Source organism: Podarcis muralis, chromosome 6 (assembly GCF_964188315.1).
Source record: "Podarcis muralis chromosome 6, rPodMur119.hap1.1, whole genome shotgun sequence".
In the NCBI taxonomy this organism is placed as follows: Eukaryota; Metazoa; Chordata; class Lepidosauria; order Squamata; family Lacertidae; genus Podarcis; species Podarcis muralis.
The window spans coordinates 7,028,291-7,098,686 of record NC_135660.1 but is presented as its reverse complement, the minus strand read 5'-3'; the positions used below and the strand labels follow the sequence as shown (position 1 = coordinate 7,098,686).

The window sequence follows — 70,396 nt, the reverse complement described above, 5'->3', positions numbered from 1 at the left end:
TTGGGTTGGCCCAATGCAAAAAGTGTGAGGATCCATGAGGATCCGTGCTTCAAAACCACGTTTTTGGGCCTTGGAGTGGCCAGGAAGCCGTGGATCCGAGATTTTTGTGGTGTAAGCTGTGCCCCTGGACATGATGTGTGATTTGACAGTGAGTTTGGGTTGGCCCAATGCAGAAAGCGTGAGGATCCATGAGGATCCGTGCTTCAAAACCACGTTTTTGGGCCACGGTATGGTCAGGAAGCCGTGGATCCATGATTTTTGTGGTGCAGGCTGTGCCTCTGGACATGATGTGTGATTTGACCGTGAGTTTGGGGTGGCCCGATGCAAAAAGCGTGAGGATCCATGAGGATCCGTGCTTCAAAACCACGTTTTTGGGCCATGAAGTGGCCAGGAAGCCGTGGATCCGAGTTTTCTGTGGTGCAGGCTCTGCCCCTGGGAATGATGTGTGATTTGATGGTGAGTTTGGGGTGGCCCGATGCAGAAAGCGTGAGGATCCATGAGGATCCGTGCTTCGGAACCACGTTTTTGGGCCTTGGAGTGGCCAGGAAGCCGTGGATCCGAGATTTTTGTGGTGTAAGCTGTGCCCCTGGACATGATGTGTGATTTGACAGTGAGTTTGGGTTGGCCCAATGCAGAAAGCGTGAGGATCCATGAGGATCCGTGCTTCAAAACCACGTTTTTGGGCCACGGTATGGTCAGGAAGCCGTGGATCTGTGATTTTTGTGGTGTAAGCTGTGCCCCTGGACATGATGTGTGATTTGACGGTGAGTTTGGGGTGGCCCAATGCAGAAAGCGTGAGGATCCATGAGGATCCGTGCTTCAAAACCACGTTTTTGGGCCACGGTATGGTCAGGAAGCCGTGGATCCGTGATTTTTGTGGTGCAGGCTGTGCCCCTGGACATGATGTGTGATTTGACAGTGAGTTTGGGTTGGCCCAATGCAGAAAGCGTGAGGATCCATGAGGATCCGTGCTTCAAAACCACGTTTTTGGGCCACGGTATGGTCAGGAAGCCGTGAATCCATGATTTTTGTGGTGCAGGCTGTGCCCCTGGATATGATGTGTGATTTGACAGTGAGTTTGGGGTGGCCCGATGCAAAAAGCGTGAGGATCCATGAGGATCCGTGCTTCAAAACCACGTTTTTGGGCCATGAAGTGGCCAGGAAGCCGTGGATCCAAGTTTTCTGTGGTGCAGGCTCTGCCCCTGGGAATGATGTGTGATTTGATGGTGAGTTTGGGGTGGCCCGATGCAGAAAGCGTGAGGATCCATGAGGATCCGTGCTTCGGAACCACGTTTTTGGGCCTTGGAGTGGCCAGGAAGCCGTGGATCCGAGATTTTTGTGGTGTAAGCTGTGCCCCTGGACATGATGTGTGATTTGACAGTGAGTTTGGGTTGGCCCAATGCAGAAAGCGTGAGGATCCATGAGGATCCGTGCTTCAAAACCACGTTTTTGGGCCACGGTATGGTCAGGAAGCCGTGGATCCGTGATTTTTGTGGTGCAGGCTGTGCCTCTGGACATGATGTGTGATTTGACGGTGAGTTTGGGGTGGCCCAATGCAGAAAGCGTGAGGATCCATGAGGATCCGTGCTTCAAAACCACGTTTTTGGGCCACGGTATGGTCAGGAAGCCGTGGATCCGTGATTTTTGTGGTGCAGGCTGTGCCCCTGGACATGATGTGTGATTTGACAGTGAGTTTGGGTTGGCCCAATGCAGAAAGCGTGAGGATCCATGAGGATCCGTGCTTCAAAACCACGTTTTTGGGCCACGGTATGGTCAGGAAGCCGTGAATCCGTGATTTTTGTGGTGCAGGCTGTGCCCCTGGATATGATGTGTGATTTGACAGTGAGTTTTGGGTGGCCCGATGCAAAAAGCGTGAGGATCCATGAGGATCCATGCTTCAAAACCACGTTTTTGGGCCATGAAGTGGCCAGGAAGCCGTGGATCCGAGTTTTCTGTGGTGCAGGCTCTGCCCCTGGGAATGATGTGTGATTTGATGGTGAGTTTGGGGTGGCCCGATGCAGAAAGCGTGAGGATCCATGAGGATCCGTGCTTCGGAACCACGTTTTTGGGCCTTGGAGTGGCCAGGAAGCCGTGGATCCGAGATTTTTGTGGTGTAAGCTGTGCCCCTGGACATGATGTGTGATTTGACAGTGAGTTTGGGTTGGCCCAATGCAGAAAGCGTGAGGATCCATGAGGATCCGTGCTTCAAAACCACGTTTTTGGGCCACGGTATGGTCAGGAAGCCGTGGATCCGAGTTTTTTGTGGTGCAGGCTGTGCCCCTGGACATGATGTGTGATTTGATGGTGCGTTTGGGTTGGCCCAATGCAAAAAGCGTGAGGATCCATGAGGATCCGTGCTTCGGAACCACGTTTTTGGGCCTTGGAGTGGCCAGGAAGCCGTGGATCTGAGTTTTTTGTGGTGTAAGCTGTACCCCTGGGCATGATGTGTGATTTGACAGTGAGTTTGGGTTGGCCCAATGCAGAAAGCGTGAGGATCCATGAGGATCCGTGCTTCAAAACCACGTTTTTGGGCCACGGTATGGTCAGGAAGCCGTGGATCCGTGATTTTTGTGGTGCAGGCTGTGCCTCTGGACATGATGTGTGATTTGACGGTGAGTTTGGGGTGGCCCAATGCAGAAAGCGTGAGGATCCATGAGGATCCGTGCTTCAAAACCACGTTTTTGGGCCACGGTATGGTCAGGAAGCCGTGGATCCGTGATTTTTGTGGTGCAGGCTGTGCCCCTGGACATGATGTGTGATTTGATGGTGAGTTTGGGTTGGCCCAATGCAGAAAGCGTGAGGATCCATGAGGATCCGTGCTTCAAAACCACGTTTTTGGGCCACGGTATGGTCAGGAAGCCGTGGATCCGTGATTTTTGTGGTGCAGGCTGTGCCTCTGGACATGATGTGTGATTTGTCGGTGAGTTTGGGGTGGCCCGATGCAAAAAACATGAGGATCCATGAGGATCTGTGGTTCGGAACCAAGTTTTTGGGCCACGGTTTCGCCAGGAAGCCGTGGATACGTGATTTTTGTGTTGCATGCTGTGCTGCTGGCCATGATGTTTGATCTGATGGTGACTTTGGGCTGATCTAGTGCAAAAATCATGAGGATTCATGAGGATCCGTGCTTCGGAACCACGTTTTTGGGCCAGGGCGTGGCCAGGCAGGCGTGGATCCGAGTTTTTTGTGGTGTAAGCTGTGCCCCTGGACATGATGTGTGATTTGACAGTGAGTTTGGGTTGGCCCAATGCAGAAAGCGTGAGGATCCATGAGGATCCGTGCTTCAAAACCACGTTTTTGGGCCACGGTATGGTCAGGAAGCCGTGGATCCGAGTTTTTTGTGGTGCAGGCTGTGCCCCTGGACATGATGTGTGATTTGATGGTGCGTTTGGGTTGGCCCAATGCAAAAAGCGTGAGGATCCATGAGGATCCGTGCTTCGGAACCACGTTTTTGGGCCTTGGAGTGGCCAGGAAGCCGTGGATCTGAGTTTTTTGTGGTGTAAGCTGTACCCCTGGGCATGATGTGTGATTTGACAGTGAGTTTGGGTTGGCCCAATGCAGAAAGCGTGAGGATCCATGAGGATCCGTGCTTCAAAACCACGTTTTTGGGCCACGGTATGGTCAGGAAGCCGTGGATCCGTGATTTTTGTGGTGCAGGCTGTGCCTCTGGACATGATGTGTGATTTGACGGTGAGTTTGGGGTGGCCCAATGCAGAAAGCGTGAGGATCCATGAGGATCCGTGCTTCAAAACCACGTTTTTGGGCCACGGTATGGTCAGGAAGCCGTGGATCCGTGATTTTTGTGGTGCAGGCTGTGCCCCTGGACATGATGTGTGATTTGATGGTGAGTTTGGGTTGGCCCAATGCAGAAAGCGTGAGGATCCATGAGGATCCGTGCTTCAAAACCACGTTTTTGGGCCACGGTATGGTCAGGAAGCCGTGGATCCGTGATTTTTGTGGTGCAGGCTGTGCCTCTGGACATGATGTGTGATTTGTCGGTGAGTTTGGGGTGGCCCGATGCAAAAAACATGAGGATCCATGAGGATCTGTGGTTCGGAACCAAGTTTTTGGGCCACGGTTTCGCCAGGAAGCCGTGGATACGTGATTTTTGTGTTGCATGCTGTGCTGCTGGCCATGATGTTTGATCTGATGGTGACTTTGGGCTGATCTAGTGCAAAAATCATGAGGATTCATGAGGATCCGTGCTTCGGAACCACGTTTTTGGGCCAGGGCGTGGCCAGGCAGGCGTGGATCTGAGTTTTTTGTGGTGTAGGCTGTGCCCCTTATTATGATATGTGATTTGACGGTGAGTTTGGGTTGGCCCAATGCAAAAAGTGTGAGGATCCATGAGGATCCGTTCTTGAAAACCACGTTTTTGGGCCATGGTATGGCCAGGAAGCCATGGATCCGTGATTTCTGTGGTGGATGTTGTGCCCCTGGACATGATGTGTAATTTGAAAGTGAGTTTGGGCTGATCTAGTGCAAAAATCATGAGGATTCATGAGGATCCGTGTTTTTTAACCATGTTTTTGCGCCATTGCGGCACCACGAAACAGTGGATGCGTGATTTTTTTGGTTCCTCCTACCGACTAAGATGTGGTCTACAGTAGCATGGTGTTTTTATTTTGTTTCAATATAAAAATCATATGAATTCATGAGGATCCGTGCCTCGGATCCATGTTTTTATGGTGCTGCAGCGCGGCAAATTGTTGGATCCACGTTTTTTATAGTCCAGTTTGTAGGCGTGCCTTCTAGGTGTGATTTGACACTGCATTTGTTGGAATTATTTTTAAAAAACTGGAGGATCCATGAGGATCCGTGTAGATCCGCCTTTTATGCAGACCCAAATTCTTACAACATTAGCATCTGATTCAGAAAAACCAACCAAGGTTTGTCATACAGCCTAATGCTCCAGTGGAACTCACTTCCTCAGGATGCGATGATGGCCAGCTTAGAAAGGTGGGTGGGAAGATTAGACAAACTGATGGAGGATAAGTTTCTTTACTGCTATTGTGATCGCAGAAGAAGATGATGACGACTAAATGGAGCCTCCATGTTCAGGGGTAGTATGCCCCCTAATGCTTTTGCCTTTCTGTCTTCTCAGAAGGCATCTGATTGGCCAGTGTGGTAAACAGATTACTGGACTTGATAGAGAAGACTGTCTGCTCCAGCAAAGCTGCTCTTGCCTCAAACTTCTAGATCTTTTCCCTTCCTTCCATTTACTAATAATTGACCTCAAAGCTGTTCTTTGATGGAATTTTGACTTTCATCAGATGTTGCCTTTCAGCCGTGCCTCCTCTGCTAGATGTGCTATCTGTGTAAACTTTAAGAAAGGTGTAAATGACGGTTTGCTTCTCTTTGCTTGCATGCTGCCAGAACAAAGAGCAAAAGTGTTGTGCCCTGACATGCCTCATCGGCTTGCTTAGTCACTGTGATAATTTGGGAACTGAGAGCAGTTTCGAATTCAGTTTCCTTCTCCCAGATCCCACCCTTTGGGTTTTTACTTACTGCTCGGTGAATGCATGCTGTTTTCCTTTCAGGATCTGTTTGCTGCTTGTGTACTCCTGTGGTACAGTAAGTGATGATATCTGACGTTCTCTGTGTTTTGGTTGTGTGTGTGTGGGGGGGTTGTCTACTTGCAATTAAGTAGGTTTAAGATTGCAGCTAACATAGGCAAGTCTACAGCATAAAAAGGCTGCTATGTCAAACCTTCCCAACAGTGGTACCTCTGGTTACATACTTAATTCGTTCCGGAGGTCTGTTCTTAACCTGAAACTGTTCTTAACCTGAAGCCCCACTTTAGCTAATGGGGCCTCCCGCTGCTGCTGCGCCGCTGCCGCACGATTTCTGTTCTCATCCTGAAGCAAAGTTCTTAACCCGAGGTACTATTTCTGGGTTAGTGGAGTCTGTAACCTGAAGCATATGTAACCCGAGTTACCACTGTATATTTAAAGTAACGTGTGTGCATCAAGTTTTTGGGGGGTTATGGCTAAATTTGGATGCAACTCTTAATTATTTTACGTGGTTGCTCAGAGTCTAGGCAATGTGAGTGGAATATGAATGAACAAAGTGGATTGTTAGAGAAGCGGTAAAGCAGCGTGCACCAAATCTTCGATCTGGCTTCCAAGGGAGCTCTGGTTTCAAAATCAATCTCCAGTTTTGCTAACAAAAAGAAAAAAAATCCTTTGTCTCTCATAATCTCTGCTCCCCTCCTCCCACCGTATGAGAAATGTTTGTGTTTTGTTGAGCACAGAATATAAGGGTGCATTTTATAGTGAATGCTCTCTCCCCCCCCCCTTTAGTTTTGTTGGGAGAGGAGACACTGTGTAACTTGAAACCTCACATTGCCTGTACTTAGCACCGTGGAATGGGCACTGGGGAGTAAGCCCCATTGAATTTGCCTCTGAGTAAACACACAAAAGGATTGCTCTGCAAATGTCCCCAAGCTACCTGCCTTCATTTTGTTTCATTGATTTATTGCCTTGTTCACTGGATAATGTACAAAGATTCATTTGTAGAAAGTGCACAACTTTTGTTTGGGCAAGAAATACCATTAGCCAGAGGCAAAGAAAGGACAGGGCCTCCTTCACCTTTAACAATATTGTAGAATAACTCCTATTCAGCAGCTGTTGTATGACAGCCTACAGCCCCCCCCCAATCTATCCACCATAAACTTATTTCTTCACCACCAACCCTTCTAGTTTTCTTGAGCATGCACCCAGAGAAAAGGTTCTGTTTAACTCAGAAGCTCACAGACTGCAATTGGAACACTATTTGTTCAAACCAGTATGTGAACAATTGAAAGTGCTGAATTTCATTTTTGGCCCCTCCCGTAAGTGCCCCCACATAATAAAGGCACCTGAAGGCACCCTGCCCTGAGAACCATCTGTGGAAGCTGAATTTATGAAGAGCATGGCCTTCTTTGTAATGGCACCATTGTTATGGAATGGGATTAAAGATGCCTCCCAGGCTAGTTTGTCTTTCAGAAGGCTAAAGACCATTTTGTTTTAAAAATGGGGCTTTATTGACTAGCAATCAGGCAAATACCTTGTTTTTAATGGAAATCCTTCAAGACCGGACTGCTAATATTTTTGCTCTGCTTCATTTGGCTTGCATTTATGATAAATTGTGTTACTCAGTCTAAAGTGTATGTGTAACCCCCAGTTTGCTGAAAGTTGATTGATGAAAGTTGTGTTGCCACCTTCTTCCCCAGGCTAATTTTTTCTCCACCTGAAATTAATACACACTAACTTTTATTTTGTTACCTTTGTACAGCTATATTCATAACTTCTGGTTTATCTTCCTTCCCCGGGGGAAAGAGAGAGAAAAGGCTTTGGAGCAAACGCATGTGTGTATTAATGAGGCCTGTGCCAGACTAAAGAGCTCCCTGCTGTATTCTTAAAAAAGCTACTCTGTTCCAATTATTATTCCGGATCAGTCCTCCTTAGCCCTCATAGGGTCCTTGGGGTCTCAGACCACAAGAGGCATTCACAAGCTAGAACAGGACAAATTATGAGAGCTAAGATCTGTGGAAGAGCAGATAACCAACTGTGTAAGTAGCGGTTGTCAAGGACCAGCACCCAAAAACTTGGGGACTAACTTGTGTTTAGCAGTAGCCAAATAACCAGAATCTAAGGTATAATTCTGCCCCACTCCTTAAGCTTAACCAGTCTGGGTCAGGAGACTCCCAGAACTTTACTGGATATCACTTAGGATTCAAAGGACAAGAGCTCAAAGATCAGACTCTCTGTCCCTCGAGCCCACACAATTGTTCAGTAGGTAATGATTTAAGAAGTTTGGAACTCAATTCAGTACTCAAGGCTTTAGCCAAAGAAATAACAGAAATAGATGGTGTATATTTTTTAAAAAAATAGTAGCATTAAAAAGAGAACATGTATACTAGTGAGGAATACAAGTAAACCGCAGTTAAGAAATATCTTTGGGATTTATAAGACAATACAAAAACTTGCCTACAAACCATCACCGCCGTTGAGCCCAGAGGAAAACAGGGAACCAGGCAGATGTCCAGAACAAAAGTTGTGAGGCAAAAGATAAGGAAATGAATATGTCTTTAATCCTAAACAGCACAGCAACAACAAGGGCGACCCCAGCTATCTAATCAGGAAGCTTCTAGATACTAAGATCCTGCCGTTTCACACAAAGCAATTTTTCCCCTAGTTGGCACACTGACCTTGAACACATCAGACATTTAGATAATGCAGGTGCTGGTTCTTGTGAGCTCATTTCCAATTAGTGGGATGAGAATATCTTCTCAGAGGCCAGATATTTACCCAGAGGCCTGAGAACAGGTCAGTTTTTCAAAATAAAACTTTTAAGGCTTCATTATGGTTGAGAAACTTGGCTCACAACTCGAGTGAATTCTGCATTCCATTCTCAAATTAGGGGTTTTCTCTTTAGGCTTAAAGATTAAAGTTGGCATAGGCTTGTGCTGGCATTTCTTACCTGACAGATGATAGAATTCAGACTATGGAAGGAGGAAACAATTTAATTGTTGCTGTTCTGAAGGCTATAAATGAAGGATCTTGTGTGCCAAAATTTGGTTTCATCATGAATTCTGACTAAGCCACAGAGTAGTCTTCCAACCTGCCAGGCAGAATCTTAGTGCTTAAGTCTGAAAAAGTTAATGTAAGAAATCCTGTGAATCTCATGGTACAAAAAATGTGTTAGCCTTTCAGAAAGCTTTTTCCTGCTTGGAAACATTTGTCCTCGCACTTTTGTAATAAAGTTTATTGAACAGGAAGTTAAAGAGAAGCATCTTAGTGCTCCAAATCCATACATTTTGCATTGATTGACTGGTTTAATTGAAGCTGACTTAAAAGATTGATCATAAACTATTCCCCCAGGTATCATTTAAAGTTTTCAACATTCAGATTCACATGTTTGCTGACATGTTTACCATTGGCCCTGTTGATAGAAGCTGATTGGGGTTATATTCCAAAACACCTGAAGCAGAGTTTGAAATTAGCAGGACACCAGGTGCATTTTGCACCTAAAGTTTCTCCATTTTCAAGCATCTCAAAAATGGGTGCCATTTTTTGCACCTGGCTGACACACAAGGATTACAGAAATGTATTGTTGGCTATGGTGGGACGCGGGTGGCGCTGTGGGTAAAACCTCAGCGCCTAGGACTTGCCGATCGCATGGTCGGCGGTTCGAATCCCCGCGGCGGGGTGAGCTCCCATCGTTCGTAGTAGCACAGCAGAGAGCTTGCTGGGGAGACCATGCATAACAAGAAACTCAAAATAACTTTAAAAAGGTTTTAATAGCAAAAACAAAAACTCCTTTTACACTAAAGATAACAACAACCAACATGACCCAACCACCAACCCATCCCCCAGGGTAATGAGAGAGCTCGGTGCTGCTCCTTATATACTATACCCAATTGCTGGTACAGCTTAATTAACTTAACTTAGCAGCACCTGCTATGTTTCACAGCTGTAAGACTGGGTCTCGTTATTTGACCTGGCCCTTAAAGACATACACAACTTGTGAAACAATAATGAACCTTCACTTTTTAAAGTGACCATTCAACATGTATGTGATTTTCAACCTCAAAGTATATGTTATATGCTGTCTGGCAGGTGTCTTTTCGCAAGCTTTTTAATCTTCCTCTCCGCTTCTCTCTTTTCCCAGCCTCCCAGATCCGCAGAACGTGACTCCCTCGAGCAATGGGCAAGCCCAGGAATACCTCTGGCAATGTACCCTCTCCTCCACCTGCTGCCACGGCGCCAAAAGCAGCCCCGGCAGCCCCACGATCTTCTGCCTCATCCAGAACGGTACCTGCCAGCAGCAGAACTCAGAGTGCTCCTGCTGCGAAGGGTCATGGTGGCCGACAGGGGGTGGCTGAAAAGCCAGCCAGTGCCACAAGTCCGAGAGGAACAGGGCAAAGTTACCAGGCAAGGTCCACATCGGCATCCGGCAGCGAGCAAGGAGGCACAAAGAGCGGCCGTGGAGCAAGAGCAAAGACCCCCACAGTAGGAGCAAGAGGAGGAGGAAAGTCCCCTGCTGCAGCTACTGAAGCCTCTGTAGGTCCTGCTGCTTGCAGCCCAGTGCCGACACAGGCGGCTAGCAAAACTCAGGGCAAAGCCCAAGGTAAAGCGAGCCACTTCCCTTCCCCTCTCTCTGCCGAAAAGGTTGCTGAAATAGAGAAAGGAACCCGGGGCCAGCGCACTAACCCTGAATGGTACAAGCAGCGTGCAAACCGCATCACAGCATCCATAGCTCCCCAGATAGCCAACAGCAAGTTTGTGAATGGCAAGAGCTCCGAGATTCCTCAGTCGTACCTGAAGCGTGTGGTGGAATCTTCTTCCGGCGTGCAGACCCCGGCCATGTCTTGGGGCGTCCGCAACGAGAAGAAAGCGGTGCAGGCGTACGAGGCCCTCAAGTCCAGCAAGGTTAACAAAGCGGTGAAGGTGGACGATTGCGGCCTCTTCATTGACCAAAGGAAACCCTGGCTGGCTGCCAGCCCCGACGGGATTATCAAAGACGCAGATACCGGGAAAGAGCTGGGGGTTCTGGAGGTCAAGTGTCCCTACAAACACAGAGATAGGACGGTGACGGAAGCTTGCAAGGACAAAAGCTTCTGTCTGGAGAAGGTGGGCGACTCCTACTCTCTGAAGAAGAACCACCAATATTACACGCAGTTGCAAGTCCAGATGGGCGTCACTGGCCTTCCAAAGGCAGAATTGGTGGTCCACACCAACAAAGAAACGGCGATTGCCCCTGTAGATTTCGACCCTGTTTTCTGGGAGACAACTACATCAAAATTGGAGAAGTTCTATGTGGAGGCCGTAGTCCCTTGCCAGGAGGAGAAGAAAAGTGCTGCTGCCTGGGCTAAGGAAGAATGAAGGTGCTGAGAAGTCTGGCACCCTACCCTCCATGAAATATGTGCCTTGTAACTGATGCTCCTTTCAGGATTCATGCCCAGTGCAAAGTGGTTAAGTTCCCTTCTGTGCCTTTAATGCATCCTTTATAGTTCTAGTTATACAGCACATCCTGCCACTCACCACTCACCCTCCACCCCTGGTTGCACACCCTGTTTTCCTCAGACGATCACACTCCACTTGCATATAGCCCATCAGCTCTGCAGGACAACAGCAGATCTTCTGTGGTCATGTGCATTCCTTTCTGCAAGCTGCATTAAGTATGCCGCGTACAGCAAGTCTGTATGCTTGCCATTTCTCCTATTGTGAAAGGTGGTGGCAGGCGTGCTATCTCACCTGCCTGTGCTCGCTTGGTTGGGCCAAACAACAGGATAAAATGGCAGCAGGTGATGTGGAAGGAGGAACACACAAATTTGCTTCTCATCAGCTCTTTCCATGCAAGTGGCAATTGCACCGCTGCCTTAATGATTCCATGCTCCCATATAACTTGGGCATGGATGTTCTGTGAAATTATTTTTACTGCCTTCGAACCACCAGAAAAACTTGGGATACAGTTTTTGAGACCAGAGCATTGTGGCTTGGGTTTTGGGGTATTTTGGTTTTTGATTTCCTGCTCGTTTTTACAATACAGAGCCACATCTCTTACGGGACATTCACAGTACTTCTTGGAACATGTGCTTTGCTTTTTCTAAAAACCAGCCTGTGTGGTGTTGAAATTCACAGTTATAAGCTGAGTGGTGTTGGGGAGAAGGGCACCTGGATATTTGAAGAGCCAGAGGACTTGGAATACAGGAGATGGAGCAGAAATCTAGCTCATGCACCAATTAATTTGGGAATAATTGTATGGAACATGTTTCTGAACAAATGTGAATATCAGACCTTCAAAAGTAAATTTAATGCTCACCAATGGTGAAGATGGGGGTACCCATTTTTCTCATGTAATGTAAAAATATTATTTTGGGTGGGTGTGTTGCCATGTTGACTGAGCGCACATCCAGGCCTTCTCCTCTAGAGAACCAGCGGCAAAGACTAAATGTCCATTGTGTAATGCTTCGTTTATAAAATCTCAGTTTGTGAATTGCAACTTTGTTCAGAACAAAAACCAGTTTAGTTGTTCAGCATCAGTAATAGGGCATAGTGTGTGTGTCTTAAATTGTAGACATTTTTGCTTTTGTATAATCACAGCTTCTGCTGTGCAAAATGTAACACGTGTCCAAATAAATGCATTTGCTTTGGATGTTTTGTGGTAGATGCAAAACTTGAACAAGGAGAACAAAGCTGGGACAATTAACAGGTCACTCTAAATTGTATTTTTGGTATTTGGCAGGCCTGCCTTGTAAATGGTGCCTAAGCATTCATTGGGCAACAGATTTGAGGTCTTAATGGGAGGAGGAACAGGGTGGCTGGAAAATTGGCGCGAGATGAGAGAGCCAGGTGGGGCGTAATGCATTATCAAAGTTAAAACTTTTTAAGTGTTCAAAACCATTTTGTTAAAGCTTGCCTTAGAATCATTTAGCACTAGTTTCCTGCAGTGTTTCAAATGCTAGTTTAAAGTGCTTCACGTGTTACAATAGCAAACATATGATTGGCTTCCATAGCAGAGGACTATAAAGCAGGCAGTGCTGTGTTAAAAAGCAATGCAGAAAACTACAGGCTAGTTTAAGGACTGTTCCGATAAATTGGGGGAAAGCATGATTAGTGACAAATTTATCAAAATTATCAAGGTTATAGAACAAGTCTTGCCAAAGAAGACTTTGTTTTGGTGGGTGAATGCTGTTGAGCTCATCTTCTGCATGTTGGCTTCCCTAGGGATCCTCCAGCAATCAGCCTCATTAGGGGGATGTATAATTTTATAAACTATCAGTTCCAAACGCTGCAACCTTTCTTTATAGGGGAGTTGTTCCAGCCCTTTGATCATTTTGGTTGCCCTTTTCTCATCCAGCAGGTCCTTTTTACATCACATGAGCATGGCTTTTTCAAGGTCACTAGAGGTTTGCCCAGGAGAAGCATGTAGCATGTAACCCAGTGTACTTGGCCTTATTGCTTATTCCTGAGTTAACCATGGCAGTAATGGGATTAGAGCACAGTTCCTTATACTGGTCAGTAACAGGTTATCAAGGCTTGCCGAACTTTGTAGGGACCACCAGCAGCCCATTGCTTCTCTACCCATTTCTCCTTACTGTGCTTCCCTCCCCTAAAAGAGTGTGTATTCTCACACCCATTAGTTTTTCCATTGGGAGTTTGGATAAAAGTTCACTCCAGTAGAATTTAAACTTTATTCCCTTGCCCTTTGAGTCCCCCAAATGAAGCTTACATTAGGGTGAAAATAAATTTACAGAATGCACCTGTGGGCACAGGTGATCTATGGATTACTGTGAAAATGATCCATGTTTTTATACCATGGTAGTGCTGGGAAGACCAAATACATGACTTTCATAGTTGTCAAGAGGCAGGCATGATCTGTTGTTTTGGTGGGTGGAGGCCTGTTTCAGTGGGATGTTCAGCAGGGGCGTGGGTGGCACCGTGGGTTAAACCACAGAGCCTAGGCCTTGACGATTAGAAGGTCGGCGGTTCGAATCCCCACGATGGGGTGAGCTCCTGTTGCTCGGTCCCTGCTCCTGCCAACCTAGCAGTTCGAAAGCATGTCAAAGTGCAAGTAGATAAATAGGTACTGCTCCGGCTGGAAAGTGGACTTACCGTAACTGTCAGGGATCCCTTTACCTAGTTTCTTGAAATAGCTGCACATGGCTTCTTTGTTACAAAGGCCGCTCTCCTACCTGCATTGCTACCTTGCTATTTGTTAATTTTCATTTGTAGCTGTATGTACTTTCAAGCAGTGTGTGTGGAAGGCAACCACCTCATGAAAAGAGGTGGCCTTTTCAGTCATCAGTGAACAACCTGTAACCATTTCCCCCTAGTGAAAAAGTAGAAAAAAGATTGCCGACCCCTCCCGAGACCTGTTAAGTTTTCCATGAAGGGGGTAAAAATACTTCTGCTGTGACCACCATGTGTCACAGCAGCCTCCTTGTGCTAGTGTGAACAAAGCACCCTTTGCTGTGAAAGGCGCTTGTACAGCAGTTGCAATAACTAAATATATTAGTGATGGATTTGCAACTTGCAGAGCAAAGGTCCTGTACATTGATTGCATACGAAGACCAAGCAGGCTTTTCTCTCTCTCCCTCAAAGTGACATACTACAGTATAATCTATCACTGAAGAATTTTCAACATTTGTGGGAGAGAATTGTGTGCTTTTATTGGCAGCCTTGGCAGTTGAGCTGTACTTTAGCCAGATATATTTGTGGACAAAGCCTTTTACCCAATGCCAAAACTCAAACCACATTGGTCTTCACCTTTAAAATACAGTGGTACCTTGGGTTACAGACGCTTCAGGTTACAGACTCCGCTAAGCCAGAAATAGTACCTCAGGTTAAGAACTTTGCTTCAGGATGGGAACAGAAATCGCGTGGTGGTGGCGCAGCAGCAGCAACGGGAGGCCCCATTAGCTAAAGTGGTACCTCAGGTTAAGAATGGAGCTCCAGAACAAATTAAGTTCTTAACCCGAGGTACCACTGTAGTTTAAAATGTTACAACAAAAAGTTCTGAGGATTTTTCCCCATCAAGGTCAGTTTGAACATTGCCCCTTTAAACACACCTGCCTTGTTGAAGATCAAATAGGTCTTTCTGCATCTCACAGGTGCCCTAGCTGTACTAGTATGCACTTGCTCTAAATCCATGCAGGTGTGCATAATCAACTCTGCCTGCAAGAGGAAAGGATCCTCAAAATCTGGAGCAGATCTAGAGAGACAAAGTGGGAATAGGAGGACCACGTGTGCTTGCACCATGTTGGATGTTGCACTAAGAAAATCTGCAGAAGTTAAATTCATAAGTTGTGTTTTAAGTAAACAAAATAGATGATAAATTTGAAACTTACATTTACAACTCTATCCAGTTTAATAGGACTGCATTTCTGGACAAATACGTATGTAAAGTCTGTAGGTAACACGTTATCATGGTAGAGAAGTAAACGATCAGCCAACTTTTGATCTGTATACACTCATGTAAGGTTGCACAAGCCAGCTGAGTTCTAGTCACCCACCCCCACCTTAGCAGAATGTAACTATGTAAAACACTCGACTTGGGTTACAATGAAGTCAAATATCTGCAATATAACTGATTAAAAAGTATTTTTATTCTATACATAGCACTCCAAACACTTGGCATAGGACAAAGTACCACAATACACTACTTTACATCTTTAATAGAAAGTGACTACCTATAAAAGTGTAAACACTTTGAGGGGGCAGAGGGGAAGTAAGACATTCATGGAGTAGCTCCCTAAATTCCTACAACCTGATGAGAAGTCTGTCCTACGTAGGAAAAGGCCCATCACAAGCCACTGAAAATACCTTGTACAGTGAGAATTAGGGTTGTACATACAAGCATTGTCAAATATAAGGTGGTGTGTGTGTAAGATCAAGAAGGCACGTGGGTCAAATAAAAGAGGTTCAGTGGTCTGGTATAGACAGTGCAGGGAGACCTGTCCTCCAAAACAAGCAATAGCTTGCTGGCATGATTGCCCCAAGAAAAAGAAGCAAAGGTTTGCATAGTAGACAGGTCACCATTTAGCGTGCCCCACATTTCACCTATGGCAACAAGGTGAAATATTCTCAGCAACGAAAGAGCAACTTGAAATGAAAGCAGGACCCAATCTGCTTCTTCAGTGTGGCTCACCATCATACCTTAAGTCTTCTGCTACTGCCATCTCTTTAGATTCTAGAGCAGTAAACTCATCACCACCTCTACTGCTGTCAGCTTTGGTCTTTCCCCCACAACTCCTGTACTCCCTTCAAATTGGACACTAGTGCAACTGGAAGTCTAGGGAAGGGTGGTAGTTTAATATGGAGCAGGTATAGCAAGAAGTTTTCTAAGTAATTGTATATAAAATATTTACATTAAGTGAAAATTGCCACCCACCTCAGGTGACTAGCCTGACTGGGAATAGCACAGTGTATTTAAGTTTCTGAAGAGGGCAGATTCCTTAGAACTAGGCGCAATGACCACATTACTGAAGTTTAATGTCAATTGCCCTGCATTGCAGTTCATGCCAACAGAGAATGGGAATCTGCCATTTCAGTTGCAGAAGGTTCTCTCCCAAGCAGTGTGTACACAGGAAGACAGCTAGCTGCCTTCTTCTAACATGTGCTTTAACTTCATGAAGGGATTCAGAAGCTTCAACTAACCAGAACATAATTGGATCTAGGGTCAAAGGAAACAAAAAACCCATGAACAAACCTGGGGCCATAAACTTACAAAATTTAAGCCTGAGCAGCTACTGTACCACAAAAGAACAAACTTTAGGCCAGCTTCCCATAGATAGTTGAAAGGCACCGAGCCCTTTTTGCACAAGGTCAAAGAGGCTTCTGGCTGACTTAGTGCATTGTGCACTGGAATCCACCAAACCAGTCACGTGTCTGCCAGGTACCTTTGCATTTGCTGCTCTAGTGTAACCCTGAGATCTCAAAAGCACAGTTCAGGCCCTATCAAGTAGAGAACAGCATGCCCCACCCACCTGCAATAGGCTTGAATAAGACACACGTTTCTGGAAGCATAGGGCCCCCGCACTTATTTCCCAGGGAGGCTCCCGCATTTTGATTGTCTTGCCAATAGGGATCCAGTCCAAGTTCAAAGGGAACCCAGCCACCCCCCAAGCCAAAGTCAGTCACAGAATCGCTTGCGGGGAATGGTGCGGGCTCTGTTTGAGCGGCGAATCTCCTGCTTTGCATCACGGCATCGTTGGCAGATGAAGATGTCAGGCACATTGGATTTACGTATCTTGGCACAGGAGAGATGGATCCAAGTGGCACATTCATTGCACTCTATCATAGGTCTCCCAGCAAAAGGCTTTAAGCAGAAGCAAGTGATGAGATCCCAGGCATCATCCTCTGCATGTGAGAAAGCACAAAGTGTTAAAAGTTTTAACCCCATAAAGTTTTTACATATGCATGGCACCCACATTACTAGACTTTTTAGATTAGAGACATATTCCGAAAAACTACTGGAGCCCTCTCTTCCCGCCACCAACCCTACTGGAAGCGAGCAGTAGTAACATACGGTGATCTACTCACCATCGGTTTTGGTGTCTGAGGCAGCAGCAAAATCCTCACACAAAGCTGCAAGAGGGAAAAATGAGAGGTCAGATGACTAGGAGTGCCCACATTTATGCTGGTATGCTAGACCCTGCCTTTACTACTCAACAGCGACAGAAGCTCCTGAAACAATTCCTTGCAGCTCATCAGTTCCTTTGTGATACACTCCAACTTTAAGGTGTCTTTGAACTCACATTCCCGCAACAGCCCAACCCCTCACAAGACCACTGACCGGGGAAGGGGGGGATGACACTTATCACTTGGATCACAAAGCTGACAATAGGGAGGAGCAAGAGCTGGATTGCAGAGCACAAGCCAAATCACTAGCATCTCCAGCTACAATGACAAGGTTCTCTGGTAGCAGGTGATGGGAAAACCTCGGCCTGGTACCTTTTAAGAGCTGCTGCATCAGAGAAAACAATACTGGGCTTGATGGTGCATTTATCCCATTCTGAGGGAAGCTGCTTCATATGTTCAATTGACTTCATTTTGAAAGCTTCACTATTTTTGCACACTTACTACTGATTTGGGAGCCGTCTCTACTGAGTTCTTCCTCACTGTTCTGCTCTACGGTGTTCCAACAGGCAGGGCTGATTCTTTCCTCTTTGCACGAGTTCTGTTCCTCAGGCTTCTCAGCTGCTTGCATTCCATGGATCCAGTCCTTCTGCTTTATGTATTGCTCCAGCAGAGATGTGGACTGGAGCTCTTCCTTTGGGAGACAGGATTCAAGCTCCCTTGATTCTAGGTGTGTCCCTTTACCTGGCTCAATCCTTTCCTGCTTAATGTCCTTTGTGTTCATTGGCATCACCCTCTTATCCACCTCTCGGTCCAAGATGAGCTTCTTTGCTGACTGCTTCCTCTTCTTGGTTTGCAGCGGTCGGCCTGTACAGAAGCCACTGGAAATGTCAGAGTTCAGTAGGAGGTTTCCAGTCCCTCTGCATGTAGTGTTCCTGATTCCTCCATCATCTGATAGCACATGGGAGTCACAGCACTGAGATGAGGCCCAGCTGTCACTGTCTTGAGTGCTGCCTGTGCTGTTCTGGGGGCTCATGTTGCCTCTGTGGAGCCAAGGCTCATTCTAGAAAGGGAAAAGAAAACCCACATGAGATTTCAGGGCCTTCAGAAGGTCGGGGTTTTTTTTGGGGGGGGGGGGAGAGTCACCAACACCCAGAACAGAAAAGTGAGAACAAAAGTAGACAGCCAGCTCCAACATTGTTAAAGTGTAAGTTCTCTTACCTCCTTTGGGTATGGGATGTAGCCTGCATAAGCTAGCACAAAAGTGCAGAACTGATTGAAGTCTTCTACAGTTCTTTGTCTTTTCTGTGGAGGCTACAAAAATATAAAGTTGAATGGATCAGACTCTGAGCTCAATCCTTACATACATACAGTAAAATAAAGCAGTCGTGCATAATTAGTTGCAGGCAGTCTGGAGTGCAAATAGATTCTTTTTACCACCATAGCAGCACCTTATATAATGTATTAAGTTTGGGGGCGGGTACAGAAAGAAGAAACAATATGATGCATCTGCAGCAGCACAACCGGACGCCTTCATCTGCCCTAGCTGCAATAAAACATGTCTCTCTCGCATCAGTCTCTACAGCCACAGCAGGCAATGCAACTTTCCAATCGTTTGACTAACTTCACCCCAAAAGGTGGGTGCAACAATACTTGACAACCAACCCTGAACAACATTCAAACCCACTGATCCATACAGTGTCTATTCCTTCCAAACGAAGATGTACAATCTTATCAGTATGACCTTGGTCAGCACTGTACCACACTCAAACCCCATAGCTCTTTGTAGACTCGGAAGCAGCGGTATATCAGCCAGACCACCGACCTGACTCTGAGTAGTTCAGTATTGTATTCAATGACTGGCAGTGGCTCTTAGGGTTTCAGGCAGAAGTATCTCCAGCCCTTCTGGGTAATGCGAAGGATTAAACCTGAGACCTTCTGCATGTACACTGCCATAAAGTCCCCCAAAGACTATAGCCTGCCTCCCCACAACATATGGGGAAAGGCTACTAAAACAAGGATATCCAACTCCTTATTCAAAATAGGAAGGAAGATACACAGTTGTCAAAAACATCAACCATAATAATAATAATAGTAATAATTTACACCCCACCCATCTGGCTGGGTTTCCCCAGCCACCCTGGGCAGCTCCCAATAAAATATTAAAAACACAACACAGCATTAAACATCAAAATCTTCCCTACACAGTGCTGCCTTCAGATGTCTTTTAAAAGTAGGATAGTTGCTTATTTCCTTGACATCTGGTGGGATGCCACAGAAATAAAAGACATTTTTTTCATTCAGACCTCTTTATTTAAAACCCAAGAGAAGCACAGCAGGTTCCACCTGTAGGATTTCAGAACAGCAGCAGACAGATCTCAAGAGAAAGCAACCAAGGACCTCTCTCCTGCTACTTGGTAATAATAGTGTGGAAATGTGAATATATTTCCCTGTGGATCTCCTATCAGAGCAAGCAAAACAAGATGAAGTCTCCCCCTGCAGACAAAGGGAAGCAACAGATTATCAAATTCCAGCCACAACAAGGGAGCTGGGAATAAGCTTTTGATGTCCTCCCCCATTTCCAAGTATGCCATGGCAGACACTCAAGAGGAGAGGCCTGCTCCTTAAAAGACTGCCTCTCCACAACTGACACCCCAAGGTTATGAACAGCAGCACTGAGCTGGCAAACAGTATTTCCCACAAACAGCTGTGGGGATGGGTAGAAGCCCTACAACAGTCAGGCAAAAAATTAGGACTGGAAAATTTCCACAACTGGATTCAATGCAAGGATGGAGAGCACCCCTTCTCAAATGGTTCTTCATCTTGAATAATAGACAAGGCACAATTCCTTCTCCTCCTCCCTCCATGCCCACAAGCAACAACAAATCACCATGAATAGCATAGTCAGAAGAAGAAACAACAACAACAATTCAAGCTAAACAACAACAATAACTCAGGCGAAGACTAAACTCAAGAGCTGAAAGATTTACTCAGTGCCAAAACACTAAGAGGAGGCTGGGAGCCACGGAGCAACTTTTCCTTTTGAGAGCAAGGAGGGCCTCCCCCTTTTCAAGAAGGGTCAGGAGAAGCACCAGGGTAGCCAAGACCAAGTCTGCACCCTTGAGCTACACATCAGCCTGCAACTTACTTCCTCTGCCCTGCACCTCAATCTCGCAGGTTCACACACACACACACACACACAAAGTAAAACTAATAGCCAACGCAGGGTGCTTAAGGAAATCAACAAGCTGCGCCATAGCATGCCCTCTAAAAAACATTAGGGAAAGGAGATATAGTATGTATATCCTTTTTTACCTTTACCTTATGGTATGTAGTTGGGTCCCCCCCCTCTATTTTTGGGAGGGGGGCAATGGAGAAAGAGAATAAGTGATTTGTAACACATGGGGTTAGGGGTGAAGGAGAAACCAAGCCGGCTCATCTCCGCGCCCCCCCCCCCCGCTTATGCGTGACCGGCATTTACTAGCATTTCCCCTCCAAGATGCCCCCTTCTCGCCTCCTTGGGGGCAACACAAACACAACCCCCCCCCCCCACAACACACCTGATCGCTCCCAAGATGGCGCCTGCGCAGCCGCGACCGTCCCGGGAGAAGACGGGGAGGGGGTCAGAAAAGAGAAAAGGGAGCAGCGCCTCAGTCTGCGCCCCCCCAAAAAAACACCTCCCCACAGATGACTACACATACACGGATACACACTCATACACACACCCCGGAAACAAGCCAAGGCAGCCGCTCCTCGGCGCCCCACGCGCCCCTAGCGGGGAGGGGGGGAAAGGGCCCCGGCCCCAGAAAACGCGGGACGGCGCTGCCCGCCCCCGACCTCCGGAAGGCGGAGCCGCCCTCGCGCCAAAGGAACCAGCGAAGGAAGCCGCCTCTCCGCCCCGAAAAGAAGCGCTTCTCTCCTCAGGGAACCGGGCGGCCGCCTCCCCCGCCCCGGATCCCGGCAGCCACCGCCGCCGCCGCCACACACGGCTAGGGCGAAGCGGCAGAGCGCCGTCGCCCTCGCCTCAGTAAGGAAGCAAGCAAATAAATAAATAAAACAACGCCCCCAACTCCTCCTCTGAACCCCTCGATTCTCTCTTCTCCTCCCCTCAACACAACACACACACACACAATTTATTTCTTCGCCTCGCCCGGAGGAGAGGCCGCCGAGCCGGCAGCTGACGGAACCGCCGCGACCTCCCTCAGGAGAAGGAAACCGCCGGGTTACCGGGAAAAAGAGACAACCCCCCCCCAATATATATGTATATATAAACACACCGTAGGGAGGAACTCGCAAGGGGACGAAGTCCATCGCCTCCTCGCCCCCAATAAAATAATCGAGGTGGCCAGTCGCCCCCCCCCCCGCCAAGTGGATGCGCGTCGCCATTCAAAGTGTGCATCTTGCGCTCCATGATGCGTCGAAGGGCTTCCCTGGCCCCCCCCCATTATTTTATTCGAGCAGGTTCGCCCCGAAGCCGCAACCAACCCGCCCCCCCCTTCTTTGCCCTCGGGCTGCAAGATGCCGGCCGCTCTCTCTCCCCCTCCCCCCCCCACACCCGGGGCAGCGGGAAGGGAAGGAGAGGGAAGGGAGGCTCGGCGCTGAGAGGTCGGAACTCACCTCGTCCCCTCCGGGGGATCCGGGGCTGGGCACGGGGCTCGCACCTGGGGGAGGAGGAGAAAACACGCGGCGTTACTTAGCTGCCCCCCAAGCGGGAGGGGGGGGAGGAGCTGGAGGCCCCACGACCCACACGCGCCCAGGGGAGCCGCCCGCCGCCCCCCCTTTCCCCCCACCCCACCCCTCGGCCTCCCCGCCGCCCACCTGCGTAGTCCTCGAGGCCGCTCATCGCCTCCTGCTCCGGCGCGAGAAGCGGGGCAAGAGCAGGGGCGGCTAGGCCAGCTGACGTCCTCCGCTTGGGGTGACCACCCCGCGCCCGAGGAAGGCGGGCTGCGGGCACCGCGGGGTCCCCGGCCGAGGGCCAGGAAGGGCTGTTCCAGCGGGAGCGGCGGCGGCTCCGTCTGTGCGCGGGCGGCGAGAAGGGAGCGGAGCCGCGGGGCTGCTGCTGCTGCTGCTGCTGGAGGCGGCGATGGTGGTCCCCCTTTGCCGCCACCCGGCTCTCCTCTCCTCCTCTCAGGGGTGACCGGCGCCGGCTGCGGGGCGGGCGCTCCGCCTCCTGCGCCGCCTCCCTCGCCTTTAGCCCCGCCTGCTCCTCCTGGGGAAGGAAGAAGCAGCTTCCGCCGAGGGAACGCTCTCGCGGCGCGTGCCCGACGCCCCGCAGCCCCCTCCCGCGGTGGCGATTCCTTGATGGTGGGGGGAGCGCGCGCGGTCCCTGCGAGGGAGACTCCTGCCCCCAGAATTTCCGGGAAGAGGGCGCCCTCCCGGGCGGAGTGGAGCTTCTCCCTCCGGCGCGGCGCCTCTTGGCGCACTTTCCTTCCCCCCCGTGGGGGTTTCACCGGAGCCGGCATGCATGGATCCTTTGGGCGCGGGTGTCTGCAAACGTGACTTGAAGGTGGGCGACACCCACCCCGCCGCGTGTGCGAATCCTTTGCAGCGCCCGGAGACGGGCAGTCGGGTCGTGCATCCACAGTGATCAGAGGAGGAACGATCGCCGGGAGGAGCGCAGAGTGAAGAAACGCCATGGCGCATCTGTAGCAGAGAAATTGGATGTCTTCATCTGCCCCAGCTGCAATCCAACTTCTCTCTCCCGTATCGATCTCTACCCAAGGCACACTCCTCCACTGTCTACCGAAACAGATGGATGCCAACCAGCCAAGAGACTTCCCTTTTCCAAGAGCGGGTGGTGGAAAGTCTTGGGTTCGGGAAGGGATGCCGAGTTCACTTTTTGCTTTTCTTCGTCTCCTCCTCCATTGAAGCAGCATACAAATGGTGCATCAGAAACGCTTCTTGCAGAGGAGGCGGTCTCCTCAGACTAGGTTTGCAGCACGGGCCCTGCCATTCCTGTCTTCCTTATGTCTCCCCTCTCTTCCTCCCCCTCCTAGTTGTCGGAGGTGGTTGGTCCCCTCCCCACTCTCCTCTGCCTGCAAACTCCAGAGAAAACAAATCTTTCTGGAAATCTGGCCCCAGCCCATGGCCATCTTTTTACGTTGGAGGCACTAAATTTAGTTTGTATAGGTGCCCCCTTCTTCAGGCAAATTTTACGTTGCCTTTTAAAAAAGTGTAGTCCACAAATATTTAAATGTTGCCTATTCACAATTGTTTAGAATTTATGTAAGGGGCAAAATGTATCCGTTCACTTATGCAGATATCCCCAGTTTAGAATATTTTAGCAAAGACTAGTGCAGGTGTGTACTTCTGGTGGAGAATGTTTTTATACTGCATTTTTCTATTGCTGGGGAACCTGTGGCCCTTCGGATGCTGTTAAGTTTTCCACTATCTCCGACCATTTATCATGCTGACTGGGGCTGTTGGGAGTTTAGCAACATCTGGAGAACCAGTAATTTTCCATCACTGTTCTATACTTTGCCTTTTGATTATATGACTGTCAAGGTGTCTTACAACATATAGCAATAAAAAATAAGAGCGGGCATCTGGTTGTTCCTCCATCTTGCATAGCTATTCCCCCTTTGTATGGTCTCTTTTCCAGGGTTGCTTACAAAAATTGTGACACGCAAGATGCACATGTGCACAAACATGTTATTTCTAGGAGACTGAATTCCCCCATCCACTATCCCTCATGTGCAAAGCAGTGCAGCCTTTGCAAAGCTGGTGCCCTCTAGATGTTTTGAACTACAACTCACAAAAGTGGATGAGAGTTGTACTGTAGATCAAAACATCTGGAGGGCACCAGGTTGGTGAAGATTGTAGTGCTGAGGCAGCCACACAAGTAGGTCTTCTAGGTGAGGCAACCTGCATGTCCCTTGAGTGCCCACAAAGGGACCAGCTTCTCATTCCACGCAAGCAACACATGGGAAGGGTAGCATTTTAAAAAAATGGCCATTTTTAGGTACTGAGGCTAGATCTTTCCACATTTTAAGATTTGCCTGTCCATTCATATACACATTCAAACAACTGCATTCAGAATTGCTCCCTGAACTCAAATAACGCAATACATTCAGCACCCACCTACGTTTAAGCCTTGACATAGACATCCAACTGAAGGTGGTTTTTAGGTTTTGTTTTGGTGCTTTAACTTCCCTAATTCAAGAAACAGAATAGTACCATATTTACACAAATCTAATGCACCATCAAATCTAATGCACACTTAATTTTGGAAATGTAATTTGGCCCAAAAAAAGGAGCATATTACATTTGAAGAAATACTGTATGTTTATTCTTTTAAATTAAAGTTGGTTCCTAAGAAGAAAAAAATCACTACAAGAGATTCTGCACTGCATGGAATTAGCTCATCCCTGCACATGACGAAGAGGATAGCTCCCCAAGCTATTCAGAAGGACAGTGTTTGGGCTGGCAGGCAAGGAAGAAGACAGAAGTCAGCAATTCCAACTGCATGTTCCTCCCTAGCAGCTGTAACTGCTGTTGAGGCTCCTGAGTTTTGTCTGAAATGGGAAGGAGAAACACCAACTGTGGCTTACTGCTGTGGGAAACATACTGCCACTTTTGGTCGTCCCCCCCCCCCCCCCTTGGTTAAATTGGTATTGAGTTAAATTGGAAAACTTTGATGTTTGCCTACAGTGTAGTTTTGTTTGTGTGACTTATGACATAATTGTTCATTTGTTGCTTATGTGACTTTGTAATGTTTGTATATTGCCTTTTCCTACTTATCTTTATTACTTTGTTCCCTGTTCTGGAATTGCAAATATTCAATGTAGAGCAGGCTGTGAATAAAACAAAACCGTCATAGGTGTTGAAATAAAGTTCCACAAGCTGAAAATAAGAAACAAAACTCCAAAATGCCAGAGAGATTCCATTTTATTTACAGAGCAACCTCAATGCTGATGATCAGGGCGTTGAAAATTTACCTTGCAACATAAAAAAATCTCTCTCTTTTTAATTACCAAGACACAGTGTGTTAGCTGGGACAGAACGGAAGTCCTGCATGGAGTTTAGACCGTTAGAAGCTCAGAGACCGGACAGATGTGTGGACCATTCATTTGAGCAGCTTAGCTACCATTTGCCAATCTAGTGTCCAGCATATGTTTTGGGAATATAGCCAGGATTGTAGTCCAAAACATCTGCAGGGCACCAGCTTGGCAAAGGCTGGCTTATACCAAAGCCCCAACAACAGAACTGCCAAGACCACCAACCACCTTCTGGCAGACAGTGGGGTCAACTGTTGTGTTTCCACCCCAGAAGAACTCTCACCTTATCCCATTTCCAAGATCGCAGCCCAGAGTGAAGACGGGGAGGAGAGACAACCCCCCTCCCTGCCTTCCACCCTACAAAAGCATCACCTGCACAGGATAGAAAGGGGAACCGAAGGCTAAGCCATGAAGAGAGAAATGCTTTCCTAAGAGGATCTGAATTGTGTGTTTGACAGTTAGAAGAAGAGGCAGGACCTCTTTACTGCGGAATGGTGGGGGGAGAAGGAAGACCCCCCCCAACCATTTCTATGGCAAGTTTGGAGTTCCACCCTTTTTCCTGGAGCAGCTACTCAATGTGCAACATTTAGCAGCATTTTACACACGCACAAACCACCTGATTGCTCACTGAACATGACAGCATCAGGTTCAATTCTACCAAGGAGACAGGTGGAGAGAGAGAAGGGATTGCTTGCAGCAGGTACCTCCCCTCCTCCTGTCCAATAAAGCAGCACTGGGCACTCCCCACCTCTCTCTCTGCCATCCTTTGGTCCCTGCCCAGCAGAGACTTGGCACAGATCCAGCAGCAAAATGGGCAACTCTGGTCGCTTTCCTCCTCCTGCAATCCCCAGCAGGTGCTGGCTTCTGGGGCGGGGTGGGGTGTTGGAAGGGTGAACCCAACAGGCACAGCTAATGTTCACACGATGTAGGCGAAGCCCCTGCTGTACCATCAGGTTATGATGGGGGTTGCTGGGCGGCTTACTCCGCTCCCAAACAGCTGACGCACACAGTCTGGGCACCTGCTTTATAGAAAGCCCTCCTTCCGAAACTGCTCTTGCAGGATGTCTCTGTACTCGTCAAAGCCTCCCTCAATGCGCTGCACAGTGCCATTCCCACACACCCACAGCTCCTGGCACACCAACCGGATGAAACGCTCATCATGGGAAACGAGAATCAGACCACCCTGGAACAAGAAGGACAAAGAAGCTTCAGACTTAAAGCATGCTGTACCAGCCTCAGCTCTCCCATCCATTCTCCTGCTAGCTTCAGGTGCTAACCCGGGGCTCCTGTTATCTCTGCAGATTTTGCAACATATTTTAAATCTTGCAAGCTCCTTTTTGGAGATCCAGTTTTGGCTGAAATGTGGGATATAGTTGTAATAAAAAGAGACTCCGAGGAACAGGGCAGCAAAGCTGCTCAGCTCTGTTCATAGTGCAATTTAAATGGCGTAGAACAGCCTTTGCCAACCAGATGTTTTGGACTACAACTCCCATCAGTCCCCAGCAGCACGGCTGGACAGGAAGTTAAGTGTTTCTGCCCAAAGACCCCAACAGCTACTTGGAGGAAGATTTACCCGGAAATTGTTGAGCGCTTTGGCCAGGGCCTCAATGGTCTCCATGTCAAGGTGGTTCGTCGGCTCATCCAGAATGTAGAAGTTGGGGCTGGAAGGAAAAGGAAAAAGCAATGAATGTAGCACTGGGTTGGAAATCCCTGAAGCGAGCCACAAAGGCACTTCCTTCCTGTGCAATGATTGAGGTCATTATAAAAGAAAGCAGAGGTGTGTGGTGGGGGGGGGCATACTCATCTGAGCATAGTTACCAAGGCATGGTCATCTGAGCAAAAGCCACTCTGCTTTTCTGGCCTCCAGACAGGCTGGCAACAGGACGGACTGCTAACTCGCCAGAGACTCCATAGCACCCCAGCTGATGGCGGTACTCCTCCTCTGTCTTCCCTGGAACCCAAATACCGAAAGGTGTCAAATTCATGAAGCAGCTACCACTTACCAGCATGTTAGCTGAACAGAACCTCTCATTGCTAATGAGTACCCATTGCTGGGGAGCAGCTACAGAAGAAGGCCTGCTTATGGGACTCCCACCCAGAGGCATCTGGTTGGACACAGTGAAAAGCAGGTTGCTGGACTAGATGATCCTACTCAGCAGGCTTCTTATATTCTTGAGACCACCACAGCACTGCTGCTCTGCCAGGATCGGTGAGACCACGGTAGCCTAGTAAAACAGTGATCTTAGCACTGGATTAGAGAAGTGGTGTGGCATTTATGGCACACAAATTCACAGAAAGAACTATGCGTTAACTGGATGTAACAGCTAAGAAGAGAGGCCCCAGATTACTAGGATAGGGATGGCAGGTTAGCTTGACAGTCTCTTTTGGTTACAGAGCAAAGTGGATTCTTGAGTGGCTGGCCTCAGGAGGACAGTGGGAAAATTATTATTTGTTATTATTAATTCAATCTATTGCCTGCACTTGAACATCAGGGCCCAGGGCAGGTTCCAACAATTTCAATATTAAAAACAATCCGAAACAAATTAGTCACAGGAATAAGGTCCTGAAAACATGGACCTTGTGTCTCAAAGGTCAGGGCAGAGGAGCGTTTCTGTCTGACATAGAAACTACATTTTATTATGTTTCTATATTCTGTTGGAAGCCGCACAGAGTGGCTGGGGAAACGGAACTATCAAGCCTGCCCCCCCTTGCAGAGAAGTCACATAGGGCTTTAAATGCTAATGTGAGCACCTTGAATTGGGTTTGGAAACTATCTGGCAACAGATGACACTTGGGGCTTCCTGATCTGGTGAGTTACACAATATGCACTTGAACGAATAGAGAGAGTAATACATTGTTAAGCTCCTAACTCAAGCTAGATATGGTATAAAGCACATATATGTGTCTTTTTGAAATACTGAGGTGGGGAGGATGAACTGCTTGTAGATCACCAATAAAGCATAAGTTTTCCTAGAGGCTGGATAGCTGAAGGCCAGGAAGGTATATTTCTTCTCTCCCAAATCTGGCTATATTGCACCCATCCTTATTTTTGTCATGTGTCACCAACTAACTCCACAGGAATCCCTATAGCTTACCTGGAAATTTCTTTGCTAGTAGCTCTGTGGCACTGATGTTGAGATCCAGCTGATCCACATGGTGCTGGCTAAAATAGCCAATCTTAAGGTTCCTGCCAAGCCAGAGCGAGGAGAAAGAATGTGTTATTACAGGAAGCAATTATGCAGCAACAACCTCCCATTTCTGAAACCACCTAAGTGAAGGAACAATGTTCTTCCACTATGTACAAAAATGCTGCTGCCTGACCCTGAGGAGAGAGCATAAAAGCACAAATGGACTGTTTCTCCTTCAGCTACCAAAGGAGATCCATTTTCCACAATTCCCCCCCTGCCCAAGGCAAATGATCTCTTACTGAATCTATTTGAATCAGTATGCTGAAATAGTTAGTGGAAAGTAGGTTTCATATATTAATTCCCACATATCACTCCAGTTCCTAAATCATTTGGATTTATTTCTCTTCCAATAAAGAGTCAATGTAATGAATGAAAGGGAGGAATCATACAAGACATTTAAGGTGGATGATGAGAAGCTTTGCCAAGTACAGAAAATCGGACTCTTGGGCTCTGATAGCTCCTCAAATGTATTGAGTTCTTATCAAGAACTATCTACCACATTTCCAAAGGCTCCTCCCCCACCACAGGGACGAGAAACTTGCTTCTTCCATTAATAAAAGCTTCAAAATCCCTATACTCCACATTTCAGAATTTGCGGCATCTATGTTTTGCAGTTCATACCATCACTGAGATTCTGCTGGAGACAGAAAGCAACACAGAAGCACATACCCTGAATGCTTGGCAGGAATCTATGTTGTATTCACAACTCAGCTTTCTGTGGTTTGACCCATTCACCCCATAACACTATCAAGCCCCCTTATTTTTGCTGAAGCTACCTGTGAGCATGCCTAATTCCTTCAACAGGTGCCAGGTCTCCCATCATGATCTTCAACATTGTGGACTTGCCAGCTCCATTCTCCCCTACCTAGAGGAAACAATTAATGAATGAATAAATGAATGGACATCCTTCAGAACTCTGGGAGGGTTTCACCTGACAATGCCTATTAGAGGAAGCCCTATGCAAGTATGCAATGGGGCTTTCTCCCATTTCCTTTTCCTGCACACCCCCTGGAATTGGCTCAGCGGGATGTGTGTGTGTGTGTGTGTGTGTGTGTGTGTGTAGAGAGAACTTCTAGAACAGTGTGCCAGGAAGGGGGGTGGGGAGAGAAAAGAAAAGGGGATCATTCTGTCTGGCAAGCTGCAACCCTTGCGCAGATCGAACATTCATCATAACGCGAAATCGATTGTCACCCTCTGTTTTAATTTTAATTGCCATTTAATTGCCAAAACTTCAATAGAGATAATCAAAAAAGAAAACCCCTCTCCATACCACACAGATGCGGGACTCCAGGTCGGCTGAGACTGAGAGGGAGCGAAAGATGTAGTTGTTGGGCTCATAGTAAAAGTCCACTTCATCCAGTTGCAAGATGGGAGGAGAAAACTTCTCAAAGCCATCTGGGAACCTGCAGGAAGGAGAAGGAAACTGAGCACAAAAGGAAGTAGCACAAACGAGAGTGGTGGGCAGCAGGGAAAACACTTCTGTAAGATTTTACTGAATTCTTAGCACTGTTCTGACCCTAATACTTAGCACTTACAGTGCTTTCTGTGTTCAAAGCACCTCTCATACATTACTAGAGGTACAGTCTAATGGCATGTAATACATCCAATTTGCTGAAGCCAAGTAGGTCAGGGCCTAGATGGGAAATTGTCACTTTAAGTTACAAGGAATAAACCATTAGAAATAATCTTATTGCAATCCATACAATAACTCCCTAAGGCAGGGAGTGGAGGCATACTGAACAAGATTCAAACTGGAGCCTTCTCAGTTTATAGCTCCATCTCTTTAGCCATCGGGCCATCCCAGTTTTTCAGGGCTGTTATGACAGTAGTGGTCAGGGACCATATCAGGAACACGAGCCACCACACCACGACATCTGAGGAAAATGGAAGGGTCCCTTCCAATTCTATAATTCTATTGGATTGGTGAGGCAGCAGTGTGAAAAAGATGAAGTCTCTATAGACCCGGACACTGTGTCACTGGGTCATTGGCAATGGAAGTCCACTGCAGGAGCTTCTAAGTGCAGAACAGGAAATGCCATGCAGAGAATCTGCACTTTCTAAAGAGCCTGTTACCACACTTGCATCCAGGCCACTTTTTAAAAAGCCCTTTCACAGAACCCTCTGCAGAAAGTGCCTGAGGTATGAATCAGTCTGAAGCCCCCAAGAAAATGAAGAACCAAAATGAGAAACTCAAACCAATCTGTGGACATGAGATTTTTGGGAGCAGGAAAAGAAGAGGAAGGAGAACATCTTCCCCATATGTTATGGTATTGCATCCCAACCAGGTTTCAACTCGATTCAAAGTATGGAGAAGCCTTTCCAACTTGGTGCTCTCCCAAAGTCAGTGAACTCCAGTTCCCATCAGCTCCAACCAGCATGACCACTGGTTAGGAACGATGGAAGTTGTAGTCCAAAACATCTGCAGGCGGCACCAGGTTGGGGAAGGCAGGTCTCTTCACTTTCCATTTGTAGTATGCAACACAGTATGCTGTCCCATGCAAGTTCCTAAACCAGCTGATTTTCCACTAAGAAGTTCTTGAACACACAAAGGTATCCAAGACCAACCAACTCTCGACTTAGTGGTCATGAAGTGAGGAGTTTATCAAGACCAAGAAGGTCAAGAAAAGAATGGTTCTGGCTCACAAGGCAGAGAGCTTCCGGCTCTCCTACACCCTCTTCTGCGAAAGTCAGCTGTCTCATTTATGTGAAGAGCCACTTACTTCATTATCACTTCAGAGTCTTTGTCCACAGGTTTCAATTTTGGCCTAAGAGACAAAAGAAGGTCAGACCCATTGCAACAAAAGAGGACACAGCAATTTAGAAGCAGGGAAGGCCTCATTCACACCAGAGCACCTCCCATGGAAAGAGCCATCCTCTACTCCGGACTCACCAGAATCAGTGAAAGCAGACTGCCCCCATCCTCTTCAAGTCAAAGTTCTCCTAACAACTTGAGCAAGAGCATCTAAGCCAGCCTTGCTCAACCTGGTGCTCTCCATATGTTGTTGAATGATCACTCCAGTCATCCTTGGCCATTGACTATGCTGGCTGGGGCTGATGGGGGCCCAATAACATCTGGCAAGGCTGGTCTATGAGTTCAAAGACAGCAAAGCATGGGGGACCACCTGTGGCCTTGACTCAGTTTGGAAAGCACTGTAGATTCCCAGAAACAACCTGCTTTCTCTGTTAATAACAAGAGTGGGGAACCTTTGGCCCCCCTGATGTTGTTGAACTACAACTCCCACTAGCCCTAGCAAGCATGGTCAATGACCAGGGATGATGGCACATTTGGAGAGCAAAAGATTCACCTCACTTGGTTTATAATAAGGCAGGAATGCTGGCCTGGATTCATTAAGTTCAACACAGTAATATATTTTTTTGGGGGGTGGGGAATTCTTACGCTTCCAATATATATACAAATTGCAAAGATTCCAAAAAGAAAATCTTGTCCAAGGAACTTTGATATCTTGGTGACTTTGTGGGCCCTGCACTTCCAGGCCTCTGTTATCACCCCAGTCAATTTATTTTGCTTATTGATATTGATATATGGATATACAGTGGTGCCTCGCAAGACGAAAAGAATCCGTTCCGCGATTCTCTTCGTCTAGCGGTTTTTTCGTCTTGCGAAGCAACCCCATTGGCGGCTAAGCGGATTAGCGCTATTAGCGATTTAGCGCTCTAAGCGGCTTAGCGGGCTTAGCGGCTAAGCTGTTAAAAGGCTATTAACAGCTTAGCGCCTTTGAAAAAAGGGGGGGAAAGTGAAAAAAAATGGCGAGACTCGCAAGACGTTTTCGTCTTGTGAAGCAAGCCCATAGGGAACTTCGTCTTGCGGGTTTTTCGTCTTGCGAGGCATTCGTCTTGCGGGGCACCACTGTATATTTAAATATTTTATACCACCTTCTTGCCCTAACAGCAATCTGCAGAGCCTACAATTACTCATTCACTTATTCATTAACACCATCTTTGTGCCACCCCATAACTTAAGAAAACAAAACTCTTTGCAACCCCAAAGTTAAAAGGCAGTTGTCTATCTCCAGGTAAAAATGTGCAATGCAAATATGGGCCAACATGATTGTGCACCCCTGACAAATAATGCTCAATCCAACTGTTGTGGATACTCACAGCTTCTCCAGAAGTTTGAGTTTGCTCTGCACTTGAGACGCCCGGTTTGCATTATAGCGAAATCTATCAATAAAGACCTTAAAGGGAGAGAGAGAGAAGGGAAGATCAGAGTCTTTCAGGTAGGAGAAGCCCCATGCAGAGTCTCAGTCATAAGACCATGGCTCATTTGTGGACCCTAGCCACTGTTATTTCTACAAGTGCATCCTGGTGATTTTAACCAGGACGTACTTTAAAAAATGCATTGCCCTGGATGGCACCCTCTGCAATGCAATGAGGCCTAAGAAGTAGGTCAAATTGCTTTCTTGCAGGTGCCACTGAAGTAATACGGGGGCCCTCAGGTATAGTAGGGGTTGGACCTGAGGAACAGAGCACATTCTGTGTACTCATAGGCATATCATTCAAAACCCACTCACATGTTTCTCATTCCAGTTTACACAGAAGATTGTAAGCCTGTGGGCCGTACCTAGTGAAGTCTCAGAAACATTGGCAAGTCGGGGTGGAAATGGGTTCCAGTGGTCTTCCTCCATCTCACCCCAGTTCTCAACATCTCACCTCTGTGACCCCAGACCTTGCAAAAAAAGGTTTCAAATGCTTTGCAGGGGAAACTGATCTTTGAAGCAGAATCATACAAAATGTACACATGGGAAGGTAATCGGCGTGGAGTCATTGCACACAGGACGTTGTCTTTCTCGTCAACGATCTTCTATTTATTTTAGGCTGTCACACGATTAAAATGTGTGAGCTGATTCACCATATGAATCTTAACCAATTCACTGTGCATTGATTTACATGTTAAAAGGGGGGGGGGGACCACGACACATCCTTTGGTTTAAGTGATGTGCACGTGTCACAGCAGGACATCAACTGAGGCATGGAATGCTAACACAGAACCCAGAGGTGCACGGGCACCCATAGGGCCTTCCCTGCTGCTCACAGGGTTGCAATCACACATACTCCTGAGATTTCAAGGGAGGCATTACAGCTGAGGAGTTGAAAAAAAGTGAACATACTTTCCCCCAAGCCTAATTGCTGTTAGGAAAGGGAGAATATGGCTTGGGGGTGGGGTAGTTGTGGTGCACATATGGTTTCTCCGATCTGCAAATGTGCCCACAGACCCATAAAGGTCGGCAATCCCTGTTTTGAGGCGTCCTGCCCTTTTTTAAAAAAGCAGTGCTTGCCATCTGCAGCTTTTATAAATATTAAGTATTGTAACATTGCATCTAGAAAAAAATTTAAAATCTACTGACTGATTTATAGTGAAGATTTGAATAATAAAAAAGAACTGATTAAATCTGCTGTGCATTCCTAATTTGATTAGTTGCAGAGAAAACTAACAGCCCTCACCTAAACTCACTAACCCAGGTATGAGTGAAGTACTGTGTACTGAATGCTGAAATCCACATGCAAAGAAAAAGGGTAGAGAATTGTGCTGGGCACAGGATTTGGCCTCTTGAGAATCTCATGCTTCTTTCTTTTTTAAAAGCAAGTTTCTAATCTGTAGGGCTGCAGAGGCGCGCTTGAAAGTCTGTATGCAACGGCTGCTGAAATCTCAGAAGTCATAGGCATGTGGCCACATTCGGTGGGTAGGGGTGGGTGGGGCTTCATTCACCCCTCCAGCTTCTTATTTATCCCCGTGGCCAGGAATTCCAGAATAAATTACGCAAAATAATTTGGAAACCACAGTACAAATTATGTGAAAAGCAATTTCGCACAATGTCAACATAGGTCAAAAATTTCACTTTTACTGGAGACAGAAACTGTGGTGGTCTATCAGCCTCAGCCAGAGAATGAGCAGTGGTCAGGGAGGATGGGGGTGGGAGTCTAGCAATATCTAGATGGCTTTAGGATCTCCACCCTAAGCTCAAGAGATGGGTCTACATGAATCTACATGACTTCCCTCTGACAGGCTCTTAGTATTGACCCACTCAGCGAGGCTATATCCCTAAACCCTGATCTGCTCCCCCAACCATACCTGGATGTGCTCTCGATACTGTTGCTGAGCCTCATACTCGCGCTGCTGGTTCTTCAACCGCTCTTCTTTGATCTTGACGAAGTTCTCAAAATCGCCACGATAGCTGTCGAGCCGCTGCGAGTGGAGGTGGATGATGTCAGTGGCCACAGCGTTCAGGAAGTTCCGGTCGTGGGACACAACCAGGATGGTTGACTGCCATGTCTGGAAGAGCCAGCAACCAAGAGGCAACGTCAGCAGTGTGAAAATTTCAGACAGATCAAGGAGGACCTAAACCTATTTCTCACCATAGCCTCTTCCCACTTTTCATCAAAATGCTAAGGGAAACAAACCAAAGCAAACCAGAAGCACAATCTGGGAAAATATTCTTTTAGCTTCCAACAGACCTGCAAATAGTTCTCCAGCCAGATGATAGCCTTCACATCCAACATGTTGGTCGGCTCTGGAAGTGAACAAAAATCAAGTTTTTTTGGCAAGGGACTTAGCAGTTAAGAAATTATTTCAATTAAAAAGCACCCGTTCTCCAAACAGGAGGGAAGTTCTTCGACAAAGTGATGATGTAACTTTGTGGTACAGCATATGCTGTGCAATTAAGCATCCTGGGTTCAGTCCCCCATGAAAGCATCTTAAGTACCCCAAGAACTGGAGGGAAAACATCCTGGATATCTGCTAACCAACAGTAGCGATGGTAGGAAATTAGCTGGGCCATTGAACTGAAGGTGCCATCAATTAAATTTCCCTTGAGAGGACTTGGTAGAGAGGTTTCACTTGTATTTTGGGTCTGATTACAGACAACTGTGCTAGACCCATAATTCAAAGGGTCACACATCTCTCTTAGGACTGGCAAGTGTCCGTATACAATGCAAAAGCTCTGAACTTGAACAACTAAAAAACAACAACAAACAAACTCCTAGAAATTCCAAAATACCAAACACATTTCTAGGACCAAAAGAGGGTCTTTTTATCAACCTGTTAGATCCCAGAGGACCCAAGTAGATCTGCTGGGGATAGATGGACGTGCTTTGCTGGAAAAGAGTTGGACTAAACAGTAGTTTGGTCTTCTCCTGTTTTATGGGTCAACAGAGACCACCACTTACAATCTTCTGAACAGGCTATGCTCCACTTTGGGGCCAAGATCTAGGAGTTTATATCACATTCCATGGATTTTTCAGACTGTGCAGCAACTATGAGCTCACCCTCCCTATAGCACAGACTTGTATGATGGTACAAGGTCTACATGGCTTTGCCCCACAATCTATTAATATATTTCACTGAACTGCCAATATCATCTAACCAGTTAAAACTAACGTGCATTAATAAACTTTGAGTGCTTATTAAAATGGAGGGACACTTTTAATATATGTTTAGAACACAGAACCAAACAGAAACATGGTGCCAGTTGATCTGGATTGGATCAATTGTCATGGTCCTCTTGCTCTGGACTGGATTAATTCAGAGCAAGAGGACCAGGACTCAATTTAGATCTTCCTTCAATCTTGCTCTTTTAGCCTTCAAATTATGGTTAGAAAGCCAACTTCAAACCATAGCTTCAAGCAATCATTTTGAGGCGACCTGTTTGCTTCATTTACCACTGCAAGTTTACCACTGTAAACTTTGGCAAGATCAACTTGGAAATGAACAACCGAACCCCAACAGTTGAGGGTCAAAAAGCTAAAGGTAAAGGACCCCTGACAGTTAAGTCCAGTCGCGAACGACTCTGGGGTTGCGGCGCTCATCGGTGCAACGGAACACCGAAACCAGAGCAGCGCATAGAAACGCTGTTTATTGAGGGTAGCAGCACGTGGAACATTGCATTTCACATTTGGAGAATACTGTGTAGTATGCACTTTCTTCTCCCCCATTTGCCTCCAGACAATACTTACCATCAAGCAGGAGGAGGTCAGGCCTGAGAGCACCAGAACCAACAGGACAAGGAGAAAGGGATGGAGAAAGCAAGAAAGAGAGGCAGACAATCAATATTAAGGCTCAGTTTGAAGGCTACTATGAAGTTGTTTTGAAAGCATTTTCTCTTACAACGTGGGATGGCATAAGCCAACAATGACTATCCCATCCAACTTCAGCTGTTTTTGTTTAGATGTCTTAGATTTGCTGGGTTGACAATTCCCACTCAGCCCAGGAGTTTGTACCATTCAAGAACACAGCACATCAAGAAGACATACCTGGCAAAAAGGGCACGAGCTAAAGCCAGCCTCATTCTCCAACCACCTGAAAACTCTCTGGAAAGAAGGAACATACATCAGATTCCCTGTGCCAGGTGGGCACCCATCAGCCTACAGGTACAGCAGGCAGCCTTACGGTTCTCAACAATAGAAGGTGGAAACTAGAGGTATCCCAGCTCAATCTATTGTCTCTCTACCCACATCCCCTGCCCAAATTGTAATGTGAAGCAAGTGGTTACCAAGCTTTCCATCACCTGGTATGTGCACCTCACCCACAAAAACCACCTGACCTGCTAAGGTAGAAAGGAGGAAAAGCTAGGACACCCAACAGCTCAGATCATAGCAGAAAAAAGTCAAGCTCTGGTAGAGATCACTTACTTGGTTGTCTGTTGCTGCATCTTTGCACTGAATCCCAGCCCAGCAAGAATGACAGATGCTCTGAAAAGTGGCACGGGGGGTGGGAGGGAGAAGATAAATAATTGAATGAAGTCAGTAAGTTGGGGGACAAAGTATTTCCCATGAAGAGAAACTGTTCTGCAGTTTCAATTGGCTGAAAGATCTGTATGTCGCTCCGAACGCACTCAAGACTGTTAACGAGAAATTTAAAGGCACAACACCCATCCGAGATGCAGTGCTGGAGTTTACTCAAATGTAAACAGATAGAGAAAGAAAGGAAGATCAGCAGCAAGCTTCACACCAAAATATTACCTTTACCAGCTCAAGCTGAATGTGATAATCAGTTGTGCAGTTCTCCTACCCAAGCAGTTTTAACAGACATCTGCCTCAGAAGCTGCCAGTCCAATTGGCAGAATTTATTACTCAATAAAAATTTAATTAAAAAAAAAACAATTGGCAGAATTTATTTATTTCCTGACATTTAAACCCAACCTTCCTTCTGCAGTGGAACCCCAAGATTGTGCACTTGTGGTTCCCACATAGGCACACCCTGGGAACTGTTTCAACTCCCCATTTCCTTTAAAGTAAATGTAATTCTTTTAATGATTATACAGTAATCAGTACTGCAGAGATACAATCCCTGGCCCTCTGAGCAAGACTCCAACATGCAGTTGGAGAACAGAAAAGTTGGAGAGGTGTTCCAGCTTGCCCTTGAATCTGACCCCTGCACCCTTTCTGTAACATACTAATAAAGGTAAAGGTACCCCTGCCCGTACGGGCCAGTCTTGACAGACTCTGGGGTTGTGCGCCCATCTCACTCTAGAGGCCGGGGGCCAGCGCTGTCCGGAGACACTTCCAGGTCACGTGGCCAGCGTGACATCGCTGCTCTGGCGAGCCAGAGCTGCACACGGAAACGCCGTTTACCTTCCCGCTAGAAAGCGGTCCCTATTTATCTACTTGCACTCGGGGGTGCTTTCGAACTGCTAGGTTGGCAGGCGCTGGGACCGAGCAGCGGGAGCGCACCCCGCCACGGGGATTCGAACCGCCGACCTTTCGATCGGCAAGCCCTAGGCGCTGAGGCTTTTACCCACAGCGCCACCCGCGTCCCTTAACATACTAATATCCTGCTTCAATTACATCCAAGGCCTAAATGCATGTCTTGAAGGGAGGGTGGAGGCACAGCTTGGAGAGTGGCTGGCATGCAACCTCTTCAGCCACCATCTCACCCCTCAGGCAAGAAGTGTGCCTCAGTGGGTGGCTGCTCAGGCATGGCTAGAAGAGTGGCTGGCACTCAGCCTTCTCCTCCTCCCAGACTCGCTTGGCCAAGTGGTTGGGCTTTGTGAGCAGCTAACACATCCCTGTTGCACAAGTTATGTCACTGCTGCTTCCCTGTGGCACGCCTGGCTGGGAAGTGCTTGGCTCTTTGTAAATAGGTGAAGACTTGAGCTGTTCCGATTCCACCAGAGCTGGAGACCAGCATGGGACACCAAGGGCAGATCATGGTCAATTTATGGGCAGATCAGCAAGGTCAGAAGCCAAATTCATGGTGTGTTCACCTCAGCCCTGAGGTTGTTGACAGGTGCCCCATCAAGCAACCTTCTGACACAAGCCCTGTAAAAAAGGACTCCACCTCCTAACTGGATTTGAAAGCCAGAGTTTGGAACATCATACATCCCAAATCCTGGCAGCCATTCAGAAAATTTCTCTCTTTGACATCTAATAGACAACTAAGCAAATGGCTGAAGATATGCATTTGCCACAACTAAAATGAGTGGCATCTTACCTTGCTGGGGCCTTGTCTGCCTCAATCTCTTCTAGCCTGGCATAGATTTCTGACAGTCGAGCGCCTTCAGTGCCTTCTCCCCTGAAACAGGACATAAGAACAGTGTGTCAGTTTTCTGGGTGGTAAGAGAAGGTCCGCTCAGTACCAGAGGACGCTTATGTCTGAGCTAGGAAATTTGGGAAGGTAGCATCAAGACTAGGATTACCTTCCAGAATTGACTCGGGCTGTCAGCTCCTTCTCCTCCTTCAGCAGACTCTCGCGGGTGGTATCGCACTCTAGCACGCTCTGCAGGGCTGGCGTATCATCCCCCGCCACTTCCTGCTCCACGTGGAGGATGCTGATGTGTGAGGGTATGCGCAAGTTATTGCTGGCAATCATCTTCAACAACGTCGTTTTGCCCAACCCGTTCCGGCCCACCAGGCCATACCGCCGGCCATATGCCAGGTTCAAGTCTGCACCAGTGAGGAGAACACTGAAAGGAGAGAACACACAGACCCTTATAACAGTCAGAGTTACCGGCCCATGGAGTCTCTGCACAAAGCAGGTTGCTGTCCTCCCAAACTACAGAAAGCATGGGAAGCAGATGAGGCAGAGTGTCAACACCTTGTGGGTAGAGCTACAAGTAGGCTAGCTTAGGAAGCTCTCTCTCTCTCTCTCCCCACCCCCTTTCTACTGCTTTGCTTTTAGTTTCTGCTCACAAGTAGCATAAATCCAGCCATCACACCACCCAGCGCTGACTTCCTTCTGCCTTCAACTACAGAGGCAGAACTTAGCCATCACAGCTAGTATTCTGTCAAATACCTCCTGGCCTCCCAAGCTTCCAACAACTTCCAAACATACTATTTTATAAATGTGTACCTCACCCTTCGGTGTAAAACATTCCTGCAATAGCTAAAAGCCATAACATGCAAATAACACAACAGCAACAGAAGAGATAAAAGCAAGGAGAAACAGGAGCAGTAAAAGATATTGAAGGCCTTGGAAAATAAAATGCTCTATGCCCAGCACAAAAGACACATTATAAAAGGTGCTAGATCAGGCTCTCTGGGGAAAGCATTTCATAATTGGGGAGCCACAACCACAAAGGCCCTGTCCTCAGTTGCTGCCCGTCATTTTAGACAGTGAGGGCACCCAGAGGAGAGCCTTCAAAGACTGCCCAAGTATACAGGCAGGCTGACAGACACCAAAATAGAAATTCCCCAGCTCTCAAGCTAGGTAGAGTTCTAACAGGATACCTGCCAGCACTTTGAATTGCAACAAGAAAAAGGCTGTTTCAGCATTAGTAAGATGTTCAATGCTCAGTTCCAGTCATTGATCATGTTTTTTAAACTATAACTGCATATAGGCAGCCCCATGGACAAGCCTGGCAACAACCTGAGCACCACCTGCCATTTCAGAGGTTCCCATTCACAGCTGACAGGCATGTCTACCCCACAAACTCTGGGTGCCCATCAGCCTGCAAGCACTCACCGCTCACCGAAGGACACGTCGAAGTTCTCAATGCGTACATCGTAGGATTTGTTCTTGCCTGATGTCTCGAGACGAGTTTCCTTCTTGCTGGCTGCTTGGCTGGCAGATGCTTCTTCAAGCACCCTGACATCAGGCAAGAAACAAAAGGGACCATTAAAGCAGGGGAAGGCAAACATTTCTTCCCCTTATTTGGAATGCCTTACTCCTACCATGAAAACTTGATTCTTGTATGTAGGCTAGAACCCATCTCCCTGGCACAGTAGTTTTCTACGTGGATAGGGAGAAGAATAGTTTCATTTGGTGGCCCTGAGACCTAGTATTTTGAAAGACGGAAAACTCCTAAGAACCCTGAAGATGTAATTTTGTATTGAAAAGCAGCCAGCCAACTCCATCTTCCCCAGAGTCTCCTTGCCTCCTGGCACATCCATTGGGTCAGTATTTCCTCCACCCTGTGCATCAGTACTCTAGGCCAGGAGCAGAGAACCTCTGGCTCACCAGGCCTCCCTATTTGGCCCACAAAGCCATTTTGACCAAACCACGCTCAAACTAATAGCTGGGCCAAAAAGGGAACTGCAGATTGGTGGCACTTGCAAAGCCCTTGGTGAGGTACTTGTTGCTCCAACACACAGCGCTCTCTGCAAGCACCTTTGATCAGCTGAGTCTACCCAAAAAATGCAAGGCAAGATAACCAGCTCTGGCAGCACAATTTTAGCACATGTCTACGGTATCCAGCTCCAGGAATTTTGAAGTCTTTGCTGCCAGCCTCCTAGGAATCTCCCGTGGGGTCTGAGAAGCAGGAACCATGCCCTCCCTGCTCAAGGCTGATAAGACTTTTCACTCACAATGGGCTTCCAGACTTCATAGAATCTCGGTCCTGCTTCTTAGTCTGCTTTGCTTTGAGGCGAGCCTCTGCTTTCTCCAGCTTCTTGGCATTCACTATCTGCAGTGCAAGCGAGGGAGAAAGAAGCATCAGAGGTTGAGTCACTGGGATTAGGTTGTGCCCCCCCCCCGCCCCCAGCACAGTTATGCTACCTCCCATTCCACCCAACTGCAGCACACTGCAGAATGGAATATATGGACTGAAATGGAGCAGAGGGAGACAGAGGAAGCCAGGATGCAATATGCCAGTGGTAAGCAAGGTGGTGTCCTCCGAACGTTGAATTTCAATTGTCATCAGCCCAGGAAGCATGGCCAATTGTCAGGGATGATGGGAGCTGCAGTCCAGCAACACCTGGAGGGACCATGTGGGCCACCCCTTAGAGAGCAAAGGGGTCCTTGCTACCCTAACAATATAGCCTTAGCTGGCTCAGCAGCTTGGAGTCAACTGACCCTCCAGCTCTGGTTCGCTTACCGAGTTCTGATCTCTCTTCAACATCAGCCCTGGCAGCACATCCATGCCAGAATCTGAAATCAAGCAAGAGAGCAGTGAAAATGCTGCTTACAAGAGCTTCAGCACCAATACAGTCCCTTCCTCCACTGTACCCTGCTTAATAAAGCACCGTAGTTGGTATTGTTGTTGCACTGTTGGCACCTGTCTGTCGAGAGACAATGGAGTACACCTTTGGCAGTAAAGTCAAACCGCTGCATTAGCAGAGTCAAAGTGACCTCTCCAGGGTGGAAGTCTGGGCAATGAGTATGGAGATCCTGGGCTTCCCAGCCTCACTGATGTGGTCCAAAGGAAAACAGAGCAATGCATTTAAAACCAGTTTGGCTGCAGGAGCCAAATTTTACTGCAGCAAAGAATTATAATAAGCTTAGGAGGCTTAAATTTTTTTTTAAAAAAATTCAAAATTAAACAGAAGACTGATCAACAACTACTATCCAATGACAGCTAAACAGAACCTCCAGATCTAAAGACAGTATACCTCCTGTTGCATGTGGACAGGGGAGGGGGGCAGGCAAGCTACTGCCTTCATGCACCACTATCTAGCCAGCCACTGTATGGATCCCTGGTCTGATCCAGTAGGGGAGCCCAGATGCGACAGGCCCTTCTGCCAGTGCTACTCACCATAATTGTCTGTGATCTTCGAAAGCTGAATGGGGGCATCCAGGAGCACCTGCCTGCTACCCTGGGAGTTTTCGCTGTCCCTGCCAGACACAAGATAATTAGCTAAGAGGCCCTAAAAAAAGTTTCTCTCTCAGTCACTATTAATACTTCTCACAGAAACAGCCTCATACGATGAAAACAACAGTCACACAGTCCAATATCCTGCCCTCAAACCCTGGGAAAGCAATAGAAAAGGAAACATGCCTAAAACCAGGAGCTGCCAGAGCCCTGCAATCTCTGCATAATCTAGATCCCCACTGGCTGCATTATTGCCATTTGTTTGGTCCCCTCTGCCTCACCCACTCAGTATCAGTGAAAGGGAGCATACATATGGAGAGTGTTGTACATCCGCTGGCAGATAGCACGGATGTCCTCATCGTCCTTCGAGTCTCTGGCCACATCTTGCAAGAGCTCCCCGACCGCTTCAAACAGATCATCCACTGACTCAAAGTCTGAGCTGCCGCTGTGCAGGACCCCTGTGAAAGGAATGCAAGGCACCGTTAACGCATGGCCAAGTCCCTTGCCGTTCCTTTGGGCTTGGTCAGCTACCAATAAGAATAGGGCCAACGTTCCAACCTGGCGCATAGTTTATACTCTGATATTTTATGTGAGTGGTTCATAAATCTTTTAAATAAATAACTAAACATTTACTTCACCTCTTGCATGACCAAAGAACCTTTAGTTGGATGAACTTTCCCACACCGTGCTGTCAGACAACAAAATTGTTGCTTGGGAATACAAGGGGAGTTTCATGATCGCTCATCTCAGAGAATCACAGAATTCTCAGGAATCTTTTGCCGAATGTGGGGCTCAAACCTACGATCCCGAGATGATGAGTCTCATGTTCTACGGACAAAGTTTTCCAGTGATAGGAAGAGAAAATCCCCAAGCAACTGGGATATGAGTAAAATACTTCCCTCTTCACCTTTTCAGTGAAAATGCCTGAGGAAGGAGGTCTTACTGTCTTTAAGCTTCTCCAATCCTATCCTGCCTAGCCAGTGTTGCTGAGAGCTTCTCACAGATTATTATTTGGGGGAGAACAATTTTAGTTGAACAACATGGCCACAGAACTTACTCTTCATGACTTGAAAGGGGTAGAGAAAGAGGATAGCTGGGTATTGCAGATTAAAGTTTGCTTCCCTTAAATTTGCATAGGTGGATATACACTTTTGCTGAATGGAAATCCTGAACCATTGACCTAAGACTCAAGTCTGTTAGTAAGCAGTAATTCAATTTATTAAGGTCGTGGGTTTGAGCCCCACTCTGGACCAAAGATTCCTGATTTGCATGGGGCTAAACTACAGGATCCTCGTGGTCCCTTCCAACTCTACGCTTCTATCATTCTATGATCCTTCCTGTGACACTGCTTGGGAAAAGAAAAGTTACTTAATCCAGAGAGAAACAAGTGTGATCTTGACTATGTGGTTTGTAATGGGGGTGGGGTCAACCATGCGATTTATTCTTCCCTCATACAATGTTGCCCACACACCACACCTCAGTTTGTGAAGCAGCCTCTGGGCCTTGGGCTGATCCATACCCTGTGAGGGTTTCCCAGAAAAATACCTTCCTAGACCTTGAAAGGAAAGGAGAAAGGAAGTAGGAGGATAAAGAACAGGCAAAATGTTTCATCATTCTGGAACTCTGAGTCCCAATCAGGGAAAGAATGGATTCAAGGCTGCAGAGATGAGGTGATGTATCAAAGCTGCAACACTAGGCATACTTATGATCGCCAAAGAAGAAGAAGAAGAAGACGACGACGACTTATCTGGATGTAAATCCAGTTGAAATCTATTGGGCTTATTTCCACATAAGCATGTTTAGGATCAGGGCTGAAACTGAAATAAATAAGAGTAAAGTTTGCTTCCTTTAAACATGTCTAGTTGGATAGAAATCCTGAACCACTGACCTAAGACTAAAGCCTGTTAAATAAGCAGCCCATGATCTATTTTCTGCTCTGCCGACTTTTGCCTCTGGCCTGCCCCACCACTGGTATGTGGCCCTTGGGTGCTCGCCTCAGGCTGAAAATGGTGAAGCTGGCAGGTGAAGACTTTTTTGTTCAAACAGGCTTTTAGGAACTGACTACTTTCAATCAAAGGGCTGGTGCTGTACTGTTTTTAATTATGATTGTTTGCATGGTTCCAATAGATTTTTCCAAGCATATACATATAGCACACACACACAAACACACACACACATATATGTATGCATATATTACTTTACCATATATACTTTACTTGTACAGTGGTACCTCGGGTTCCGGAGGTCCATTCTTAACCTGAAACTGTTCTGAACCTGAAGTACCACTTTAGCTAATGGGGCCTCCTGCTGCCGCCGGAGCCCGATTTCTGTTCTTATCCTGAAGCAAAGTTCTTAACCTGAAGCACTATTTCTGGCTTAGTGGAGTGTGTAACCTGAAGCATATGTAACCTGAAGCGTATGTAACCCGAGGTACCACTGTATATATATTCTACTTCTAATAGCGTTGGTTTTTAAAATGATTTCCCCCTCATGGTTCTCGTTTAGCGGTTCTCATTTTTATATGCAAGCTGTCATGAGCCCCAAGGAAAAATAAATACTGTACAGTATGCAATAATAATTTCTTGCCTGTCATTTAACAACAAGTCTGCCGTTATCTTTGGAGACCCCCTCAACCCCCCCCCCGCCCAATTAACTCATTGAAATATATATATATATCTGTCACTTGACTGGTTTCCAAACAAGGTAGGTGGCGTTGCTGATTTGTTAAACTGGGTGGCTGACAGGCCCTCAGCCTGAACCACAAGTGTCTCTTTAGGCTCAAATTTGGGGAGAAGGCGCTTGATTCCTTGGATTGCCCACTGAACCAAACAGGAGTTACTTCTGAGTAGGCAATGTGCAGGAGCAGCAAAGGTTCTTGGGATGCAGAAAGGTTTTTAAAATTATTATTGAAAGAGAGATTTGCAAGGGGGTGGGCACGTTTTATAAAGCATGTTTCCAGCTTTAAGAAGCCTTGTGGCAGTTTGAGCAATCGTGTGACTACTGTGTGTGTATATGCATGTGTATATGTATAGACACACATATGTATGGATATTGATATGCGCGCACACGCACACACACACACACATATATATATATATATGAGAATGAAATATATGATATATGGGTGTCATTACCTGGGACCTTCGTTCCAGATAACACACACACACACACACACACACCATGGGTGTAGCTAAGGGGGTGGTGGCAGAGGGGGGCACTTGCCCCCCCCATCAAGTAAAACAATAGAAATAACTAATTGACCAGTTACGCCGGTTGTGCCCCCCCCCACGAAGTCCTGCCCCCCCTCCCTACCAAAAGCCCTGGCTACGCCCATGACACACACCCGCCTGGGGGCCTCGCATCCCATACAGCCGACACGAGGGGAGGCCAAAGGCGAAGAAGGAGCGGAGGGCCAAGGACCCGTTTCGCTTCCTCGCGCCGCCCGCCGCCCCCCTTCCCTCAGCATGGCCACCTCAGCCTTGCGGAGGGAAGCCGGGGACAGCCACGCTGAGGGAGCCCGGCTGGTCCCGGCTGTGCTGAGGAGAAAGACGCCCCCCGCCCGCAGCCCAGCCCCCCCCCCCCGCTTCGCCCTCGCCTCAGCCGCACCGGTCACGTAATCGAACATCTCCCCGTCGAGTTCCGGGAACTCCCTCCGCAGGATCTCGGCGCAGGAGGCCGCCATCGCCGCCCGGCCTCTGGGCCTTCCTCGGAGCCCGGATGCAGCCTTCGGACTCCGAGGCCGACGCCGCGGTGGTCGATGGGAAATGTAGTCCATTCTTGGGAGGAAGGAGAGCAGCCGGGCGCAAAGGACCCTGGGAAAGAGGAGGGGCAGAGAAAAGGATCGGGGCCTTCCTCTCCCCATTTCTCATCCAACTCCAAACGCAACCAATGGCCCCCTTTTCCATGTCTGCAATATCCTAGGCCCAAAGGGTGGAAGAGAGTAAGAGTGGTTCTACATTGCAAGGATAGTCCCTCAGAAGCTGGTAGACTCTCCTTCCTTGGAGGTTTTTAAAAAGCAAAGTTTAAACGGCCGTTTGTCGTGCATGACCTGGTTGAGATTCCTACATTGCAGGGGGTTGGACTAGATGACCCTGGAGACCCCTTCCAACTCTAGAACGATTCTATGATTCTGTTTTCTCCTTTCTGAATGGGTAGCTCTTCTACACTGAAAGCAAACCTTTTGGGGGGCGGGGTGTAAAGAAGGAAGTGTGTGATTTTAATTCAGAAGAGTCAGCTTTTGGAAGATTAGGAAATATTGCTCTAATAGCACTGCATGCGAGGTAAGGCAAACAACAAAATTAGCAACCCCTATGGTCCACTGAATGATACTCCCAGTATGTACTGTTTTAATATGAATAAGTACGTTTTGGCATATTCCATTTAGGCCACCAGATGGCAGCAACAGCCTGAATTTGATAACGTACGTTGTTGTCCTGTCCGACTCTTCGTGACCCCCTGGACCAGAGCACGCCAGGCACTTCTGTCTTCCACTGCCTCCCACAGTTTGGTCAGACTCATGTTTGTAGCTTCGAGAACACTGTCCCACCATCTCGTCCTCTGTCGTCCCCTTCTCCTTGTGCCCTCAATCTTTCCCAACATCAGGGTTTTTTCAAGGGAGTCTTCTCTTCTCATGAGGTGGCCAAAGTCTTGGAGCCTCAGCTTCAGGATCTGTCCTTCCAGTGAGCACTCAGGGCTGATTTCCTTAAGAATGGATACGTTTGATCGTCTTGCAGTCCATGGGACTCTCAAGAATCTCCTCCAGCACCATAATTCAAAAGCATCCATTCTTCGGCCATCAGCCTTCTTTATGGTCCAGCTCTCACTTCCATACATCACTACTGGGAAAACCATAGCTGTAACTATACGGACCTTTGTTGGCAAGGTGATGTCTCTGCTTTTTAAGATGCTGTCTAGGTTCGTCATTGCTTTTCTCCCAAGAAGCAGGCGTCTTTTAATTTCGTGACTGCTGTCACCATATGCAGTGATCATGCAGGAGCCCAAGAAAGTAAAATCTCTCACTGCCTCCATTTCTTCCCCTTCTATTTGTCAGGAGGTGATGGGACCAGTGGCCACGATCTTCGTTCTTTTGATGTTGAGCTTCAGACCATATTTTGCACTCTCCTCTTTCACCCTCATTAAAAGGTTCTTTAATTCCTCCTCACTTTCTGCCATCAAGGTTATGTCATCTGCATATCTGAGGTTGTTGATATTTCTTCCGGCAATCTTAATTCCAGTTTGGGATTCATCCAGTCCAGCCTTTCGCATGATGTATTCTGCATATAAGTTAAATAAGCAAGGAGACAATATACAGCCTTGTCATACTCCTTTCCCAATTTTGAACCAATCAGTTGTTCCATATCCAGTTCTAGCTGTAGCTTCTTGTCCCACATAGAGATTTCTCAGGAGACAGATGAGGTGATCAGGCACTCCCATTTCTTTAAGTAGTCACAGCTTTAGTTTGCTGTGGTTGACGCAGTCAAAGACTTTTGCATAGTCAATGAAGCAGAAGTAGATGTCTTTCTGGAACTCTCTAGCTTTCTCCATAATCCAGCGCATGTTTGCAATTTGGTCTCTGGTTCCTCTGCCCCTTCGAAATCCAGCTTGTACTTCTGGGAGTTCTCGGTCCACATACTGCTTGAGCCTTCCTTGTAGAATTTTAAGCATAAGCTTGCTAGCATATGAAATGAGTGTAATTGTGCAGCAGTTAGAGCATTCTTTGGCACTGCCCTTCTTTGGGATTGGGATGTGGACTGGCCACTGCTGAGTTTCCCAAACCTTCTGGCATATTGAGTTTAGCACCTTAACAGCATCATCTTTAAAGATTTTAAATAGTTCCGCTGTAATTTGCCATTTCTGGGTATCAGCAATTTTCTGGGAAGTTTTAAAAAGGCAACAAGGGTAGAGATCTCAGATAATGTGTATCAGGCTGGAGGCTGCTGAAAAAAGAATGTGTTTGCATTCACCAGAGGGAACAGGACAACTTTGGCTGAGGTGTAAACTGTCCAAACTTTCTGAACTGTAGTCTGAACAGGCAGTGGGCTCATCTGGGTAAGAGAAAGAAAATCTGTGCTCTGTAGGATGTGGCAGGATGGGGGAGCCTTTTCTGGGGTTTTACTGCAGAGTGAGGAAGAGAGAGACTTCTATTATGCTCTTCCTTAGAGGCAATGTTGGGAGGTTTGCACAATGTCTACAGCCATACTACCCTGAACATGCCTGAATTTGGAAGCTAAGCAGGGTCAGACCTGGTTAGTACTTGGATGGGAGACAGCCTGGGAAAAATGGGTGCCATAGTATGCCTTTGCCTCCTTTGGCCTGTTGGCGGCCCCTCTGTGCTTTTCCCTCTCCATTTGCCACACTACTGGCTGCTCTTTCATCATTCGTTTTTTTATCCACTTCTATTGTGGCGTCCCCTTTTAGCCTTGCTACGCTGCAACTACTTCCTCCCTTTCACTACAGACTCTATGCCAGAGAACGCTTGCTGCTTTTTAGAGTGCCAGGTCCACTGAGCACATGCCTGCCCTTTACCTGAGGCCTCAGGACAGGTTGTAACAATTAAATATATAAGTAGAAAGCAAGTAAAACAGAACAGTAAAACCATAAAAGTGTAAAAACAATTAAATATATTTACATATATAAAATAATACAAATCTTTAAAAACAATTCTGCATGCAAAGGCAGTTAAGATAGTTCCAGTAGAGATGTAGACTGGAATAATAATAATAATAATAATAATAATAATAATAATAATAATAAACACTTGAAAGGCATGCTGATGAATCTTTCCCTTCGGGTTTCCCTCAGATCCTCATTTTCCCAGGCTCTAGCACAGTTCACCACATTTACACATCTTTGCAATTTTTTAAAAGAAGTGCTTATGATAATTAATCAGTATTTAAGTAAAACTTTTTATCATTGTGCATAATTTCACAAACATATCCCCTTAATGCATTTTTGTATGTTGTTTTTGTTAATATTTGCATTTTGTTTGCACTTGTTCCTAATACGTGCATTTTTGTGTTGGAGAACCGCATCATAAAATTCTGAGGCATGCAAAGGGTACCTGCATGTCAGTTCATGTGTTGTTTCAGGAAGCGTGAAGTTATGCACACTTTCCCTGCTTCCCAGTTCCAGGCATACCTCCTGGAATACTTCCTTGCTTGATTAAAATGGGGAGCCAGCAAAGAAAATAAATCAGCCGAGGGCGTAGAACTACAGGGTGGTAGGACCTGCTAACTGCCACCAGAGGGCATCCTTGAATTAAGAGGAAGCAAAGGAAAGGAAATAAGACAGAATAGCTTAGAAAAGAGCCAAGTCTGGATTTACACCTCCTCCTCCATGTTTTAACTTTATTGCTAAAGTTGCTATATTGCTATATTCATTACCTCAAAGATGCACCATGGTCTTGGATACCATCAATAAAGCAAAACACACACACAAAAAAGAGGGGAGGGAATTTTGTATTGGAAGCTAAACACAACAATAAAAATACACTTTGTAGTTTGATTAAATTGGGACTGGCTCACGATACTCTTATCACTCCCAGGAATCTGTGTGGGTTTGTGTCCCTGCACCTTATTAAACTGATAAGCAATAAATACCCTTCATTTCTCCACAGTATCCATAGTCCCTTTGAAATTTCCTTTGGCAGCATCTCACAGCCACTGCCTTAGAGAAACTGAAAGAATTAGGGCAGGACATATGTTCTCAAGCCAGCTGAAAGATGTGTTGTTGGGAGAGTCAATAAAGACATTTATTATTTTCTTGGTTTACAAAAGTATATGCCTTGTCTGTTTTTTCAGGTTGTGCAGGTATTTGGGGCTTATTCTTATTTTTTTGTGTGAGAAAATAAATGAGTGTAGTTTCCCGCCCCCCGCCACTTCTGGGTTGAGGGAATCCAGATTGGGAGGGTTTGGAATAAATAGGTTAGTTAGATTTGGGGTTAATGTATTTATTGCCCTTTGTTAACAGCATGGCGATTTCCCTGACTTCCTTGCATACCACTGTATCATTCACCAGCAAGTTTTGGCAAGCAGGAGATTGAACACAAAAATGTCATGGATGTAGCTTTTAAAATTGTAAATTCAATTCATGGAAAATCACTTCTAAGGCGGCAACCGGAAGTAATTTTACACACAGATGTAAGATGGCTCAGTAGCATAGCTGTCAACTTACAGATTTGAAAATAAGGGACCAGCAGCCTTGAAAATAAGGGACCAGCAGCCAAAATAAGGGACCTGCAGCCTCATCTGTTCCTATTGTTCTAGGACCAATCAGACTGCTGCAGTTTGGATCCTATTCAACTCGGTACATAACATAACCAGAGGTTCAACTGAATAGAATCTGAATCACATGCACCACAAGGCCTATGCAGCCTCAACTTAAGATGGCTCCCCGGCCTGGCTTTGCACTGCAAAGTTTGCAGCAGCACGTGCAACAAAATGGCGTCCAGCATTCAAAAAACCCCTCAGCTTGCATTAACTAGCCACACACAAGGCATGCAAGCTCCACCCCCCAGTCGTTCTTAGATTTCTTATTGGGTGAGCAACACAGCCAAGCAACACAGTTGGAGCCTCCTTCCTCCCTGGCCGGCAGGGAGGGAGGGAGAGGAGCTGCTTCCTTTGAAATTTAAGGGACATTTAAGGGACATCCATCAATAAGGAACAGCAGCGGGACATGGCGCTGGAATAAGGGACTGTCCCTTCAAATAAGGGACACTTGACAGCTATGCTCAGTATGTACAAATTTTTGCTAAGATTTCGCAGTTTGTTGAAAGAAATAATATCCTTTTTGAAGGAGAGAGGAGATGAGTACGCTCAGTGAGAAGATGAGGAGTGGTTGTTTGATCTGGCTTTCCTTGTTGATTTCACAGGTAAACTTGGTGATATGGACCTAGAGCTACAAGGTAAAGGTAAATGCATTGGAGAGATGATGAGCATAGTTTCATCCTACAAAACAAAATTTAAGCTAATGATGACTGACCTTACAATCAATACCTTTGATCACTTTCCTAATACGCAGGACCATCTGAAAAAAAATCCTGATTTTGTTTTTCAAACAGAAAAGTATGTGGCCAAAACAGTATGTGGTTCTGTTATTCAAGAGTTTGAAAAGAGATTTGGTGACTTCCAAAAAATTGAGTCAATTGTAGAGTACATGTCATTTCCATTCAAATCTGATTTGGACATTAAAGAAATTGCAGTCACTATCGGTAAAAATTGTGTTGCTTGCCAGGCTAGTCTGCTCCCACCCCATAGAACTTGCCAAACCCCACTCAGTCCCATTCAGTAAGGAGAGGGGAATCTTTTTGGTTCCATGAGCCAGATCTTTTTCTAGATTGTTCTCCTGGGCCAAATTTGACAAGTAGGTGGTGCCTGATTCCACTTTAGCAGGGGATTTTTATGATCCCTTTCTGATTCAGGGAGTGGTGTGCATTAAAAACCTACCTCCCAAAAAAGGAAGTTTCCTCTTCATTTTAGCAGAGATTTCCTTGCAGGTTTGCTTGGAATCCTCTGCTAAAATAACGGGGGGAGCAGACTTGGTTTTAGCATTTGCAATGCAAAGCCCTTCATGAATCAGGAGAGGGTTTGCACAGCAGAGCAGGACAGTTTCTAGGGAGCTGTCCTGCCCTGCCAGTTTCTCCATGGCTCATTTAGGCAGCCTGCCCGCCCACCCGCTTCATTTGAGTCTCCCTCCTCTGCTTCCATTCTACACAGGGTTGCAGGTGGCTCTGTGGTCTAAACCACTGAGCCCTGGGCTTGTCAATCAGAAGGTCAGTGGTTCGAATCCCTGCGACGGGATGAGCTCCCGTTGCTCGGTCCTAGCTCCTGCCAACCTAGCAGTTCAAAAGCATGCCAAAAAGTGTAAGTAGATAAATAGGTACTGCTCTGGCGGGAAGGTAAACGGTGTTTCCATGTGCTGCTCTGGTTTCGGTGTTCTGTTGTGCCAGAAACAGCTTGGTCATGCTGGCCACATGACCCGGAAAAACTGTCTGCGGACAAATGCCGGCTCCCTCGGCCTGTAAAGCGAGATGAGCGCCGCAACCCCAGAGTCGTCTGCGACTGGACTTGACTGTCAGGGGTCCTTTACCTTTACCTCTGCTTCCATTCTACACAGGGTCCAACATTGCTGTAGTGGTAGATACATTTAAATGATAGAATATTCTTACTGTTAATGTCAGCTGGCAAGGTTTTTTGTTGCTGTTGCTGTTCGCTTAGAAATTACTGTGCATTGTTATTTTCTCTCTTCTCTCTCTCTCTCTTTTTTTGCTATATTCACAAATTAAAAATTGAATGAAAAAATGAAAAACATACACACCCTAAATAACGGTTATAAAGGAGGGAGAGAATAAACGAGAACTCAAAAATGCTCAGTCTGCAGTTGTATTTTGGTGCCCTCCAATTAAAACAACCAGTCTGCTTAACTCAGCTGCTTCATTGTACACCTTTTGGCGCCTGCTAAAAACAGATACAGATCATAGACAACCCTTTACATTGATGTTGGTTCTGTCTCCTCTTTCTAAACACATGGCTATTTGATCAATCATTCTTGTGCTACCATTTTCTGTGGGAAAACAACATTCCCTGTGTGGGAAGATCCCTTCCCAAAAGATGAGATATAATTAATCAAGTAGAGTATATATAAATGCTAATCGGAGTTAAAAAGCAAACCTGTTCTCAGAAGTGTCAACTAAAGCACGTCACATTTCAAGAAAGTTCCTTCATCAGGAGCCACTGTAGACTTTCACAGTCGTGGTGCCAAGCAGACACCTGATGGTTGTGCAAGCTGCTTTGGCTGCTCTATAGAAGGAGCAACCCGAGACATTTCAACCTGGGATAAATGCATTCTATGTGGGGCTTCACTTGTGCATGACCTGGAAGCTGCAGTTAGTGCAGAATGCTGCAGCACGATTGCTGACAGGAGTGAGGCTATGTCAGCATGTAACACCTGTGCTCAGAGATCTGCACCGGTTGCCAATCTGCTGCCAGGCCAGGTTCAAGGTGTTACTATTGGCATATAAAACTCTTTAACAACTTGGGACCAGCTTACCTGCAAGATCGCCTTGCTCCACATGTGTCCAAACATGCAGGCTGGCACTGTTACAGGTCACACATAATACCCGTTCCACATTCTGAGAACTCAATCGTTTAGTGTGGCACTTTGGAACTCCCTATTGAAATCAAACAGGCGCCTTCATTGTACACTTTTCGGCGCCTGCTAAAAACATTCCTGTTTAGACAAGCCTACTCAGATTCTTAGAAAGTTGAGGCAGTCTTAATCTGTTTTAGTATTTTAGCTTTTGTATGTTTTAAAGTGTGGTCATAACCTTTTCCTTAATTTTTCTGTTTTATCTTTGGTAAACCTCTTTGAGATTTTTGTACAACCTAGAGGTGTATACATTTTATAAATAAATGAATGAATGAATAAATGTTATTGATTGGAAGTTTTGAGAAGAGTTTCTCTTTTTTAGACTATTCATGCTAAAGCTCCTCCAGCTACCATACCAGAGTCCCCAGATCTGGTGCCAGACTTAAGGGTCCCTCGGTATGGTACCCCCAAGAGGCCCCCTAACACAAGCACACACACACACACACACACATAGTGTGATTGCACAGGAATGGTGCCCCCCCAATATTTAGTCATACACATTTATTTCAGTCTCCTTCATGGATCACTGCCTTGTCATGGCAAAGGGGCTTGAACAACTCAAGAGAAGCTATGAGCTATGCTGTGCAGGGCCACCAAAGATGGACAGGTCATAGTGGAGAGTTTTGACCAAATGTGATCCACCTGGAGCATGAACCAGCAAGCCACTCCAGTATCCCTGCCAAGAAAACTCCATGGACAAAGGCAGCATGCATATAAAAGTTATGATGCTGGAAGATGAGCCCCTCAGGTCGGAAGGCGTCCAACATGCTACTGAGGAAGAGCGGAGGACAAGTACAAGTAGATTCAGAGCTGATGAAGTGGCTGGGCCAAAGCCAAAAGGTCGTTCAGTTGCGGATATGTCTGGAAGCGAAAGGAAAGTCCAATGCTGCAAAGAAAAATACTGCATAGGAACCTGGAATGTAAGAACCATGAACCTGGGTAAGCTGGATGTGGTCAAAAATGAGATGGCAAGAATAAATATTGACATCCTGGGCATCAGTGAACTAAAGTGGACGGGAATGGGCAAATTCAGTTCGGTTGACCATCATATCTACTACTGTGGGCAAGAATCCCTTAGAAGAAATGGAGTGGCCCTCATAGTCAACAAAAGAGTGGTGAAAGCTGTACTGGGGTGCAATCTCAAAAATGATAGAATGATCCCTATACAAATGCAAGGCAGACCTTTTAACATCACAGTAATCCAAGTTTATGCACCAACTACTGGCGCTGAAGAAACTGAAATTGACCAGTTCTATGAAGACTTACAAGACCACCTAGAAATGACACCAAAGAAGGATGTTCTTCTCATTATAGGGGATTGGAATGCTAAAGTAGGGAGTCAAGAGATAAAAGGAACAACTGGCAAGTTTGGCCTTGGAGTTCAAAATGAAGCAGGGCAAAGGCTAATAGAGTTCTGCCAAGAGAACAAGCTGGTCATCACAAACACTCTTTTCCAACAACACAAGAGATGACTCTACACATGGACATCACCAGATGGGCAGCATCGAAATCAGATTGATTATATTCTCTGCAGCCAAAGATGGAGAGGCTCTATACAGTCAGCAAAAACAAGACCTGAAGCTGACTGTGGCTCAGATCATCAGCTTCTTATAGCAAAATTCAAGCTTAAACTGAAGAAAGTAGGAAAAACCACTGGGCCGGTAAGATACAATCTAAATCAAATCCCTTATGAATACACAGTGGAAGTGAGAAACAGGTTTAAGGATTTAGATTTGGTGGACAGAATGCCTGAAGAACTATGGATGGAGGCTCGTAACATTATACAGGAGGCAGCAATGAAAACCATCCCAGTGAAAAGGAAATGCAAGAAAGCAAAGTGGCTGTCCAACGAGGCCTTACAAATAGAGGGGGAGAGAAGGCAAGCAAAATGCGAGGGAGACAGGAAATTGAATGTAGATTTCCAAAGAATAGCAAGGAGAGACAAGAGGGCCTTCTTAAACGAGCAATGCAAAGAAATAGAGGAAAACAATAGAACGGGAAAAACCAAAGATCTGTTCAAGAAAATTGGAGATATGAAAGGAACTTTTCATACAAAGCTTACCTGTCAGGAGTGCTTGCAGGAGCCAGGCCCTGTGACCAGTAGGGCTTTGCAGGACTGGGGCCTTCCTAAGTTTGTTCTGGAGAGGCAAGGCGCAGCCGCACAGGTGAGGCCACTTGGTAACTCGCTTCACCTGGTGGCAAGACCTAGGAAGGGATATAAGGTCAGCATTTCCCTTCGGCTCTTTGCCACAGCAACACGTTTCCTGCCTTGCTGCGTGTGGCTTCTTGCTTCCTGATCCTCGGGCCTCGGCTTCCTGACTCCCTGCTTCTTGATCCTTGGACCCTTGACTTCATGACTCCTTGCTTCTCGCCACTCAGACCCTTGACTTCGTGACTCCTTGCTTCTTGCCCCTCAGACCCTTGACTTCGTGACTCCTTGCTTCTTGCCCCTCAGACCCTTGACTTCGTGACTCCTTGCTTCTTGCCCCTCAGACCCTTGACTTCGTGACTCTTTGCTTCCTGACCCTCGGACCCCTGACTTCTGGACTCTCATTCCTGCTCTCACCCCTCCATCTTGCCCCCGGTCCCGGCGTACTCAGCCCGGACTTTGATCACCCATAGACTGGACTGTGACATTACCATAATAAAGGACAAAAGTGGTAAGGATGTAACAGAAGCAGAAGACATCAAGAAGAGGTGGCAAGAATACTCAGAGGAATTATACCAGAAAGATATGGATGTCTTGTATACCCCAGGTAGTGTGGTTGCTGACCTTGAGCCAAACATCCTGGAGAGTGAAGTCAAATGGGCCTTAGAAAGCACTGCTAACAACAAGGCCAGTGGAAGTGATGGTATTCCAGCTGAACTATTTAAAATTTTAAAAGATGATGCTGTTAATGTGCTACACTCATTACGCCAGCAAGTTTGGAAAACTCAGCAGTGGCCAGAGGATTGGAGAAGATCAGTCTACATCCCAATCCCAAAGAAGGGCAGTGCCAAAGAATGCTCCAACTACCGCACAATTACGCTCATTTCACACGCTAGCAAGGTTATGCTTAAAATTCTACAAGGCAGGCTTAAGCAGTATGTGGGCCAAGAACTCCCAGAAGTGCAAGCTGGATTTCAAAGGGGCAGAGGAACCAGAGACCAAATTGCAAACATGCGCTGGATTATAGAGAATGGTAGAGAGTTCAAGAAAAACATCTACTTCTGTTTCATTGACTAGGCAAAAGCATTTGACTGTGTCGACCACAGGAAACTATGGTGGGTTCTTAAAGAAATGGGAGTGCCTGATCACCTCATGTGTCTCCTGAGAAATCTCTATGTGGGACAAGAAGCAACAGTTAGAACTGGATATGGAACAACTGATTAGTTAAAAATTGGGAAAGGAATATGACAAGGCTGTATATTGTGTCCCTGCTTATTTAACTTATATGCAGAATTCATCATGTCAAAGACTGGACTGATGAATCCCAAACTGGAATTAAGATTGCCGGAAGAAATATCAACAACCTCAGATATGCAGATGACACAACATTGATGGCAGAAAGTGAGGAGGAATTAAAGAAGCTTTTAATGAAGGTGAAAGAGGAGAGCACAAAATATGGTCTGAATCTGAACATCAAAAGAACTAAGATCATGGCCACTAGGCCCATCACCTCCTGGCAAATAGAAGGGGAAGAAATGGAGGCAGTGAGAGATTTTACTTTCTTGGGTTCCATGATCACTGCAGATGGTGACAGCAGTCACGAAATTAAAAGACGCCTGAGTTTTGGGAGAAATGCAATGACAAATCTAGACAGCACCTTAAAAAGCAGACACATCACCTTTCCAACAAAGGTCCGTATTGTTAAAACTATGGTTTTCCCAGTATAGTGGTACCTCGGGTTAAGAACTTAATTTGTTCTGGAGTATGTTCTTAACCTGAAACTGTTCTTAACCCGAGGTACCACTTTAGCTAATGGGGCCTTCCGCTGCCACTGTGCTGCCGCCATGCGATTTCTGTTCTCATCCTGAAGCAAAGTTCTTAACCTGAGGTACTATTTCTGGGTTAGTGGAGGCTGTAACCTGAAGCATCTGTAACCTGAAGCGTCTGTAACTCGAGGTACCACTGTAGTGATGTATGGAATTGAGAGCTGGACCATAAAGAAGGCTGATTGCTGAAGAATTGATGCTTTTGAATTATGGTGCTGGAGGAGACTCTTGAGAGTCCCATGGACTGCAAGAAGATCAAACCTATCCGTTCTGAAGGAAATCAGCCCTGAGTGCTCACTGGAAGGACAGATCCTAAAGCTGAGGCTCAAATACTTTGGCCACATCATGAGAAGAGAATGGAAAAGACCCTGATGCTGGGAAAGATGGAGGGCACAAGGAGAAGGGGATGACAGATGGATGGACAGTGTTCTCAAAGCTATGAACATGAGTTTGACCAAGCTGTGGGAGGCAGTGGAAGACAGAAGTGCCTGGCATGCTCTGGTCCATGGGGTCACGAAGAGTCGGACATGGCTAAACAACTAAACAACAACAATTGATTTCAGTGGGGCAACCCATTATTGATAATACGTATATATCATCTACTTTAGGACTGAGTTGGATCCAACTCCATGTGTTTGCCATGGGCCGGGAATCAACTTTGGCTGCTGAACAGCAGCCCGAAGGGGAAGTACTTAAGAGTGACTCCACCTGCAGCTGATCTGCCTTCAGGGGCATGGAGGTGATGATGAGAAGAAGCTGGCTTCAGTCTTCTTAAACAGAGCTCTTCGCAGCAGTCAGCTGGAAATAATGCCTGTGATTCCCGTTCTACCTTGCCGCTTCCTGCTCTTTCTCTGGAACCTTGGCTTCATAAACATCAGATTCCCTGACAGCTGGATTGTCTGGCTACATGATTTGATTTTTGTCTGACCCTCAGAATGGACTTAGCTTTGTATGCTGACTCTGCCAAGCATATCTCAGGGACTTGTTTGTTTGTTTGGCCTCACACGCCACTGAGTTGTGCACTCTGTTGCTGGGCAATGAGACTAGGGCAGTGTTGCGACTCTTTTTTGTGCTGTATCACCAGGCCTTGCTTGCTATGTATGTAAGGCATTTCAGTTTCTTGTTACTAAAAGAAGAAAAAGGGGGGAAAGGTGATGACTTTGCTCCTAAGATTGAGATAAGAAACCGAAGAGCTACTTGAGCTTGCTATAATCTTCTTAACACCTCCCTGACAGCTTTGCCTCTTTGCAGACGAATCTAAATGTGAGACAGTGGTTGCCAGAAGGGTGGGTGGGGTGCATCACTTCTAGTTCTCTGTAGCTAAAATATCCTTTCTCTTCCTGGGTAAATGGCACTGTGGAAGAGAGAGAGGCAAGACAGGCAATAATGAAACTGGAAAAGGAGGCACTTAGAGGGGGTGGGGTGGAGGGGTTGGCTCCAGAGAACCAAGAGAGAATGTATTGCCTAATTCCTGTTCCAGGTATAGTGAGGTACTGCCTCTGCTGCCATACTGTAAAGAATCAAAACTTCATTTGTGTGAGTCAGCCTCCCCCTTTGTTAATTCCTGCTGTATCTTTTAAAATTATAATTTAATTTTCTCTTCCCGGAATATAATGAAATAACCATGCCACTCCCCCTCTTTTTTTGCTACATCTCCCTTTTCAACCTACAGACTCTAGTCTGCAGGGCTTGGGAAAGAACATATATAGTCCAGCATCCAGCTCTCACAGCATCCCAGCTTCAAGCAGGGTGTGCTGCCTCCTCCTATGGTCTCCAGCAGCCCTAGCTGTGTGGCATCGGTATATTGCTGACAACGTCATAAAGATGCCACAGTCTCCACTTTCCTCCATTTCCAAAATGAAACATGAACCCTGGGTGAGCTCCTGGAATCTCACACCACTCAGATATTGGTTTTTGTTTTCAACAGTATAAACCTCTTACTTTTTGCTCTTCATCACCCCTCATGCCTCTTCCACCACTCACCAATCTGGGCATCCTAAGCATGCTTAATGCTTCTTGGGTTTTTTGGTCCCGTCCCGCCCCCCCCCCCAATATCAAGTTTGTTTCGTTTCTCCAAAGCTACTGACATGAATGCCACCATTTAGTTACAAAAGGAAGTGTTCCCAAACTTTGCATATAAAAGGAATGATAGTTAGTGTAATAGGATTGTTGTTGTTTAGTCATTTAGTCGTGTCCGACTCTTCGTGACCCCCTGGACCAGAGCAAGCCAGGCACTCCTGTCTTCCACTGCCTCCCGCAGTTTGGTCAAACTCATGCTGGTATCTTCGAGAACACTATCCAACCATCTTGTCCTCTGTCGTCCCCTTCTCCTTGTGCCCTCCATCTTTCCCAACGTCAGGGTCTTTTCCAGGGAGTCTTCTCTTCTCATGAGGTGGCCAAAGTCTTGGAGCCTCAGCTTCAGGATCTGTCTTTCCAGTGAGCACTCAGGGCTGATTTCCTTCAGAATGGATAGGTTTGATCTTCTTGCAGTCCATGGGACTCTCAAGAGTCTCCTCCAGCACCATAATTCAAAAGCATCAATTCTTCGGCGATCAGCCTTCTTTATGGTCCAGGTCTCACTGGATTAGGGTTAAGCTAAATGGGCTTTTGTGATCCCCTCCAACCCTGCAACTCTGATGGCAAAAAGAGACGTCAAAGTGGATGAACAAACTTAATATGACAAATCCCTGTTGTTGGCAGAATGAGTCTTTGCGTAACTAAAGAAAAGAACAAGCACAGACGTGGGTTGGAATGGCAGCAGAGTTTTGTAACTCTGATCTTGGGCACTATTGAGAGTAGGCTACAACTACCAATAGGTGTGCCAAGAGTTGTGTTAACTGCACATATCAGGCGAACATCTTATTCCAAGACCTCCTCAGGCAATGCTTCCCTGTTCTACCACTGCAAGATCTATTGCCCAAGGCCAAAAGGTGAGATGCGGAGGCTGTTGTTTAGGCTCCAGTCCCATCCATTACTGGTGTGTGAAGCTAGGTACACGTGATGCTAGCTGCAACCCATACCTGTCTTGTAATTTCTTGAGAAATACTGCTGTGTGATGCGTTTTCCTTTGAAACACCTTCTGTCTGATTTGAAAATGTACTGCAAGCCACATTCAATTTGCTGTTAAGCTGAGGTGTGTACATTTGAGAGAGCTTTTGCCCAGGCACAAATGATAGCACACAAGCAGAAACAGTTTCATGGATAAAGAGTTGGATTACAATAATGACAATGATAATGCTAGGAATTAAGGTGTCTGTGGGTGTGGGGAAACCAAACTGTTAATGTGCACCGAGCGAAGGCATCCCTGCACCCTCTCTGGTGTGCTCAGCAATGTGCAAATGCAACTTGAAACTCAGGGTGGGGGATGAACACGTTGCATTTTAAGTCCCTAATGTGTGCATAGCCTGCTTCTTGCCAAGTCACTTTCTTTTCTGTTTCTCTCTCTCCAAGGAATGATGTAGAACCTTGGTTCTTTTTGATGTTTCTCCTTCATTGATGGACCTGAAATTCAGAATTAGAGAAAGGAAACAACATTTTCTCTATCCGTTTTCTTCATGCCATTGCATTATTTTGCACACTTATGTCATGTCACCTCTTATTCACCTTTAAACTAAGAAGTCACACATTGATGGACTAGCAGAGTCTATACTCTTCAAAGGCTTGGAAAAGATTACTGCCACCCCTGTCTGATGGGGAGCCTTTACCAGAGAAGTAAGGAGAAGCAGCTGCAGCCGCTTCCAGGTTCTGGTGAGATCTTGCGAGAGCTCTGAGAGATCGGGTGGTGGCCTCTGCATGATCTCTCTGTGCTTCTTGCAAGATCTCACTAGAAGCTAAAGCTGTGTGACCCCAGTAAGAGAAGCTTCGGCAAGCGGGGGGGGGGGAGTATTGCATGTGTGAAGGGCAGCACCTTGCCATTTTGCCTCAGGAATTATCATAATTGAGGTTATATAACTTTTTTGCATTATATAGATATTATATTATCTATCTACATATATTTTGTCCTATGTTGTAAAATGCCCTGTAGTCTTTTGATGAACGGTGGCATACAAGTTTAATAAAGAATGATAAATAAATTTGTGAGGCATCGCTACAATGGTGTTTTTCTAAAATTCAGCTGCTACTCATGTGGAGCTCTTTATCGCCTTTGTTTAATGTGCTGTGTCATTATGCTGCAAATATGGGGAGCAGGTGGCCCTTCAGTTTGAATTTATGCACACCTCTGCATCTGTGCAGGTTGTTAATGCAAGGTATCAGTTAATTTGCATATGTTGTAAGAAGAGACTGGATTCCCAGAAACTGCTTGGGGTGGGAAAATATCAGCCTCATCAAAGCAATGATTTTGTTACCCCAATAAACCTTTCTAGGTTTGAGGTGACATCCCCCCACAAGCCATTTCTGTGGGCTTTCCCTTCTACCCATACAATCTAATGGAGATATTTATCCTGTTCTGGTATTGCAGAGGCACCCACAGAGCAAGGCTTCAGCTTGCTCCAATGAGGGCTAGAGGTGGATTGAGGCCTTTTGAGCGTCTGCCTCTAACCCAGCTCTCCCAGGCTCCATCCCTTCCCTTTTGAAAACTAGAGTCCTAAAAGGGCCAACTTCCAGGCCTGCAGATGATGCTTCTTGTATGCTCCATGGCTACAGCCCCCTTCACCCTTTTACTATTCACTGTATCACCAACATCTGGTTGCAAAAACCCTTTGCGGTCACCTGTACAAGTCATTACACACTGTCACTACTGTAGTGAATAAAATTAAAGCCCGTCCTCTCAGCGATCATCTATTCTGGGAGCTCTGTGTTGCGAATGACCACGTTTTTGAACATTTGCTGTGTCATACTGAAGTTTGTTGGCTATAAAAAGGCAACTGTGTGAAATGCTTTTTCAACACTGTTATGGAGTTTTTTGAAGACACAATTGAGGCGTTCCCAAAGTAAAGGAAGGATTGAACTCTGATTAATAAGAATACACACAGAGGCTTGAACCAGCAAGACTCTGGGAAGGGTGCGTATAATCGTGTCGCTCTGTGCCTGCCCCCCCCCCCCTCCCGGCCCAGGTAGTTTTATTCACAAAAGAATTTTTACAGAGTGTTCAAAAGAACCAATCAGATTTCTTCTGAGCATTTCAACAAACCCACATGGGGAGAAAGTTAAACCACCATAACTAATTAAGCACAGAACAGAACTACAAAGAACATAACTACAAAGAAGAGCATTGGGCAACCCTGGAGGTGATAAGCAATACACATGATAAGGAGGATGGCCAGGAGGACAGCGATCATTATCACCTTTATGTGAGATCTGTTTACCTGGCCCTAAGATTAACATCCTACATCAACGAAACTCGCCCACTGTCTTTGATGACTCAGGATCCTGCCTGGCGAAGCAACTGGGCTGTGTAGGTGACTTGTGAAGAAAGAGAAATGGGCAGTGGAGAAAATGGCCAGAGATGTAGAGGTGTGGATTGATCAAGAATCATATCAAAATAGTTTAAACCCAGTCAACGCAATGCTTTTATTGCTGACACAGATAGCTTACTCTATACTTGTTATAATTCCTCAAAGAAGAAGAAGAAGAAGAAGAAGAAGAAGAAGAAGAGGAGTTTGGATTTGATATCCCGCCTTTCACTCCCTTTAAGGAGTCTCAAAGCGGCTAACGTTCTCCTTTCCCTTCCTCCCCCACAACAAACACTCTGTGAGGTGAGTGGGGCTGAGAGACTTCAGAGAAGTGTGACTGGCCTAAGGTCACCCAGCAGCTGCATGTGGAGGAGCGGAGACGCAAACCCCGTTCTCCAGATTACGAGACTACCGCTCTTAACCACTACACCACACATAGCAATCCCACCTGATCACTACATCTCCGGATATTTGCACTCCTATATCTCACTGTTTTTTATTTTTTAAAATTCATTTTTTAAAATTTTTGTTGTTGTTTTTTGTAAGAAGAGTTTAAGATAGTAGAGGTTAGGGTAGCACGGGTACTGTGTTCTCTTCAAGTTCATTTATGTGTTTTTATATCACAGAAAGATGCCTAGCAGACAGTCCTAAAGAGATCGTAATATCCTCTGCCTATTCTTTTCTAAAACTGAGCAACTAGGCAGGAGCCATGTCAGTCTGTTGAGGCAGCATTGATCATCAGATAAATTTGTGGGAATGTAGTTATAACTTCTTTGATTACACATGAAAAACCAGCCATCTGGTAAGCGCACATGAGCATAATTAAAAGTACAGTGGTGCCCCGCAAGACGAATGCCTCGCAAGACGGAAAACCCGCTAGACGAAAGGGTTTTCCATTTTAGAGTTGCTTCGCAAGACGATTTTCCGTATGGGTTTGCTTCGCAAGACGAAAATGTCTTGCTAGTCTTGCGATTTTCTCCCCGCTTTCCCCCCCTTTTTCTAAGCCGCTAAGCCGCAAATAGCCTTTTAGCAGCTAAGCCGCTAAGCCTTTAATAGCCGCTAAGCCGCTAATAGGGTTGCTTCGCAAGACGAAAAAACCGCTAGACGAAGAGAATCGCGGAACGGATTCTTTTCATCTTGCGAGGCACCACTGTAATCTGCTGAACACGTGAACAATTCCCAGTTGGCCTTTCTGTGTCCAGACAGCCAGTTGCTTTCTTACTGCAATTCACAATCTGAGCACAAGAGGTGTCTGGCGGTGCTGCAACTGTAGGTGTGTATAACGATATTGCATTGAGGGGTAACTTTTGTGTCACTGTTCCCCAGTCATGGAGATTGGTATAACCAATGATAACTTCAGATATCCATTTAGAAAACCGCTTTCCCGTGTGTGTGGCATGTGCCATATGAAAGCTGTGTACAAACAGGAATCATACAATTTCCTAAGGTAGTGTGCATATCATATGTTTCACTCAAACAAAAATGAGAGACATTAGTAACTTCAGCTAAACACATCCACATATTATAGCTATGACTAGAAGAAGTGTCAGGGGGAAGATAGATACATTGAGTACTAGGTATCAAGAAAACAAATAATATACCGTAATTTTCGTTCTATAACACGCAGATTTTTTCTCCTAAAAAGTAAGGGGAAATGTCTGTGTGTGTTATTGAGCGAATGTGTGGTCCCTGGAGCTGACTCGCTGGAGCACAGCGCAAAAATAGGCAAAAATCAGGCAAAAATAAGATTGGGCAGGCGGGCGGAGGGAAGGCGGAAGCTGCTGCTTTCCTGCATTCTGCCTCAGGGTCTTACTGCCTACCCGCTTCTGTTGCTGCGTTTGCTCAAACTCAACAAAGAGCAGGGAATCCCCTGCCCTCCTGGCAAGCAGAGGGTTAAGGAAAGGATCGAGTCCTTCCTTCTAATTCTTTCCTAGTCACACTGAGCGCAGGCTCCAGCCTACCACCTCCTCCTCTCCGTGCTCTAGGGACTCGCAGGCAGCTGAAAAGCATGCAGGTGGGAGAGAGAGAGAGGGGGGGGCTGGCTTGGGGGGGGGCTTTTGCCTTCCTTTCCTCCCCCCCCACCCCGTTAAACCCCTCCCCTGCATTCTTAGCCAGCTGCTTCTCCGCACACCCCTCTTGTGCTCCTTGTCCCTTCTGTGTTTTTCCTTCCCTCCCCATTTAAAACGTGGTGACAAAGCACGGATCCACATGGATCCTCAGGATTTTTGCATTGGGTCACCCCAAATTCACCATCAGATCACATAGCAAGTCCATGGCTACAGTCTGTACCAAAAAAATCACGCACCCACTGTTGCCTGGGGCTGCAATGGTGCAAAAACGTGGTTACAAAGCATGGATCCACAGGATCTTTGCACTGGGTCACCCCAAATTCACCATCAGATCACATAGCATGTCCATGGCTACATCTTGCACCAAAAAACACACGCACCCACTGTTGCCTAGGGTCACAGTGGTGCAAAAACGTGGTTACAAAGCATGGATCCACATGGATCCTCAGGATTTTTGCATTGGGCTACTCCAAACTCACTGTCAGATCACATGTCTGTGGCCACAGTATGAACCACAAAAATCATACATCCACTGTTTCATTTAGAATATTTTTTTTCTTGTTTTCCTCCTCTAAAAACTACGTGCGTGTTATGGTCTGGTGCGTGTTATAGAGGGAAAAATACGGTACATGTAAAAATCAGCATAGTTCATATGTAGCTGAGTAATTAAAGCTACTAAAAATGTCTCTGGTGCTTCTGGAACATCAGAATGCTGAAATTGTGTCCTGGCATCAGAGTTCAAGGTCTTCAGCATTCCCCATGTCACCTTCGGGCATCCCTCAGCCTTTCAAGGATGAGGATGGGTGCAATGAACTTCCGCACAGGGCTGCTGAGCCTGTAGATGTGGAGTCAGGGTCATGGTCCTTGCAAAGTCCGGAAGGGATTCTGCAGGCCTTTGTGCCAGTGCATGTCTTGGCCTATAGGGATGGATACAGCGACCTGGAATCCACACAGGACCTGAGGAAGTAAGAACAGTAGGGCATCCTGCCCCTAGGTAATTAAAGGAACAGGTCCCTCTCACTGTGGGTTGGGTATCTGCTGGTAAGTCACTAGAGGTCATTCCAGAGGTCGTCCCTGAGATATCTCTTTCCTACAATGCTATTCCATAGGAGAAAAATTATTAGGAAAGGAAACAGTTAATTGATTTAAGGTAAAGAGAACAGGAGTTAAAGCACAGGAAGGACATCCATCAACAATATCCTTAGCTTGTGTCAAAGGAATGGAAAAATAGTTTAAAATCAGCTGTTTAGCTCCCTGGTATAAAAATGCATGGCTTTCAATTGGATTAGAAAGTAATGGACTGAATGATTTCAGAGCGGAATCAGCATGTTGACTACCTTCTGAAATTATATCCTGGAATTCTGTATGGGAGCAAAATGTGAGCAGCATAGAAAGGCATGTCAAGAACAAAGAGAGTAGATTAAAATCTAGCATAGGAGAAAGATAGAAATTAGCCAAATGTGATAAAAAGATATCCCACTTCACACAAAATCACAAAATGCAGTGGAAATGTAGGCTGGTCTCTGTCAGTTTCCTGATTAGCTGCAAAAAAAAAAAAAAAAAAAAAAAGCCAGTTATTTTCAGAATCCTTATACATTAAAACACTCTAGAGGTGTTGAATAGGAACCTGTTTTTGGACAAAAACCAATTTTCAGGGTACCTGTTGAATTAAAACTAGGCATGAATCTTTAGGAGGGTTAAAATAAACTATCCCAAGTTAGTCAGTAAATGCAAACAGATAGGAAAGAGAAGAACTCATTAAGGACTCATGCTCCTGTTTTAGAAAAAAAAAAGCAAATAACAAGCAGCAATATCAAATCCAGTGTTAGGCAAATCAGAGTGTAGCCACTCTAAAAATCACTATTCTGTCAGCAGTGTCTGGGGAAAAAAGTAGTCCTGTGGTGAAAACATTGTATTAAGGAAAATAGGTGAAAACATTGTATTAAGGAGAAATCACGCGTATGAAGTGACTCCAAAACTCTGCAACTGCTGTAAAGTAAATTCATTAGGAATTTTAAGTTCAGGGAGGAAAGGAGAAGAAACAGTCTGCAACAAGTGATGAAGAATGAGTCTCACTGTCTGAGGTGGAATCAGACCTGTATGCTATGTCTTTATCTTATAAACCACCATAGGGAACTGGAATTGAAAAGTAGCAAGTTCTGCTGTCAGTAGATTCAAACCAGCACTGCCCTTAGTGGCATGGCGCAGATTTGTCACAGGAGACTGTGTGTTAACAGCAACTGTGTTAGAAGCAATAGCTGGCTCTGCTAATTTAGCTTCAGCAAAAGACTGACAATCAGCTGGCACAACAGTCTTTGTTCTCCCATTCAGACTCAGGCTGGAAGGCCATCTGTTGTGGCATTGCCTGTCTTTAGCAGGATGCACTGAAGGAGACAAAGCTGCTGCTAGGAGGGCGGATGTGTGAGTCTCGGTGTCAATATTCTGGCAAGGCTTACTCATTTGAGCAATATATCTGTTTCTGGCTTCTGGTACATCGCTTTAAGAGCAGTCTTGCAATCAGCATTTGCATTTTCATAAGCCAATTGTTTCATTGAAACTTCAGAGGCCTCAAGGTTTGGAATTAAAATACTGGCTCCTCTTAGCCCATCAAGAATGCCATGCAAGGCATTTTCTGTCACACTTCACTTCAATTTTCTAAAAACTGCAAACTGATTCATGGGCTCTCTGTTCCTGTGCATTCTGAACAACAGGACAGACTGCTAATAATGGTAAGGTGTCAGCTATTTTTTCTTCACTGCTTCCTTCTGCCATATTTGGAATAGTCAATTTTTGCACTGTGGTCTGAGCCCCTTGTGGGCACTGGTCCACCGAAGGTGGCATGGAATTTACATTCGATCCAGGCAAATTTTTGGCAAAGGAAGGTGCCAATGGAATTACCTTTGGCATGACCTCTGAGGAGAGAGGCTGGAAATCTAGAGGCTGAGATGGGGGGAACAATATTATGGTATTTTTAAAGGCAGCTAGGGGTTGTAACAATGTGGGAGCATTCATAGAGACAACTGGTGGATGGAGCAAAGGGTTAGAGAGCTTTCCAACTGTGTCTCTACACAAATGCCAGGTGTGCAAGACTTGTAGAGATGCCTCAGGATGTCTATGGAGTGCATCTCCCAGCTCATTCCATTTCTTAATGTCATATGTACCCCCCTCTGGAAACCAGGGGCACAGTCTAGCAATCTCTAACAACAAATTTTCTACTAGGGGTGCTAAATGCTTATCATGCCCTGCCTGAGCTAGCAAAAATAACAAATTATTCCTATGTTTTTCCTGCCTATGTGAAAGCTTGCTTCCCATGATCTCACCTGAAGGGTAATGGACGCGCATCTTTGGGGCTCATTCCGAGCGAATGAGATCCTAAGTCCGGGAATCGTTTTGCAGGCGATGATCCACCGCGACCGAGGGATAGCAGGTTGCTAGCTCCGAGGGGAGTCCAATCCTAGGGGTTTCCTTTTGCTGAGGTTTCCTTTTAGCTGTGCCTCAACTGCTGAGGTTTTCTTACAAGCCTCACACTGTTCTCTTTTAGGTTAGCCTCACACGTTTCTTTTTAGCTTTCCCTCACACGGGGCACCACTTGAGGCGTTCCCAAAGTAAAGGAAGGATTGAACTCTGATTAATAAGAATACACACAGAGACTTGAACCAGCAAGACTCTGGGAAGGGTGCATATAATCGTGTCTCTCTGTGCCTGTCCGTCCCCCGTCCCCCGTCCCCCCCGGCCCAGGTAGTTTTATTCACAAAAGAATTTTTACAGAGTGTTCAAAAGAACCAATCAGATTTCTTCTGAGCATTTCAACAAACCCACATGGGGAGAAAATTAAACCACCATAACTAATTAAGCACAGGGTAAAAAAAGAACAGAACTACAAAGAAGAGCATTTGGCAACCCTGAAGGTGATAAACAAGCAATATACATAATAAGGAGGATGGCCAGGAGGACAGCGATCATTATTACCTTTATGTGAGATCTGTTTACCTGGCCCTAAGATTAACATCCTACATCAAAGAAACTCGCCCACTGTCTTTGATGACTCAGAATCCTGCCTGGCGAAGCAACTGGCCTGTGTACGCAACTTGTGAAGAAAGAGAAATGGGCAGTGAAGAAAATGGCCAGAGATGTAGAGGTGTGGATTGATCAAGAATCATATCAAAATAGTTTAAACCCAGTCAACGCAATGCTTTCATTGCTGACACAGATGGCTTACTCTATGCTTGTTATAATTCCTCATAGCAATCCCACCTGATCACTACATCTCCAGATATTTGCACTCCTACACACAATGCTTTGCTCATTGATGAACTCAAAAGAGATTAGGCATGACATTGCTTATTATTGGAACTATTTGCAAAGTTCAGTGCATTGAATTTGCAGTTGCAAGGAAATGAGGCCAAACTTGTCACCTCTATGTTTCTTTCAAAGTCAACTCTATTCAAGCACAATATAGCATACTCTCCAAGTGTCCAGGTTTAAATGGGACATCTCGGATTGACAGAAGCCACCCCAGCTTCTGATACCAATCTGGGATGTTCACTTTTGGCTCCCATACTCTGGTGGCACCAAAAGGTGAGTATTTTTTGTTTCATGCTGTGGCACAAGTCAGTTGGCTCTGTAATAAACAAAAACATGTTCTAATTCCCTTATGGGGGACACAAGAGCCCTTATAGAGTCCTTTGTAGGTTCTCCATCGGTCAGAGAAAAGAACAGAGGCCAACCAGAGAATATTGAGAAGCAAAGCAGCTATTAAGCTTGATCCTTTATTGAACTGTTGCAACAGGGTCTCCCCTCACACGTAGGAGAGAGGAGGACCCAGAACCAAGGTGTGACTGCCCTTATATAGACATTTTAAATTCCCTGCCCTGGAGCTCAAGACCATCCTTCCATACATCATACATACATCACAGAAGGGGTGTAACCCAAGCCCACCCCCCACAAACATCATACGTACATCACAGAAAAGATGGTCTACAACAGAAATTTGAATGTTGTTGTTTTTCCTGGGTGCCAGGTTATCTGATAATGCCTTATCTGATTGCCTTTCCTGGTAATCTGCCCATTCCTTTGAGATGGTGATTACCCAGTTCCTGAGACAATGGGAAGGCTCCCCCACCCCTCCTTGCAGAGAAAACATTTCGTCAGTTTGGGAGTTAGAATGGTTTCAGGGCGGTCCTCCTGTGCTGCTCCAGACATGTGGTTCACACATCTATGTAGGCGCTTGGTTGGTACATTTATGAACATTTATTATATATAAGACCTCATTTTTTTTTAATTTCAGCTCACACCAGAGCACAGAACCAAAAAATGGGGAAAAACCTTTCCTTTCCTTACCCCCACCACTCTTCTTCCTCCTTCCATCATGGCACTTCCAGAAGCTGGCTTCCAGAAGTACGTCTGCAGTGCTGGCAAAGGAGGAGGAGGAGGAGGCCATGCCTTCCCCTAGCCTGTGCCAGCCAGCACAGTATCACCCAGTGCCACAGAAATAGAGGTAGAGACAAAAGAGGAGGAGGCCAGTGGACAAAGGTAGCAGGGGGAGTAGGCAAGTAGACAAGCAATGGGATCATCAGGATGT

At 46.2% G+C, this 70,396-nt stretch overlaps 3 protein-coding genes across 7 annotated transcripts in view; 1 reads left to right on the top strand and 2 right to left on the bottom strand.

Annotated features, from left to right (window-relative positions):
• Positions 1-12,141, top strand: part of LOC114598068 (uncharacterized) — a 24,281-nt gene extending 12,140 nt beyond the window's left edge. For 3 of the 4 annotated variants that reach the window (XM_077929682.1, XM_077929683.1, XM_077929684.1), the window contains exon 2: positions 9,655-12,141. In XM_077929682.1, the coding sequence (XP_077785808.1) occupies positions 9,690-10,868 (1,179 nt within the window). In that variant the 5' untranslated portion in view covers positions 9,655-9,689 and the 3' untranslated portion in view covers positions 10,869-12,141. Of the gene's footprint in view, positions 1-5,424; positions 5,575-9,654 lie in introns of those variants that run through there. The other variant, XM_028731728.2, reaches the window with a different exon arrangement.
• Positions 12,142-15,074: 2,933 nt separating this feature from the next.
• LOC114598070 (PHD finger protein 13-like) lies at positions 15,075-24,613 on the bottom strand. Of its 2 annotated transcripts, XM_028731731.2 has the most exons (6): positions 21,885-24,613; positions 21,684-21,727; positions 18,288-18,380; positions 17,571-18,129; positions 17,031-17,075; positions 15,075-16,847 (listed from the first exon to the last, which is right to left on the bottom strand). In XM_028731731.2, the coding sequence occupies exons 1-6, from the start codon at positions 21,907-21,909 to the stop codon at positions 16,621-16,623; spliced, it is 993 nt and encodes a 330-aa protein (XP_028587564.2). In that variant the 5' UTR covers positions 21,910-24,613; the 3' UTR covers positions 15,075-16,620. The 2 variants fall into 2 exon arrangements, with proteins under 2 accessions (XP_028587564.2, XP_077785815.1); XM_077929689.1 differs by lacking the exons at positions 21,684-21,727; positions 21,885-24,613 and adding an exon at positions 20,627-20,763.
• Positions 24,614-24,935: 322 nt separating this feature from the next.
• ABCF3 (ATP binding cassette subfamily F member 3) lies at positions 24,936-45,997 on the bottom strand. Its single transcript, XM_028731730.2, has 21 exons — positions 45,840-45,997; positions 42,544-42,691; positions 42,177-42,256; positions 41,520-41,572; positions 41,011-41,108; positions 40,169-40,291; positions 38,904-39,170; positions 38,699-38,779; positions 36,898-36,957; positions 36,520-36,576; positions 36,223-36,245; positions 34,726-34,781; positions 34,343-34,543; positions 32,371-32,447; positions 30,972-31,016; positions 29,522-29,654; positions 29,028-29,116; positions 28,159-28,250; positions 26,882-27,014; positions 26,637-26,724; positions 24,936-26,246 (listed from the first exon to the last, which is right to left on the bottom strand). The coding sequence occupies exons 1-21, from the start codon at positions 45,913-45,915 to the stop codon at positions 26,088-26,090; spliced, it is 2,139 nt and encodes a 712-aa protein (XP_028587563.2). The 5' UTR covers positions 45,916-45,997; the 3' UTR covers positions 24,936-26,087.
• Between the last annotated feature and the right edge of the window lie 24,399 nt (positions 45,998-70,396).

Coding starts and splice junctions, on each gene's coding strand:
- LOC114598070 (XM_028731731.2), bottom strand. CDS start 21,909: ATGAGCGGCCTCGAGGACTACGCAG. Junction 21,728..21,884: donor CGGCCTCGAGGACTACGCAG/GTGGGCGGCGGG, acceptor CTCCTCCCCCAG/GTGCGAGCCCCGTGCCCAGC. Junction 18,130..18,287: donor ACATCCCATACCCAAAGGAG/GTAAGAGAACTT, acceptor TTCCCTTTCTAG/AATGAGCCTTGGCTCCACAG.
- ABCF3 (XM_028731730.2), bottom strand. CDS start 45,915: ATGGCGGCCTCCTGCGCCGAGATCCTGCGGAGGGAGTTCCCGGAACTC. Junction 42,257..42,543: donor ATGTACAACACTCTCCATAT/GTATGCTCCCTT, acceptor TGTGTCTGGCAG/GGACAGCGAAAACTCCCAGG. Junction 36,577..36,897: donor ATGCAGCAACAGACAACCAA/GTAAGTGATCTC, acceptor CCTTCTTTCCAG/AGAGTTTTCAGGTGGTTGGA.